Here is a 72,089-nt window from a genome sequence, read left to right on the forward strand (position 1 = left end):
AGTACCCAGAACACCCAGTTCCCAGCACACACTGTACTTAGATCTTAAAGTGCAAACTGCATTAATACTTTTGAATGTAAAGTGAAAGCATAAATAAGTAAAAAATGGTTATATTGGGCGTAGTGAACTAGAGGGCCATAGTTAATTTAATGAGTTATAGCTGACAAGTTGAAATATATAGACCAGTGCTTTTCTAGGGGAATCAGCAATAAGTTTCGCTCATTTAGGTTTAGAAAGGGTATGGGAAGAGCAAATATTTGTATAATGGGCTAAAATATGTAGTTATATAGAAGAAACATCCTAGATGTAGTTACCATTAAAGAGAATGTGTAACACACATTGTACAGAACATGTAGTACCTAGCACACACAGCACCTAGCACACACCGCACCTAGCACACACAGCACCCAGCACAAACAATGCCTAGCATACGCAGTGCCAAACAGACACAGTCCCCAGCTCGAGCAGTACTTAAAATATGTGAAACCCTAAAGGTCCCTCATACCCCATACGTATAAATTAGCAGCATACAACAAAGCCATAACCCATTTATATTACAGCTCTGTATGCTATGTATAAACATAGTGCTAAAAAGACTAAAAGTTACAAAATAAACAGGAATATTTAAACAACCCCTGAAGTAGAAAATGTTATTGGTATAAAATAAAGAAGATGAAAAGCTAATGATTATCTATTGATATTAAGAAGGGTTAATCTGCTAAAAATATAAAACAGTGAACATCATAAACCTACAGAGATATGGTTATGTAGGCAGTGTAGCATAACTAGCTTTGTTATGAGTAAATCACATCACACTCTTTTGACCACAACATCATCCCACTCCGTGTCTGCACGAGGTCTGAGGGAGGATATTGGGACTTGGAGAGTTTAGGGAATGTAATCATTGATCAATCAGAACTTCAAACATCTCCCAAGGTTCAAAAAGAGCTGTTATATCTTGTAACAGTCCCAGAATCTCTAGGTTGTAAAGCCCAGTTACACCATCATCATCCGGTATAAAACTGAGCGGAGTTGCTGGCCTCTTATTTAGTACTTTGATGTATAGAGAGGAGTGTCCTACTAGGAACCAGCACAGATGAACCTGCCTTGTCATGCTGACCCTGTGGAATATCTTCCACATTATCAGCGCGTGCTCCTCACAAACACATGGCTCCACATCTACATTCTGCACCCCAACTGAGCAACAGGGCGACCGGCCGTTAGCTTGTATTGAAGGCCGAATCCTGAAGATCACACCCAGGGTAAAAGCAGCCATCTTGGTCCCAGTTATCCCTTTAGCCGATTGTTAGTGAGCAATTAGTTTGCCCCTTATGCGCACTCGAACGGTACCTTTTAAGGAGCGATGTTCTCTCTGGGCTTACTCTGTCCGGTTTATATACTGCGGTTCCAGAGCATGTAAGGGTAATTACTGCGTTGCGATTTTCCGGCAGTTGGTCTGGTGACCTGATCTGGCTCCTGCATGTACTTCACTTTCCGCCACTGAGTAGGTGCTGCTTAGCACTCTGGCCGCCACCTTCCTTGCAGCCAAAAGTTATTCCAGCACTGATGTCTGAGGGTGCAGACCTCCAAGAGTGGCTTTGCAGGTAATCCGGCAAATTAACCATGTCGTAGCAATGAGTATTTGCGTGTCCATATCTTAGTACTGTTGGACTATGGGCCTCCTGAAAAGTACTCACTTTTTCCCTCTGTTGGCACCGTAATAGGTCAATACACAGGATCAAAGTGTGTATCATCCGATCCTCGATCAGACCTCGTCTGCCTGCTGAAGTGCCTTATGATCAGCTAGGGGTTGTTTGTAGCGTTAGTCTGCTGTAGTAGGCCATACTGCGAGAGCCACATGCAAGTGCAAGATGGCACAGGTCAGTATAAGCGCCGCATCAGCCCTGCTCCCTCTCCTCATTCCATACAGCCTCTCCAATGTATTTACAGCCCCTCTCCTGACAGAAACAACATCCCCAAGTTGGCTCTGAGGGATATAGATGTTTAAATTTAGGTTGCATGGCAATTACCACTCTTTTTTTGCTAAATCCCTACACGGAGCTCAACTCTGATACCTCCATCTTGGAGCGCTGCTGGCTCCGCCCCCCATGGGATTTTGCTTTGTTCATCTTATATCCTCTCTTTTCCATATTCACATGGTCTGCACCTTCTCTTACCACATTTGAACATCCCTTTATGTTGGAGCCATGAGCTCTGTGTTGAACCAGTTGGTTTTGTCAAACAAGAGGGGGACAGAAAATGCCCAAAATTTTACTCTTTCTATAAGAGCACTGTAGCCCGCTGTCAACACATTTGATTAGTTCATCGTCAGCGGATAAGAGTTTAAAATGCTTTTTGACAATTTTACAGACTTCCTGATACTGAGAACTAAAATTAGTTACAAAATATACCCCATTTTTCTTGATACTCTGACCGTTATGTTCCACAGTCTTATCTCTGAGTAAAGTCTGTCTGTCAATCTTAGTATCTTGTTTCTAGCCTCTGTCTAGTACTGACTCCTTGTATCCTCTCTCCCTAAATCTTCTCATCCAATCCCTTCTTTGCACAATATAGGCTCCATCCTCTGTGCAATTTCTCTTCAATCTTATAAATTGGCCTTTGGCCACCGCAAATGGCACATGTGGAAGATGGCAGCTCTTGGCATGCAGAAGCGTATTCTTTGCAAATTGGTTTCCGATAGGTATCACTGATGACATGACCATCACTGCTACCCGTCAAAACCAAATCAAGGAAGCAAATGTTCTTATCATGCTGTTCAAAAGTAAATTTCGAACCCACATTGTTATCATTCAAAAGACACAAAAACATCTCCAGGTCTCCCACTGATCCTTGCCAAATAAGTAGCAGATCATCAATGTATCTTCTGTAAAATATAATGTGCTCCTGGTAAATGTTAGAATCTCCAAAGATGTGGGACAGCTCCCACCATCCCATAAAAAGGTTGGCATATGATGGGGCAAATTTGGCCCCCATCGCTATCTCACATCTCTGGAGATAAAACTGTCCTTCGAATTTGAAATAATTATGTTTCAAAAGATACCTGATAGCTCTTATTACAAAGTGTCTTAATTCTTCTGTGAAAACTGTATAGTTTTCCAAAAAGAATTGAATGGCCTTTAGCCCTTCCTCATGTGGTATTGATGAGTACAGGGCCGCTACATGAATTGTCAACCACCTGTAGCGACCCACCACCCAATTTTGTTCACTCAAAAGATTCAGAACATGCTTGGTGTCCTTTAGATAGCTTTGAAGTTTAATCACTATGGGATTTAAGATGGCATCTATCCACTCTGGGAGATGCTCAGAGAGGGAGCCAATCCCACTCACTATGAGACGACCCTTAACATTGGTGACATTCTTGTGCACTTTTGGAAGATGGGAACCACTGGATGTTCAACATATAAATAATCCCTTGTGGACAAATTTATGTGCCCATCTTCCAATCCATCATCCAAAAGGGTCTTCAAAATACCCTGATAAACTTTGGTGGGATCCCCCGATAGGGTGACATAATTTGCTGTATCCTGCAGTTGTTGAGAAGCTTCCTTTATGTATTCCACTCTATCTAGGACGTATTACAATGTCACTCATTTATTTGAGCTCATTGAATGCTTTCCTTTCTTTACGAGTGAGATTGTCAAATTTATCTGGTTTTGAATTTAAGGTTGCAAGATCTTGTTCGACCCTTCTGTAAAAGGTTTCTAATACTGTACCCCTATGGTGTATGGGGTAAAAATCTGAGGCTTGTTTAAAGCCACTAAACTCATTTACAGAGGGTGGTTCTTGATCGTATGTGGTATCAGCTATAAGTGTGGTTATGGTAACCAGGTCACAAGTTTCCTTAAAGTTGATCATACTAAGTGTATTGTCAGTCTTAATGAGTATTTTGTCAAATCTCTCTGTTTCTACATCTGAAGTACCACCAGAGAAAAACTTCTGTAAAGTTAATAAGCGTATTAATTTATTAAGATCCAACATTGTCTCAAAGAAATTGAATCTACTAGATAGTGCAAAATAAAGACCCATACTAAGCAGTTTTATGTGTACCTCTGTTAGTTCTTTCGATGACAAATTAATGACATTATTCATTGAAACTTGGAGTTGCCCCTGTTCCCTCTCAATGGATACCTGTCCTTCATGTCGTGTCCTATACCTGTCTTTTCTGAAGCCACCTGAAAAACCTGTTCAAAGTCTTTCTTATCCTGACTAACTGCATGATGTTGTGTCTTGTTGCTACTGCTGACATATTTAGACCCCTTATTTACAATATTTGTTTGCTGTGTTGCTACCTTTGGTCTGACCACTTGTTCATCTATTGGTGCAGATATCTGTGTATCTAAGGGTTGAAAATTCTCATTACGATTGGCATTAATCTTAAATATACCACCCTGGGTGGATTGTGACACACTAGGCCCAGTGCTCGAACCTGCATTGGTAGTTTCCCCACAAAAGCCTTTATTCTCTAAGCTAGGGGATGCAGTTTTGCTATTGCTTGATGACCTGGCATTCCTATTATTTGTCTTTTTTCTACTCCTTGATCGCCCCTATTCTGAACTTGCATTTGATCTTTTTGATCTATTCCACACATATACACTTTTAGTGTCATAATCCATTCAGTCCCTGATATGTAAATATATATATATATGTATATATACAGGTATGTGCGTGTCACAAATTATCAGTACTGGACTGTGTGTACACTTAAGGAGTACCCTTTTGAAAAAGCCGGTAATGGCGAAACATGTCAGGGGGCAGTGGGGAGTTCTATGGGTCTATGTAAATGTTTTTTTAATAACATAGAGGTGCTGGTAACGCTGCAGTCACAAGTGGATAGATATATACTTGATAGTTGTGGACACGCTACGGATGTATGCACGGATGTTTATGTATACATATGTGTGTGTGTATATATATATATATATATATATATATATATATATAAATTCACATTACGATTGGCATTAATCTTAAGTATACCACCCTGGGTGGATTGTGACACAATAGGCCCAGATCTTGAACCTGCATTGCTAGTTTCCCCACAAAAGCCTTTATTCTCTAAGCTAGGGGATGCAGTTTTGCTATTGCTTGATGACCTGGCATTCCTATTATTTCTCCTGTTTCTACTCCTTGATTGACCCCTATTCTGAGCTTGTCTAGTATTTGATCTATCCAATCTATTCCACACATATACACTTTTAGTGTCGTAATCCATTCGGTCCCTGATATGTAAATATGCGTGTCACAAATTATCAGTACTGGACTGTATGTAAACTTAAGGAGTACCCTTTTGAAAAAGCCAGTAACAGCAAAACATGTCAGGGGGCAGTGGGGAGTTCTATGGGTCTATGTAAATGGTTTTTAATAACATAGAGGTGCTGGTAATGCTGCAGTCACAAGTGGATAGATATATACTTGATAGTAGTGGACACACTACGGATGTATGCGCAGATGTTTATGTATACATATGTGTGTGTGTGTGTGTGTTTGTATATATATATGTATATGTGTGTGTGTGTATCAGGCCCGGACTGAGCGTCGGGCATACCGGGCAAATGCTCGGTGGGCCAGGGCCAGTCATCTTAGCCCCGCGGCCGCCCTGCACAGGCACCACTGCACAAAAAGAATATAACCTTCCCCTTCCAGAAATACTAGCCACCCGTCCCTACCCCTCAGGCTCCCACTTGCATGTGCCGTGCAGCAATCATAAGGTTAACCAAGGCTCCTGGCTGGCAGAAGCACCCTGTGTGGGGCCACATCACTGCTGTGTCACATCGCAAGTGGTCACGTGTTTCTCACTTTCTTGGCGGCCGCCGCTTCAGTGCTGCATCTAATGAAGCCCATATTCAAAGGTTTTTGACAATACTGGGCTTTATAAGGAGCAACACTGAAGCGGTGACCACCCAAAAAAAAAAAGAGATTTACATGTGACCGCTCTGCGATTTGACACAGCAGTGCAGTGATGTGGCTCAGCACAGGATAGCAGTTGGAACTGTCAATGGATTCTTTCCTGTTGCTCCCTAGCCTCCCTGAGACTGAGTGAACAAAGGCCTTAGCACTTGGAGAGAACAAACACATGTCAGAGTCTCTACTTATTGTGCTCCACTGCTCCTGGTAATCTCTACGGCTGTGGGGACCGAGGAGACTTTGGCTTTGCGGGAGTTAACTTTTTTCCCACCTCCTGCTTCTGGGCACGCTATCACGGATCGTGCAGAGCAGCTTCTCAGGTGCAGACAAAAAAAAGAGATCTTTCTGGTCGTATCGGTCTATATAATTTTTTTATTTTTATTTAAAGGGACACTGACCCCAAATTTTTTCTTTTGTAATTCAGAAAGAGCATGCAATTTTAAGCAACTTTCTAATTTACTCCTATTATCAATTTTTCTTCGTTCTCTTGCTATCATTATTTGAAAAATAAGGCATCTAAGCTTTTTTTGGTTTCAGTACTCTGGACAGCACTTTTTTATTGGTGGATGAATTTATCCACCAATCAGCAAGGACAACCCAGGTTGTTCACAAAAATGGGCCGGCATCTAAACTTACATTCTTGCATTTCAAATAAAGATACCAAGAGAATGAAGAAAATTTGATAATAGGAGTAAATTAGAAAGTTGCTTAAAATTTCATGCTCAATCTGAATCACGAAAGAAAATTTTTGGGTACAGTGTCCCTTTAAGGTTATTTTTTATTTGCCTCTTTCTGACATTACTGTCACTTCAGAGGTTCCGTTCTACTGTTCTATTACAATGCTATTGCCGTTTTCACTGAATTACTGTCTTATTTTATTTGGTGAGCATTAGTTATTCTGTGGTGCATTACATTTGTGGTTCATTTGTATATATCTATCTAAACCTGTTGTGACAGTATTATGGAGCATGCTAGCAGTGTCCCTACTTCTGCTACCTTATACTCTTTGGACAGTAGATCCTTTGAATGCAGTCTAATTCAAATGTATATTGTACAAACTGTTAATTCTTGCAATCCCAGCACAACTTTGCAGTTATTGTGTGTGTGCATATGAGTGTGTGCATGTGTGGTGCGCATGCATGTGTGTGGTGTGTGTTCATGTAAAAATGATAGACACCCTTCTTGTACATTTAGCAATTAGTACCCATAAAGGACCATTAACTGCAGTAGCATTGCATAATTGGCAAATACATAATAAAAAAACAAGGCAATAGCACCTACTCTGAATTTCAAAAAAGTATTACGGCTAGATTACGAGTCTTGCGTTATGAGTAAAAAAGTAGCGTTTAGCCTCATAACGCTGCTTTTTTTACTACCAATGGTATTACGAGTCTTGCAGATTTAGGGGCACCGCACACTTTTTTGGCATTACCGCGAATCAACTTACGTAAATTGCGTATTGTCTTTTTTCTATGGGACTTCCATAGCGCCGGTATTACGAGCTTGTCCTGGGAGGCCAAAAAGTGAGCGGTACACCCTATCCCATCAAGATTCGTACCGCATTTTAAGGTCAGTAGTTATGAGTTTTACACTACAAAGCCGTAGCATAAAACTCATATCTAAAGTGCTAAAAAGTACACTAACACCCATAAACTACCTATTAACCCCTAAACCGAGGCCCTCCTGCATCGCAAACACTATAATAAAATTATTAGCCCCTAATCTGCCGCTCCCAACATCGCCGCCACTAGAATAATCATATTAACCCCTAAACTGCCGTACTCCTGACTCACAAACATTAGTTAACCCCTTAATGACCAGACCATTTTTCAATTTTCTTACCCTTAAAGGGACAGTCAACCATAGAATTGTTATTGTTTTAAAAGATAGATAATCCCTTTATTACTCATTCCCCAGTTTTGCATAACCAACACAGTTATATTAATGTACTTTTTACCTTTGTGATTACCTTGTATCTAGGAACCTTCTTCCAGCCCCCTGATCACATGACTGTGACTGTTTATTATCTATTGTCTTAAATTTAGCATTGTATTGTGCTAGATCTTAAATAACTTTCTGTGCCTGAACACAGTGTTATCTATATAGCCCACGTGTACTTTCTGTCTCTTTGTGTTGAAAAGAGATTTAAAAAGCATGTGATAAGAGGCAGCCCTCAAAGGCTTAGAAATTAGCATATGAGCCTACCTATGTTTAGTTTAAACTAAGAATACCAAGAGAAAAAAGCAAATTTGATGATAAAAGTAAATTGAAAAGTCAATTAAAATTAAAAGTCCTATCTGAATAATGAAAGTTTAGTTTATACTTGACTGTCCCTTTAAGGACAAGGGCTATTTTTACATTTCTGCAGTGTTTGTGTTTAGCTGTAATTTTCCTCTTACTCATTTACTGTACCCGTTAGATAAATATGTATCTTGCAGCGCCACTGAATATAACCATACAAGCTATACCTAAAAGGCGGAATCTCCCAACCAGATTCCAATGAATCAGTGATATAAAATAAAATGCCAGAGGGTACAGCGCTGCAACACCCTGAGTTAGGGGTAAGCGGCTTAAGATGGTGTCCACGACTGGATATATATATATGTAGAGATGATTGTACTCAGAGCTAAAAAGATCCAAGTATTATAAAAATGTCTTAAAATCAATCAATACTGATAAGAATTAAAATATAACATTTAATATGACATTAAATAAAATTGGACAATGAATAAAATTGTGACAATTAATAAAATTCCGACAATCAATAATGAGAAATATATATAAAAATATATTCGATCTAAGCATATATTGGATGTTACTGGATAAAGGACTATAGGAAAAACTCTATAGTGAATATTTGATAAGAATGTTAAAATCTAAGTATATGTTCAGTTAATAGAAATGTTCAAAGGGTGTCCATACAATCCAGAAACAGTCCTAAGATCTGTTCAGGATAATTAAATGTCCAGAGTATTAGAGTGATGATCAAAAAAAAATTTTAAAAAACGAAGTCCATATGAATTTCATCAAGGTGAAAAAATGTTCAAAAATAGTGTTCAAAGAGATATGTGTGTATCAAAAATGTGAAAAAATTGAAAAAATTATTCCTCTGAATCAAAAATGAGAAAAAATATGGAAAAAATATATGTGCAAAAATGTGATATCACAAATGTGTACGTGAAAAAATGCCAGAATGCAGAGGGCAAAAGAAAAGTAATAATTGTGATGACTGTGAGGTGTACACCCAAAAAAACAGCCCCAAAGAATGTCGTTACAAATCTTCCTTAAAAATATCTTTAGTAAAAAGTCAAATGTGGTAATCCCAAAATAGATGTGATGTGTAATATCCCAAATGTATCCAAACAGTGATGTTGTTAGGTTTTCTAAGTGATGGTCCTTTTTCTCAAAGATTGGGTCAATGCTTTAGAGATGCCATCATGAACCTGCACAAAAAGTTGCAAAAACAAGTGCAAAAGTCAGCTCCAGAGCACCCATATCCTTCGGATTTCCACGATCCTTTTCTCAAGAAACATAGAATGAAAATTAGGCTAACCCCCCGCCCCCTTTTCTTCTTTGAAACTCTACCCACGCGTGGGTGATCCCAATTCTCTACCTTTTTGCAACACTCCCTGACTTACTCTAAAGTCACCGTGTTGAGGATACATTGTTGCAAATGTGAAGGAATTAGCTCCACCGGATGGGATTATATCTATTTTCATTCTATGTTTCTTGAGAAAAGGATCGTGGAAATTCGAAGGATATGGGTGCTCTGGAGCTGACTTTTTGCACTTGTTTTTGCAACTTTTTGTGCAGGTTCATGATGGCATCTCTAAAGCATTGACCCAATCTTTGAGAAAAAGGACCATCACTTAGAAAACCTAACAACATCACTGTTTGGATACATTTGGGATATTACACATCACATCTATTTTGGGATTACCACATTTGACTTTTTACTAAAGATATTTTTAAGGAAGATTTGTAAAGACATTCTTTGGGGCTGTTTTTTCGGGTGTACACCTCACAGTCATCACAATTATTACTTTTCTTTTGCCCTCTGCATTCTGGCATTTTTTCACGTACACATTTGTGATATCACATTTTTGCACATATATTTTTTCCATATTTTTTCTCATTTTTGATTCAGAGGAATAATTTTTTCAATTTTTTTTCACATTTTTGATACACACATATCTCTTTGAACACTATTTTTGAACATTTTTTCACCTTGCTGAAATTCATATGGACTTCGTTTTTTAAAAATTTTTTTTGATCATCACTCTAATACTCTGGACATTTAATTATCCTGAACAGATCTTAGGACTGTTTCTGGATTGTATGGACACCCTTTGAACATTTCTATTAACTGAACATATACTTAGATTTTAACATTCTTATCAAATATCCACTATAGAGTTTTTCCTATAGTCCTTTATCCAGTAACATCCAATATATGCTTAGATCGTATATATTTTTTTATATATATTTCTCATTATTGATTGTCGGAATTTTATTAATTGTCATAATTTTATTCATTGTCCAATTTTATTTAATGTCATATTAAATGTTATCAGTATTGATTGATTTTAAGACATTTTTATAATACTTGGATCTTTTTAGCTCTGAGTACAATCATTATCTCTACATATATATATATCCAGTCGTGGACAACATCTTAAGCCGCTTACCCCTAACTCAGGGTGTTGCAGCGCTGTACCCTCTGGCATTTTATTTTATATCATTTACTGTACCCACAAATATTATATACTGTTTTTCTCGACATTAAGTGGACTTTCTAAATATACCATTATTTTCATCATATCATATAATTTACTATAAAAAAAATTAAAATATAAGGAAAAAATGGAAAAAAACACACTTTTTCTAACTTTGACCCCCAAAATCTGTCTAAATTTTGTCCTGAGTTTAAAAATACCCAATGTTTACATGTTCTTTGCTTATTTTGCAACTTATAGGGCAATAAATACAAGTAGCACTTTGCTATTTCCAGCAGTGAAGGGGTTAATTAGGGAGCATGTGGGGAGCTTGTAGGGTTAATTTTAGCTTTAGTGTAGTAGACAACCCCAAGTATTGATCTAGGCCCATTTTGGTATATTTCATGCGACTATTTCCCCGGCAAATGCGAGCAAATAAAAAAAAACTTTAAATTTTTCACAATTTTAGGTTTCTCAATGAAATTATTTACAAACAGCTTGTGCAATTATGGCACAAATTGTTGTAAAAGCTTCTCTGGGATCCCCTTTGTTCAGAAATAGCAGACTTCTATGGCTTTGGCGTTGCTTTTTAATAATTAGAAGGCCGCTAAATGCTGCTGCGCACCACATGTTAATTATGCCCAGCAGTGAAGGAGTTAATTAGGTAGCTTCTAGGGAGCTGGCAGGGTTAATTTTAGCTTTAGTGTAGAGATCAGCCTCCCACCTGACACATCCCACCCCCTGATCCCTCCCAAACAGCTCTCTTTCCTCCCCCACCCCACAATTGTCCCTGCCATCTTAAGTACTGGCAGAAAGTCTGCCAGTACTAAATAAAAGGAGTTTTTATTTTCTTTAGTTTTTAAAAATATTTATTTAGCTGTGATGGACCCCTGCTTTAGCCCCCAACCTCCCTGATCCCCCACCAAACAGCTCTATAACCCTCCCTGCTACCTAATTGCCGCCATCTTGGGTACTGGCAGCTGTCTGCCAGTACCCAGTTTGCCCCCAAAAACAACAGCTTTGTTTTTCTTTAGACCTTTAAACTTCTCTGTAGTGTAGCAGCCCCCCTCAATACCCCCACCCCCCCTCCCAGATCCTTTTATATTTAATTTTTGAATTTTTTTATTTTTTTTTTTAACTTTTTTTTCACTGGTGTCAGTGGCTAATGCGCCCCCGTGCACACGTACGCGCACGCCCCCCCCCCCCGCATGCTCCCGGCACCCGGCGTGCACAATGCACTTACAGGAACCAGATGCCGAGTAGCAATGGGTCGCCTCCCGGTTACGCTCCCACCCACCAACAAAGTTTTTAACGGCACCATCGCTACCGGTGCAGAGAGGGCCACAGAGTGGCTCTCTCTGCATCAGAGGCTTGTAAAAAGGTATTGCAGGATGCCTCCATATCGAGGCATCACTGCCATACCCTGAGAGCTGCTGGAAGCGATTGCGATCGCTTCCAGCACTTTGTTAGACAACTGACGTACCAGGTACATCTATTGTCATTAACTGTTAGTTTTTGCATGACGTACCTGGTACGTCAGTTGTCATTAAGGGGTTAAAGGGACACTGAACCCAAAAATTTTCTTTCGTGATTCAGATTCAGAGTATGAAATTTTAAGCAACTTTCTAATTTACTCCTATTATCAAATGTTTTTCATTCTCTTGCTATCTTTATTTGAAATGCAAGAATCTAAGTTTAGATGCCGGCCCATTTTTGGTGAACAACCTGGGTTGTTCTTGCTGATTGGTGGATAAATTCATCCACCAATAAAAAATTGCTGTCCAGCAATTTAGCTAGAGAACGAAGAAAAATTGCTAATAGGAGTAAATTAGAAAGTTGCTTAAAATTGCATGCTCTATCTGAATCACAAAAGAAAAAATTTGGGGTCAGTGTCCCTTTAAATATTATTAACCCCTAATCTGCTGTCCCTAACATCATTGCCACCTATCTACATTTATTAACCCCTAATCTGCCACCCCCAACATCACCGCCACTATAATAAATGTATTAACCCCTTAACCACCGTACTCCCGCCTCTCAAACATTAATTAAATATTATTAACCCCTAATCTGCTGTCCCTAACATCGCCGCCATCTATCTACATTTATTAACCCCTAATCTGCCACTCCCAACATTGCCGCCACTATACTAAATGTATTAACCCCTAAATCTAAGTCTAACCCTAACACCCCCTAACTTAAATATAATTAAAATAAATCTAAATAAAATGTACTATCAATACCTAAATAATTCCTATTTAAAACTAAATACTTACCTATAAAATAAACCCTAAGCTAGCTACAATATAACTAATAGTTACATTGTATCTATCTTAGGTTTTATTTTTATTTTACAGGTAAGTTTGTCTTTATTTTAACTAGGTAGAATAGTTACTAATTAGTTATTAACTATTTACTAACTACCTAGCTAAAATAAATACAAATTGACCTGTAAAATAAAACCTAACCTGTCTTACACCAACACCTAACCTAACCCTACAATTAAATAAATTCCCTAAATTAAATACAATTAACTAAATTCAATACAATTAGCTAAATTACAAAAAAAAAAACTAAATTACAGAAAATAAAAAAACAAATTACAAGATCTTTAAACTAATTACACCTAATCTAATAGCCCTATCAAAATAAAAAAAGCCCACCCAAAAATAAAAAAAACCCTAGCCTAAACTAAACTACCAATAGCCCTTAAAAGGGCCTTTTGTGGGGCATTGCCCCAAATAAATCAGCTCTTTTACCTGTAAAAAAAAATACAAACAACCCCCCCAACAGTAAAACCCACCACCCACACAACCAACCCCCCAAATAAAACCCTAACTAAAAAAAACCTAAGCTGCCCATTGCCCTAAAAATGGCATTTGGATGGGCATTGCCCTTAAAAGGGCATTTAGCTCTATTGCAGCCCAAACCCCTAATCTAAAAATAAAACCCACCCAATACACCCTTAAAAAATCCTAACACTAACCCCCGAAGATCCACTTAAAGTTTTGAAGAGCCGTCATCCATCCTCAACGAAGCCGGCAGAAGTGGTCCTCCAGACGGGCAGAAGTCATCACCCAGACGGCATCTTCTATCTTCATCCTTCTTCTATCAGCCAATCGCAATTAAGGTTGAAACAATCCTGGAACAGCCAATAGAATGTGAGCTCAATCCTACTGGCTGATTGGATCAGCCAATAGGATTGAAGTTCAATCCAATTGGCTGATTGCATCAGTCAATAGGATTTTTTCAACCTTAATTCCGATTGGCTGATAGAATTCTATCAGCCAATCGGAATCTAAGGGACGCCATCTTAGATGACGTCATTTAATGGAACTTTCATTGTAGAAGAAGCTGTCGATTGAAGAGGATGCTCCGCGCCGGATGTCTTGAAGATGGAGCTGCTCCACGTCGGAAGGATGAAGATAGAAGATGCCGTCTGGGTGAAGACTTCTGCCCGTCTGGAGGACCACTTCTGCCGGCTTCATTGAGGACATCTTGCCGCTTGGATGAAGACTTCTCCCGGCTTTGTTGAGGATGGATGTCGGCTCTTCAAAACTGTAAGTGGATCTTCGGGGGTTAGTGTTAGGACTTTTTAAGGGTGTATTGGGTGGGTTTTATTTTTAGATTAGGGGTTTGGGCCGCAATAGAGCTAGATGCCTTTTTAAGGGCAATGCCCATCCAAATGCCCTTTTCAGGGCAATGGGGAGCTTAGTTTTTCTTTAGTTAGGGTTTTATTTGGGGGGTTGGTTGTGTGGGTGGTGGGTTTTACTGTTGGGGGGGTGTTTGTATTTTTTTTTTTTACATGTAAAAGAGCTGATTTCTTTGGGGCAAAAGGCCATTTTAAGGGCTATTGGTAGTTTAGTTTAGGCTAGGGTTTTTTTTATTTTGGGTGGGCTTTTTTATTTTGATAGGGCTATTAGATTAGGTGTAATTAGTTTAAAGATCTTGTAATTTGTTTTTTATTTTCTGTAATTTAGTGTTTTTTTTTTTTTGTAATTTAGCTAATTGTATTGAATTTAGGGAATTTATTTAATTGTAGGGTTAGGTTAGGTGTTAGTGTAAGACAGGTTAGGTTTTATTTTACAGGTCAATTTGTATTTATTTTAGCTAGGTAGTTAGTAAATAGTTAATAACTATTTAGTAACTATTCTACCTAGTTAAAATAAATACAAACTTGCCTGTAAAATAAAAATAAACCCTAAGCTAGATACAATGTAACTATTAGATATATTGTAGCTAGCTTAGGGTTTATTTTACAGGTAAGTATTTAGTTTTAAATATGAATTATTTAGGTAATGATAGTAGGTTTTATTTAGATTTATTTTAATTATATTTAAGTTAGGGGGTGTTAGGGTTAGACTTAGGTTTAGGGGTTAATAGATTTAATATAGTGGCGGCGACATTAGGGACGGCAGATTAGGGGTTAATAATATTTAACTAGTGTTTGCGATGCAGGAGTGTGGCGGTTTAGGGGTTAATATGTTTATTATAGTGGTGGTGACGTTGGGGGCGGCAGATTAGGGGTTAATAAGTTTAGGTAGGTTGCGGCAACATTGGGGGCGGGAGATTAGGGGTTAATTAATATAATGTAGGTGTCGGCAATGTTGGGGGCAGCAGATTAGGGGTTAATAAGTATAATGTAGGTGCCGACGATGTCCGGAGCGACAGATTAGGGGTTAATAAGTATAATGTAGGTGTCGGCGATGTCGGGGGTGGCAGATTAGGGGTTAATAAGTGTAAGATTAGAGGTGTTTAGACTCGGGGTTCATGTTAGGGTGTTAGGTGTAAACATAAATTTAGTTTCCCCATAGGAATCAATGGGGCTGCGTTACGTAGCTTTACGCTGCTTTATTGCAGGTATTAGGCTTTTTCTCAGCCGGTTCTCCCCATTGATGTCTATGGGGAAATCATGCACGAGCACGTACAACCAGCTCACCGCTGACTTAAGCAGCACTGGTATTGAAGTGCAGTATGGAGCTCAATTTTGCTCTACGCTCACTTCTTGCCGTTTAACGCCGGGTTTGTAAAAACCTGTAATACCAGCGCTGTAGGGAAGTGAGCGGTGACAATAACGGGCAAGTTAGTACCGCACCCCTCATAACGCAAAACTCGTAATCTAGCCGTTAGATTTTTTTCCCAACAAATTTAATAAAAAGTAATTCCATTTCCTTTCTCCATTTGATGTGACAGTCATCAGCCAATCATAAAAAGTATATACATACTGAAGACTCCTGCACATGCTCAGTAGGAGCTGGTGCCTCAGAAACCGTGTATATAAGAAGACTGTGCACAATATGATAACAGACGTTAATTGTAAAGATATGTTTGTTAACTTGTTAGCTTTATCTGAACCATGAAAGTGCATTTTTGCCTTTAGTGCACCTCTTGAGTGAAATTCCCAGCTGAGACTGCAGTTGGATGTGTTTTGTGGAAGTTTGTTAACAAAAAAAAATGACAAGAGTCTGTGTCACTGTTAAATCCATTCCTCTGTTAAATATCTATGCAGTGAGGATTACCGTAATTTTCAGGTGCGAAAGAGAATTCGACAAATACAAATTTGTACAAAGATTGTTTTATTCTCATAAACAGGAGCAGAAGGATTTGTACAGCAAAAGAGAAACTTTGGGTTTATACAGTGATGAAATTGTTACTCAGATTCATTAAGAACTCAGTGAACTCTTCACTGAGACAAGTCGTTCCAATTCCTATGTTACTGCAATGAGTTGACTGACAGAAGTGAATTACTTAAAGGGATATGAAAATTTTTTCTTTCATGATTCAGATAGAGAATACATTTTTAATTTGCTTCATTCTTCACATATTGTTTATTGAAGAAATAGCAATACACATGGGTTAGCCAATCACACAAGGCATTCATGTGCAGCCACCAATTAGCGGCTACTGAGCCTATTTAGATATGCTTTTCAATAAAGGATATCAAGAGAAAGAAGTAAATTGGAAAGTTGTTTAATATTTCATGCTCTTTCTAAATCATGGAAGAAGAAAAAAATTGGGTTTCATGTCCCTTTAAGATTTTATCAATCATCTCTATAGGAGAAAATCAGAATTGGAGAGATTATTTTTTATCTCACTAGTGTGTTCTTTGCATTCATAATGAATCTAGGCTACAATCAGGAAAAAAAATGTATATAAGAGTTATAGAAAGCCAACACCAGTATGCTTTGTAGTCTAAAAAAGAAGTGACTAAGCGTTCAGCACTTTAGGCTTAGGTTTATGTGAGTTTTTATATTGAAATAAAAGCTTTTACTTTGAGGATAACAGAAAATAAAAGCTTTAAAAAAACAACATTATCCTTTATAAGATTGTACTAGTCACATGTCTAGCGAAGCTAAAACCTATCTCGGACCATATACCCATAAACAAACTTTAAATTGGTGGATTTGATTAAGAAAGTAAATTATGTGAAGTGAGTTTAAGTATTGCACTAATAAGTGTATAAATCATCTATTTAAAACCAGTGTGCAGTTATATTTATTGTAATTATCTTCTTTTCTGCTTTTCTGCACTTCTGATATATTTTTAAAGTTTGCAATACTCCTAAATAAAATTTCAAATGTCTGTCACACCCCCCAAAAAAAAATACAAAAAAATAGTGTAAGTTTAAATTATGCAGTATTAAGATTTATCCTGGAAATAAACTCAACCATCTGCTCTCATTTACCATTAAAACATGGGAGCTCGTTTAATATTTATTATAAGGCCCAAAAGTGTCCGTGAACGTGACTATCACATCTTTATCATTACCTATATCTTAGTGGCCTATGAGGGGTCATCCAAATAGTCACATACATAAGACCCTATTATTATAAAATAGAGATTTCAGAAGCCTTTACTGTGTTATTCATTCTTGTCATGTTATATGTAAAGTGTATTATTTCATTGAACTTTTGTCAATAGTGTCACTTGGCGACCAATGTATGTTTTGTTCTTCTAACAAAATCTCAATAAAAAACTATTTAAACCAAAACATGGGAGCTCTATATTGCAGTGTTTCTCAATTATTTCCCTCAAAGGGATATGATACCCAAACATTTAGCCACCAATCAGCAAGTGCTACCCAGATGCTGAACCAAAAATGGGCCGGCCTCTAAGCTTTCATTCCTGCTTTTCAAATAAAGATACTAAGAGAACAAAGAAAATTTGATAATAGGAATAAATTAGAAAGTCGCTTAAAATTGCATGCTCTATCTGAATAATAAAAGAAAGAATTTGGGTTTCATATCCCTTTTAAAGGGACATAATACTCATATGCTAAATCACTTGAAACTGATGCAGTATAACTGTAAAAAGCTGACAGGAAAATATCACCTGAGCATCCCTATGTAAAAAAGGAAGATATTTTACCTCACAATTTCCTCAGCTCAGCAGAGTAAGTTCTGTGTAAAAAGTTATCTTTAAGTTACTGTCCAGCTGCAGGTAAAAAAAAATGAAGAAATTAACTGCAGCCAATCGGCATCAACAGTGCTGAGGTCATGAACTCTTTTACTGTGATCTCATGAGATTTGACTTAACTCTCATGAGATTTCATAGTAAACTTCCTTAAACTGAATAGGGAAATAAAATAAGTGTGCACAAAGCTTACTCCCTTGCCTGTCCTGGGACAGGCATAGTGATTTGCTGCTTAAAGTCCTTTACAATGGGGTTTGAATACTTAGGACATTTTGAGGTAAAATATCCTTCAAGTGTGCACAAAGCTTACTCCCTTGCCTGTCCTGGGACAGGCATAGTGATTTGCTGCTTAAAGTCCTTTACAATGGGGTTTGAATACTTAGGACATTTTGAGGTAAAATATCCTTCTTTTTTACATAGAGATGTTCAGGTGATATTTTCTAGTCAACTTTTTACAGCTATGCTGCATCACTTTCAAGTGTTTCAACATTTGGGTAGACTGTCCCTTTAAGTACTCCTATATCAGATCTAAATTAAGCTCTCTTTAATAAACCTCTGTTTATAGCTACTGTTTAAACTTTAGAATTCTTTAATTTCACCTCCCTGCATGTTTTCACGTTTAACCCATCAACCAATCAAATATTAATATAGGGTTATATTTCTGTGTCTGCCGACAGAATGCACATTTAGGTCCAAAGTAGAAAAGTCTCAAAAAATTAACAGGAAAAACCAAGTGTAAAACACTAGGAAAGAGTGTACTCCAATAGCACTCTGCAACACTATTGTGCTAATGTTGTCCTAAGTCTTCCAAAATGCCCACATAATGAAAACAAAACATTGCATGAAAATTTGCACAGTATGTAATATTCTGTTATTTCTTTTGTGTATACACTGGACCTGAATGATTCTTCCCTTAGATAAAACTACACTTTACAATTTGATTCACCAAGTCCAGTTTCATGTGCAAGTACAGTATAGGGTAAGTATTATATCCACAAGGTTATCATCTGTTTTGTCTTTATTATCAACAGGAATCCTTTATCCTAGTATGTCTCACTACCATGGTTAAAGGTCATTGTTTTACAAGAGTATTAGTAAAGAGGTTATATGTAATAGGATTAGCACTGAGATACAATGGTTAAATAAAGCTATATGTTTGAATGGGCATTACGCTCTCTAGATCAGTATACGACGTATGCTAGAAAATAATCGTATCACTTATCAACAAGATAAAACTGGGCAAAAATGACATTCATGGATCATTGATTATAAAAGGAAATAGGGCTATGTCACTGCACACTGGGATCTGTTGGCGATGTAAGATGATGGGTTAGTGGTATTTACTACAAATTGATAGGATTATAAATGAAACCTCTTTCTGAAGATTTTATTGTAACACAATGAAGTCAAAGAGCTATCAAACAAATTGCGTCTGGAGTACGTTTCCGTACAGCATTCTATTTAGCTGGGATGGTACCAGAGCAGAAAGCTGACAGACTGGTTCATGAACCCCAGAACAAGAAAGAGCCGAAGAGTGAAACACCTCCCCTGTAATGAATGGCCATTGATATAGCCATGGGCAAGGAGAGTGGCAGGAGAAGCAAGATGGGGAGCTTGCTAAATGATGCCATACTGGGCCAGCTCGTGTAGTTCCAGGTGGTTGAAGGCTTCCCAGGGGCAAATAACGGTGATGTCTGGGAAAAACAAAAGAGAGGCAGTTTTGTGTTATTGCACAGACAGTTGGATGTACATATGTGTGGATGTTCTAGTACACGTAAGACTATGCTGCAAGTGTTAAAATATAAAAATGTTATAAACAAAAATCCGTCTTTGTACATATTAGATGCTATTTTTATAAAATACACAATTTAGATAAGTACAATGTAATTTCACGTATTTCTTGGTGAGAAGTATTTGATACTAATGAAAACCAAACTAAACATATTTATTTTGTGATTCAGACAGAAAAAGTTTCTAATTTACTTCTATTATCAAATTTGCTTTGTTCCCATGATATTGTGTGTTGAAGAGATACCTAGGTAGGCATCTGGAAAACTACATGGCAGAAAATAATGCTGCCATCTAGTGCAAATGGATGACATTCTTGTAAAACTGATGCCATATAGTGCTCTAGAAATGGGCTGGCTCCTAAGCATAAATCCCTGCTTTTCAACAAATGATACCAAGAAAATTAAGAAAAACTGATAATAGAAGTAAATTAGAAAGTTGTTTAAAAATCGCATGTTCTATCAGAACCATGGGTTTCATATCCCTTTAAACTGTTTTTTTATTAACTGTGATCTGTGTTTTTCCCTTTCTGAACCCTCTTTTAGAACAGTAGTATGAACCATTTTAACCTATATTACAACTTGCCTTTATTGTAACATTAAGGGGCCGAATTATTAATGTCTGGCAGACATGATCCGCTGTAGCATATCATGTCCGCCAGACATCGCTAAATGCCAACAGCATACACTGTCTGCATTTTAGCATTGCAGTAGCAGTTCTGGTGAACTGCTTGTGCAATGCCGCCCCCTGCAGATTCGCGGGCAATTGGGGTGTCATACAACCCGATCGTATCTGATAGGGTTGATTGCTGTCCGCCGCTCAAAGTCGGTGGACCATTTAAGGAGCAGCGGTTCTAAGACCGCTGCTTCTTATCTGCTGTTTCCGGCAAGCCTGAAGGCCCGAGTGGAAACAGATGTATTAGGCACCATACGGTGCTAAATAATTCGGCCCTTAAGCACGGACTTGTCCTATTTTATTTGAAAACTCTTAAACTTCCTTAAAAATGTTAGGAAAATGTTTAACATAAACAATAGCACTAATAATATAGTCACTAAATGGATAAATAATGATTTTACATGTTTATGGGTACATATTGTGTTGTTGTTTTGTGTGTGCATATGAGTACCTGTTCCAAGCCCCTCCATCCCAGGGATATCATCTCCAAATCTGCAAGAACAATAAGAGAGGTGCCTGTTACTAGGCAGTAAAAGTAAATGCTTTGTCCCTCCAAAGAAAATGTGTGGTAAGTATATACTTGTCGAACATTCATACTTAAAGGGGCATTATACTCTAAAATTATTATAGGTTATATAAATAAAGCATTAGGTGTAGTTAAATTTGCAATTGACATGCATTACCTATTTTGCAGCTAACTCTCCTAAAAATTGGATAAACCATGCAGGGTGTTTCACTGAATGTGTATACCTAAGTACTATACTCTAATCACTGAGCTATTGTTTCTCTTCACTCCCTAACTGGGAGCTAATATTTTTATATGATCCTTTACAAATAAAACAACAGTTTCTCAGCAGACCTCATATAGCAGCTTTAGTGAACCAGGCATGTCAGTTAGTGACTTCCTGCTGTAGACAGTTAGGAAATTAAGAGAAATACAGAACCCTGTATAGAGAGATCAACAGATAAAAATTGTATTCATAAAATTGTTTGAGGGACCTCACAGTACTGACAAGACCTCTTAGATAATCTCGACAGAGCAGTGATCTTTAGATCATCAGCCCCTATGTGTCAAATTGTGGGAACATTATACCATATTAAGAAAGATTAGTGAGCTTTAGTGAATCTACTGCAGAGAATAACAAAAGCTGGTGTGATTGGCTATAACTGTTATTGAATTTTGCCAAATAAAAAGAGCCCAGCGTGTGTGTGAGCACAAGCATGCAGTGCAGCAAGTATGCATTATACATATTATTTTTATTACCCTTGCACTCCTTTTTTAGGGGGTTTGCTTTTGAACTGCCTGGTTTGTCGCTGCTTAAATTTGGGTGGTCCTTTCCTGGGGGTGGCTGGTCCCCCTGTTACACGAGTGGCTGACTTGAGTTCTGACTTTGCAGGTTCTAGGTTCATTGTGACTATGTTCCTGCTCCAAATATTTCAGCAGATGGGTAAAAGTCCTGGTGATGCCAGCTGTCTGGGGGAGTTTGTGAACCACCTGGCAAGATAAAACAAAGAGATAAGCCAGAGTATGACTCTTCATCACTGCCTATGGACAAAGACACTGCCAAGACCTTGGGTTTGATTAAATACCGTAAAGAAAACTCACTAATGTCCCTGTAAAATCAGGGAAAAATCACTGATTGGTTTGGGGTGAGTAAGGAGCAAAGTGGCTTTTATGTTGTGTTTTAATTTTTATACTTTTTTTTTTATGGGACGTATGTGTATTCAAAATAGAAAGAATAGTGTCAAAATAATGATAACATGTTTTACTTTAAATAAAAAAAAAATCTTAATATTAGTTGACCCATTTTTGCACCTGTGTATAAGGTGTTAATCTCTGCTGGCCTCAGCATTAACTCAGCTCATAACTGATCCTCTTAGCTCAAGGACACTAGAGGCACAATAAGCACGTGACAAACTCCCTCTGAGATTCTAATATAAAGAAGAAATCTAGACTCGCGCTCCAACTACAAAATGTGCATTTGTTTGTGATGGTACGATCTGCCATGTTACTTAGCATTAAAATGACACATTTTGGATATTTCTCCATAACACTGTATTTTTTTTCTTTATTCAATATTTGTACATTGACCTACACCTTCAAAATACTGGCTGAATGGCAACTTTAATTGGGGGTATGTTAAGTAATGCAGCTGCACTCAAAAACAAATTTAAAAAATCCTTTATTCCAACATATTAAAATACAATTTACTATGTTAAAATGTGTATGTTTATAGAATGGCCTCTAGTTATCAAGCTGTCTACTTACCTGCATTCGCCGGCCCAATACGCTCGCCTAAGCTCTCCTTACATCTCTGCCGTGGACCTGAATACGTTCGCCAAAGTTATCAAGAAAGCTGTCAACAAGCCGCGCACCAAGTACGGAGCGATGAGCCGCGCACCTAAACCGCCGCTCCTGGACCCAGCCGCAACTATAATAAATATATTAACCCCTAAACCGCCGCTCCCGGACCCTGCCGCCACCTACATTATACCTATTAACCCCTAATCTGCCTCCCCTACACCGACGCCACCTACTTTATACTTATTAACCCCTAAACCGCCGCTCCCGGACCCCGCCGCAACTAAATAAATATATTAACCCCTAAACCGTAGCTATTTTAGGGTTTATTTTTATTTTACAGGCAACTTTGTATTTATTTTAACTAGGTACAATAGCTATTAAATAGTTATTAACTATTTAATAGCTACCTAGTTAAAATAATTACAAAATTACCTGTAAAATAAATCCTAACCTAAGTTACAAATACACCTAACACTACACTATCAATAAATTAATGAAATAAACTACCTACAATGATCTAAAATAAAATTCAATTAAATAAACTAAACTATATTACAAAAAAACAAACACAAAAAATAAAAAAATATTACAAGAAGTTTAATCTAATTACACCTAATCTAAGCCCCCTAATAAAATAAGAAAGCCCCCCAAAAGAATAAAATTCCCTACCCTAAACTAAATTACAACATTACAACCCACCACCCACACACCCCTACTCTAAAACCCACCCGATCCCCCTTAAATAAACCTAACACTAACCCATTGAAGATCACCCTACCTTGAGCCGTGTTCACCCAGCCAGGCACCACTGGTCATCCGATGGGGCAGAAGAGGTCCTCCATCCGGCAGAAATCTTCATCCAAGCGGCATCTTGGATGACGTCATTTAAAGGACCAGTCATTCGTCGGTAGTCGTCGGCCAAGGAGGATGTTCCGCGCCGGAGGTCTTCAAGATGGAGCCGCTCATCGCCGCAAGGATGAAGATAGAAGATGCCGCTTGGATGATTATTTGTAAATAAAAATAAACCCTAAAATAGCTACAATCTATCTTAGGGTTTATTTTATAGGTAAGTATTTAGTTTTAAATAGGATTAATTTATTTAATGATAGGAATATTTATTTAGATTAATTTAAATAATATTTAAGTTAGGGGGTGTTAGGGTTAATTCATTTAATATAGTGGCGGCGGTGTAGGGGGGTAGATTAGGGGTTAATCAATGTACTGTAGGTGGTGGCGGCGGTGTAGGGGGGGCAGGGTAGGGGTTAATAAATGTAATGTAGGTGGCGGCGGGGGTCTGGGTGCGGCGGTTTAGGGGTTAAACAATTAATTTATTTGCGGCGGGGTCCAGGATCGGCAGGATAGGGGTTAATAACTTTATGTAGGTGGCGGCGGTATGGGGCGGCAGATTAGGGGTTAATAGGTATAATGTAGGTGGCGGCGGGGTCCGGGAGCGGCGGTTTAGGGGTTCAGATATTTATTATAGTGGTGGCGGGGTCCGGGAGCGGCGGGTTAGGGGTTCAGATATTTATTATAGTGGTGGCGGGGTCCGGGAGCAGCGGTTTAGGGGTTAATAAGTAAAATATCTGTGGCGGAGGTGTGGGGGGGCAGATTAGGGGTATTTAGACTCGGGGTACATGTTAGGGTGTTAGGTGCAGACATTCCCATAGAAATCAATGGGATATCGGGCAGCAGCGAACATGAGCTCTCGCTGCTGTCAGACTCCCATTGATTCCTATGGATTGAAAACCAGGTACACTGGCCCGGAATAGTGGCGAGCGTACCTGGTAGGTATTTGATAACTACCAAAAGTAGTCAGATTGTGCCGAACTTGCCCTCGGAACATCTGTAGTGACGTAACCATCGATCTGTGTCGGACTGAGTCCGGAGGATCATAGGTTACGTCACTAGATTCTACTTTTGCTGTACGGCTTGATAACTACAGCGAATCAGCCTCGCCACAAATACGCTGCGGAATTCCAGCGTATTTGCGGTTGACGGCTCGATAACTAGAGGCCAATGTGTGGCGTTAAAAGGGTCATTATAGAGAGAAAATCATATGCTATTATTTGTTAGAGTATGTTGTGCGACTACCCCTGCTTGGTTGTGCGACTACAGCTGCTCATAGGCTCTAGTTTTAGGTGACCACTTAAAGCCTTACTCATGATGGGGCCTTGCAGAGGGGCATAGAAAAATGTGCTTTCTTTGTTTTCTTTTTCTATCCTGGGATGTTAGTTTCTTTGTAGTATAGTGGCCCTGTCCATTAACTTTCTCCTGGCACAGCTGGATATTCTAACCCTCAAACCCTCTTACAGAACTGCAAGTTCTCTGACTGTCAAGTACAGGCTCCACCTTCTGCTGCCCCTGTGCGGTGCTGTCAGCTTCAGCATACTCAAAGGCAGAGGGGACACAGGCAACAATAAATATGTAAAAGGGAAAGGAGCACAGCATTTTAACCCCTGAAACCAGAGATGATAAGTTGCTATTAACATTTCTTGTGTTCTCGCTCTCATCTGTCCCTTCTCTCACTCTCACCTCTTATCCACTCCTTTCTTTACTCTTTTCTCTCCTTCTCTCCCTCATCTGATGTCCCTCCTTTGTCTCTCTCTTTGCTCTCTCTTATCTCTCTCACTAACTTCATTTTCTTTCCTTTCCTTTCCCTTACTACTTCGCCTCTCTTCACTTTGTCCTCTCGTTTCAATCTCCCTCTCCACTTTTTCCCACTGTTCTTCTCTGTTCCCCCTCCTTTTTCTTCTCTCTTCATTTTATCTTCTGACTCTATTTCACCTTCCTCTCTCTTCCCCTCTCTTGTTCTTACTTATATTTCTCTTTCTAATCTCTGCATTCTTCCCTCAAGACTCTGTCTTCACTTGTTGTCCTCTCTCTGACTTTTCTTTTCACTGCTGTCTCTCCTTTTTGCCTCCCCCCTCTCTCCCTTTCTCTGTCCATTCTGTCTCCTCTCTCTCTCTCTCTCTCTCTCTCTCTCTCTCTCTCATCTACAACCATTATCTTTATTCTCTTTCTATTTACACTCTCTCTCTTCTCTCCTCTCTTCTACCTTTTTCAATTATTCCTTCTTTCTCCTCTCTTGCTCTCTCCTCTCTTGCTCTCTCTTCTGTCTTGTTCCTCTCTTTGTCTCTCTCCTGTCTTTCTCTCTTTCTCTCTCTCTCTGTGTCTCTGTGAGAGATTTGGAACAATGGAAAACCAAAACATAAATAATCTAAATAAAAAAGAGGGAATGGTATTGTACTCAACCAGGTATACAGTGCAGTACAGTATGGTACTTTATATGTAATAAAAGTTAAACATAAGAGAAGCCTCATATTTGAATTTTGCCTCAGGCCTTACCAACTCCAGAGCTGCCTTTGCTGATCTGGGCATCGGCAGTTTCTTGTATAATGGCCCTATAAAACCTTTGATAATTACTAATTTCAAAGTATGTATGTATTGAGTACTTGTAAAGCGCGGCTAATCACCCGTAAGGGTCTCAAGGCGCTGCTCATTTTATCAACCTCGGAAGGATGAAAGGCTGAGTGGACCTCGCCAGGGATCGAACCTGCAACCCTTGGGTTGCTACAGAGCTCAGCCACAGTGCCTTAGCATGCTGACCTATCTGAAAGTATTCTGTACAAGATGCTTGAACTGTTGCAAATAGAGAAGAAGTAGTTATATTTTAGCAAAGGGTTATGGGACAGAATGAGAGATCCATCTGTTAATCACTGCACTGTACATTTTTATACTTTTACCTGAAAACAGCATACAGGAAGAATGCAAAATATTGTTTTAAAGGGACAATAAACACTTCACGCACCTCCCTCTAATCATGGGTGTTGCCATTTTGGAACCTAGTTTACACTGCAGGTATCTGAAGGAGAGTTGCTGCACATGTGTAAACACATTAGCAAATGGATGATTTGAAAGTCAGATTTCCACATGGCAGCACCCATGACTAGAGGGAAGAAGGGGATAATGTCAAGCAAAATGAAAATTAAACATTTGTAATTCAGATAGAGCATGAAGTTTTAAACAACTTTCCATTTTACTTCTATTATCTAATTTGCATTATTCTCTTGGTATCTTTTTGTTGAAATGCATACCTAGGTAGGTACAGGAGCAACAATGCACTTCTGGAAGCTCTCTGCTGATTGTTGGCTGCACTTATATGCTTGAGCTACCTCCCAGTAGTTTATTGCTTCTCATTCAAAAAAATTTACTCTCCACCAATATAGCTGGAGTAGCTTTTGCTTATCAGTCAGTAAACTTTTGTCCCATAGTATTGTACAAACATGCACTTCCTGTTATTTAACAGTCAAAACACATTAAACTTAACTTTTTGTCATGCACAAATACAATAGTTTGCTTAAATAGGGCTCTTGCTTATACAGTGTAATACCAGTTAAACTTGATTGTTGAGTTTTAAGGGACACAGTGTTTTTTTTTTTGTTTTGTAATAATGACACAAGTTTTGAAGTTTTGAATCACTGTTTTTTTTTTTTTTTTACTTGATATTTGCCAACACCATGGCTGCTGATATTGTCTAATGTAATGTTAATTCTAACATAAGCAGCCAGCTTTCTCCTCCTTTATTCATTATAAATATGAAGATCCAAGAGAGGCCCATACATCGTAATATAATACTAAAAAAAAAAAAATGTGCATGCTTTCTCTCCACGACGATGAGAATTTAATCATCAGGCGCTAAGTGTCTCTACAAGCCTGAAGATCGAAAACTTGCCGGCATGGAGAGAAAAATCTTTGAGATTTTTTTTAAATTATATAAAGTAATAAGATAAATAAAAACAGAGAAGCACTCAACCTGGGAATGAAAATTAGCATAATAGCGTGTTCTATGGCTAGTTACCACCCAAGAAGCAGCCTCTTTTTGCTCAACATCTGCCTTTCACAGAGAAGAACTTTCCTGTAGTATATCAGTCTGATCCTGACTTAACAGTGCAGTCCAGTCCTGAAATACCATTCAATCCCTCTCTGAACGAGAGAAAAGGCAAAACCCCAGACGTACGTCGTTTTGGCCTATTGTGGGACTCGTCAGTGAGGTGCAGACATATCCCTCTAGGCACACTGAGCAATGGGTCCACGTCTGGCTTCCCACAACACCATTAGGGAGACTTCCTTCAGGGTCATAATTTGCATAAATAAAAACAGAGAAGTGCTCAACCTGGGAACGAACATTAGTATAACAGCTTGTTCTATGGCTTGTTACCACCTAAGAAGCAGCCTCTTTTTGCTCAACATGTGCCTTTCAAAGAGAAGAACTTTCCTGTAGCATATCAGTCTGATCCTGAAGTAACAGTACAGTCCAGCCCCGAAATACCAGACAATCCCTCTCTGAACGAGAGAAATGTCAAAACCCCAGACGTACATTTCTGCCTAGTGTGGGCCTCGTCAGTGAGGTGCAGTCATATACCTCTAGGCACACTGAGCAACGGGTCCACGTCTAGATTCCCGCATCACACTTAGGGAGACTTCCCTAAGAGTCATAATTTGCATAAATAAAAAGAGAGAAGCGCTCAACCTGGGAACGAACAATAGCATAATAGCTTGATCTATGGATAGTTACCACCCTAGAAGCAGCCTCTTTTTGCTCAACATGTGCCTTTCACAGAGAAGAACTTTCCTGTAGCATATCAGTCTGATCCTGACTTAACCGTGCAGTCCAGTCCCGAAATACCATTCAATCCCTCTCTGAACGAAAGAAACGACAAAACCCCAGACGTACATTTCAGCCTATTGTGGGCCTCGTCAGTGAGGTGGAGCCATATCCCTCTAGACACACTGAGCAACAGGTCCACGTCTGACTTCCCGCATCACCCATAGGGAGAGTAATAAAGGAGTCTCCCTTTAAATACAGAAAATATATAGCAAGATAAACATCTTTCAAGGTAAAATTTGTGTTTCTGAAGATCTTTGAGGGACCTCACTGTACTGACAAGACTACTTAGATCATCTCGCCTGAGCGTAGAGCTTTAGACCATGGGGCCCTAAGTGTAGCATACAACAAGTAAATGATCTGCACTGGGATCTCATGTTTGCAATTTCATTGTCATCTTCCATTAAAGGCTCCTTGAATATACCTCTGTGGGCTTTAGACCTAGTCTAACCTCATATGTGACACACACAAACACCTGTAGGCATCATTTAACAACAAAAAAATTGCGCTCTTGTGCAACGCTGCCCACTGGCCACGCACAACCAATCACGTGCGGGCAGGAATTGTCAATTTCCCTGGTCGGAACAGACTGGGGAGATTGAAATTCGCCACCTAAGAGGTGGCAAAGAGGTTAGTGAAGCAGCGGTCTGATGACTGCTGCTTCATAAATACAGACTGCAGGTTCTCTTGGGGCTCGAAGGCTGGCGAAAGCCTTTGATAAATCGACCTCATAGTGCATTATTAACATCCAGTTATATATACACAGTCATGGCCAAAAATATTGGCACCCCTGCATTTCTGTATATAGCACCAGAAAATTGTTGCAATTACAAATGTTTTGGCATTCTCATATTGATATATTTTGTTTGTATTGGTATGATACAAAAAAGTGGAGAAGAAAAAGCCAAATCTGACACATTCCACGCAAAACTCCAAAAATGGACTGGACAAAATTATTGCCACCCTCAATTTAATATTTGGTAGCACACACAACTGAAATCAATCACATTCTGTAACCATCAATGAGTTTCTTACACCTCTCTACTGGAATTTTGGAACACTCTTCTTTCGCCAACTGCTCCAGGTTTCTCAGATTGGAAGGGTTCCTTTTCCCAACTGCTGTTTTGAGATCTCTCCAGAGGTACTCTATGGGATTGAGATCTGGACTCATTGCTGGCCAGTTCAGTACTCATCAGTGCTTTGTCTTAAACCATTTCTGGTGCTTTTTGACATGTGCTTTGGGTCATTGTCCTGCTATAAGACCCATGACCTCTGACGGAGACCCAACTTTCTGACACTGGGCCCTACATTGCACCACAGAATTCTTTGGTAGTCTTCAGATTTCAAAATGCCATGCACAAAGTCAAGACATCCAGTGCCTAAGGCAGCAAAGCAACCCCAAAACATCAGTGAACCTCCACCATGTTTGACTTTAGGGACTGTATTCTTTTCTTTAAAAGCCTCATTTCTTTTTCTGAAAACAGTAGAATGATGGGCTTTACCAAAAAGCTGTAATTTTGTTTCGTCTGTCCACAGCACATTCTCCCAAAAAGATTTTGGTTTCCTCATATAAGTTTTGGCAAACTCCAATCTGGCTTTTTTATGTTTGTGTCAGCAGTAGGGTCCTCCTGGGTCTCCTACCATAGCGTCCCTTTTCATTTAGATGGCGACGTATAATGCAAGCTGACACATTTGTACCCTGTGCCTGAAGGTCAACTTGAATTTGTCTGGAAGTTGATAGAGGTTCTTTATCCACCATTCAAACAATTCTTTCATTGCAATCTTTGATCAATTTTTCTCTTTTGTCCACATCCAGGGAGATTAGCTACAGTGACATGGGCTGTAAACGTTTGACAATGTTGCGTACAGTGGACATAGGAACATTAACATCTCTGGAAATGGACTTGTAACCTTCAGATTATCAATGCTTTTACACAATTTTTGTTCTCAAATCCTCAGACAATTGTTTGCTGCCCTTTCTCTTTATGCTCAGTGTAGCACACAGAGACACACAACAGAAAGGTTGAGCCAATTTTGTACCATTTTAACTGGTTGCTGGTGTGATTTCTATATTGTCAGCACCTGTTATTTGATACAGGTGAGTTTAACCCTTTGAGTGCTTACGACGGCTCTGAGCCATCGCAAATTGTCCCAGTCAGGTGCCGACGACGGCTCAGATCCGTCGCTAGCACCCACCCACCTTGAAGGCAATCTGGGGGCTCCCACCTACTCCCACCCAGGTGATCTGGTCTGAATAGTGAGAGGCATCGCCGGGGTTTCACGATTCGTGTGGTGACGTCACACGCAATGACGTGATGACGTCACAGCGCAACTTTATTTAAAATTAACAATGAACAATATAGGGAAATGGGGGCATGCTGCTTAGAAGCCTGTATCTCGGGCATTTAAGCAGCTACAGACCCCCAAGACCCACCGTTGGAAAGGTAAACGGCTATCCTTTTGAACAGTATAAGTCTTGGTGATCTGGGAAAAAAAGTATAAAAGTAAAAAATAAATATATTTAACAAAGTAATAAAAAAAAGCTCAAATCCAGCTTAGCACCCAGATGGGAAATGGCTTAGTAGTCAAATGGTTAATTACAAATTACAGGAGCATCACAAACTTGGAATGCAATTATTTCTTACAATTTTGAGAAGGTGCCAATAATTTTGTCCAGTCCATTTTTGGAGTTTTGCTTGGAATGTGTCAGATTTGACTTTTTTTTTCTCCACTTTTTTGTGTCATAGCAATAAAAACAAAAGAAATAAACATGAGAAAACATTTGTAATTGCAACAATTTTCTGGGCAAAGTGGTGAATATATATATACTGTATATATGTATGTATAGGCTTTCTATGCTTATATTATTAAGAGCATCTGATTCAGTAAAGCTCTCTCACTTCCCCAACTGAATGGGCTCCACAAAAAAAGATTATTGATGTGATATAAAAGAAGCTATAAGTGGCTTTTTGACCGTTCTTTTACATTAGCAACAAGTTGTCAAATCAATGACAGTATTTGCAAAATGCAATCCTTTTATGCTGTAATGAAGCCCCTCCTTTTCCCCTAGATTGTAAAATGTTTGCATGTGCATTAGAGCTGCCACCAGCATCACATTTTGCTAGGTTGTCACAGTTTGGTAGCTATGTGTTGCTATACCTCCCTTTGGTTCCCCTACCCTATTTGTATGGGAACAATCTAGACCCTTTCAGATGCACCCCACCTCTGTCATCACTCTGCTCAGCTGTGCCCATAATTTGTCCTGATCTTGAGCCACAAACCCCACTCCTGAAACTGAGCTAGAATATTAAAGGGCCAAGATACCCAAATGTTGAAACACTTGAAAGTGATGCAGCATAGCTGTAAAAAACTGACTAGAAAATATTACCTGAACATCTCTATGTTAAAAAGGAAGATATTTTACCTCAAAATGTCCTAAGTATTCACACCCCATTGTAAAGAACTTTAAGCAGAAAATCAGTATGCCTGTCCCAGGACAGGCAAAGGAGCGAGCCTCATACACACTCATGTTATTTCCCTATTCAGTTTAAGGAAGTTTACTATGAAATCTCATGAGAGTTAAAGGGACAGTATACTGTAAAATAGTTTTTCCCTTAATGTGTTTACAATTGCTTTTTTACCAACTGCAGAGTAAAAAATGTATGAAAATGAGCTTTTTAAGGTTTATTTATATATATTAAAGCTCTGATTTTGTGTTTTGAAGCCACAACCTAATAAAATGGGTTGAGCTTGTAGGTATAATCAGATCTCATTACTGTATTACATTGTGTACATATACATGTTTCTTTATCTTATATCTGTCAATAAAACAATCACCAGTACTTCGAGAGAACAATGGAAAATCAACATTTTATTACATTACCTCTGCTATATCCCACTGGGAGTGTAATTTCTTCTGCTGGCTGTGTTTACAAAGCTTATCTATAGCTTGGACCTGTGGCCACAAACTTTCAGAATAGGTGGGGATACCACATGCTAAATCAACTATTTCAAATGCCAATATAAGGGTAAAGGAGATACTTGTAAACAATTTAATACAAGCCAACAGGTAAAGGGGATCATTGGGAACAAATTAAAGGGGAGAACATTTTTGAGTAAACTGTCCCTTTAAGTGAAATCTCATTAGATCACAGTAAAAGAGTTCATGACCTCAGCACTGCTGATGCCGATTGGTTGCTGTTCATTTCTTTTAAACCTGCAGCTGGGCAGTAACTGAAAGATAAATCTTTATACAGTACTTACTCTGGTGAGCTGAGGAAGTTGTGAGGTAAAATATTTTTCTTTTTTACATAGAGTTTCTCAGGTGATATTTTCCTGTCAGCTTTTTACAGTTATGCTGCATCACTTTCAAGGGATTTAGCATATGAGTATTATGTCCCTTTAAGTGCAAATTGAGACCGGAAGAAAAGTGTAAGGATTACTTTTGTTTTTTACAAGACACACAAAGACATTAAAATAAAGTATTAAATTCATATATACAATTTTTATTTAAAAAAATATCATTTTAATGTTGCTAAAAAGGCGTTAAAACTTAAAAGGGATATGGTAAAGGGAAAGGTGTTTGACCAGAAAGGGCTACAATTAAATCTAAATAAAAGACCAAAAGGAAAAAACTGCTGCTGGACAACGTAGGTGCAATTAAGTCCAAGTTTAACCACAGTCATAGGGTAAACACACCTGACATGTATCACCCAGACGTACCTACGCTTTATATCTAAATATGTGCATGTGTGTATGTATACATGTCTATATATGTTTCTACATGTGCATTTATGTGTTTAGATGTGTAAATATGCATGTTAGCGCTGCAGAATCTGTTGGCGCTCTACAAATAACCGCTAATAATAATAATAATAATGTGCACACACACACACATACATACATATATACACATATAAACACCTTTATAGAATATTTAATAATAACTTGAAACATGCAATATAATTTTTATTGTTTTAACGTGTTTTTTTTTATAGAAATACCTTACATTCCTATGTTCTTCACTTAGAAAAAAAGTTATTTTTATTTTTAAATATAAATTTTATATATCTGTGAGTGTGTATGTGTGTGTATTTATATATATATATGTATGTATATATATATACAATATTTATCTATATATCTATATAAATTTATATAGATATATAGCTATACCAGTTAGTGTCTTTAATCTCTGGATACAGCTGCATAATCTCATCCTGCAAATACAAATATTGTGTTAAGAACAAAAATAGAAAAATAAAAACATTTTAGGTTCACTTTCTTACTTAAAATAATAATCACCTAACTCACACAAAGATACTCATCAATACTTCCCCCTTGTTTACGTGAAACATCCCATGTGGCACGCAAACACAATATAACAATAAACTAAAAGACAAATCATGCACTCCACTCATGCATGCAGAATACTATGCTCAATAGCAAGCAAAATCAAATACACCTCACTATTCAATATGCCATTCATACAGCACGCTTCCACACGCAGTCACAAAAGAGAAAAACATAACAATCTCGTAGAAAACATTTAAAACCAATTGTCCATTCCACACAACAAAACATTAACAGCCGACACAAACTTTAAACAACCACAATTAACCTGAAATTCAACACATATACTGACGTTCACTGAAACACAGCACTCGCAAAACACTACAAATAAATAAAATCCTAAAAGAACCATTTATACCCTGGTTTGCAAATTCTACTATGCACAATACTATAAGATCATACTAATGATGCAATCACTGCAGATGCTCAATAAACTCCAGTTGCATATTTACAAATAAAATCCCTAACCGTAAATTTACAAAGGAACACACAAACACCTAAGTATCCTATTTTGGTAAAGATTAGATAATAATGGTACAGCCACTGCTCTATATAGCTCCTGCCCGCATGCACCATGCAGATCCACTGTGAAATAAATCATAGGTGACACAAATAACTTGTGGAAAACTCTAGAATCCAGTCTATACTTTTACATAACCAAATTTTTAATAACAACACAATTATTGGATCTAACTTTGTTTATAATTTGATATTCACCATTCTGCAGCTCTCTAGCCAAATATAACAATTGCATATAACACAAAAAAATGAGCTTTCTACAAAAGAATAATAATAAAATTTCCCCTTTAAATTATTCCCAATGATCCATTGGCCTTACTTATAATAAAAATGCATACTGACGTTCATTAAATAGCCTAAGCAAGCATAAGCAGCATAAAAACACACTCACAGTGGGATGCAGGCTAGTTAAAGGGACATTTTACCCAAATTAAAAATGATCTTTAATTGAAACTGCTAACACAGTTAAATATACTAGTGTTAGGCTTACAGTAAACCTCATTGTCTTTTCTGTAACTATTTCCTTAAAATCTCAGATGTTATATCAATTTGCCTGTATCCCTTTAAATACTTTCACTCCTCTGTTTGTCTTTTTTTTTTTTCCCGCTAGTCTCACAGATCGCAACACTAAGATTGTAGACAACTTAACAATTCAGTTTGCATTAGAGAGAGAATTCAGTTACACTGCAAAAGAAATATCTGCTATCTAAACGGCAGATTTAAAAAGAATAATACAAAGAAAGGTCTCAAAAAAATATATATTTTGCAAACTACTAATACGGTGTTATTGCTGCTCCTGAACTCCTTTCACATGAGTGAACTGATCCTTTAAATAATAAAATGACAATTTTCCATTGCTCTGTCTACGCACTGAGCTCTGATTTTACAGACAAATATAACATAAGGATTATCCAAAATTCAACCCATTGCAATTTACTTCATATATACACATAAACTCACAAATGCAACTTATCCTACATTTTAAACTATTCAGCTTGTATAACAAGCCATTGACAATACATTAATATCAAAACTATGTTACAGTGGACTGTCCCTTTAAGGACTAACCATTTATCACGTAAATTACATATGTATACCCTAACCATAATTTAGGCTGATTGTATGATTTACCACACAAATTCAACTTCTGTACTGTATCATGACCTGCATATTAATTTACTTGCAACAGAAACGGACCCAAATACCTTTAGATACATTTAATGATATACAGCCTATAACTATATTTTATCTTTTCCACTAACTCTGTGCACAGATCTTACAAATACAACATACTTAACCCATTAATCATACCAGAAAAACTCTCATATTTACTAGAGCGTGACAAAAATCACACACACCATCACACTTTCAAAGTCGTTAGTTACTTCACTTGCAAAAACAATATATTTATATGCCGCAACAGGTGGACAGTTTTTTTTATATTTACATACAACAATTATCACTTAAAACTAAAACTGCTTATTAATAACACACATACTTAAAACATGCTGTTGACTTTAAAATACATTTATAAAAAAATAACACTACAAAATACCTCCTTACAACGTCTGATTTCCCAGCAGAGAAACAGAAAGAAACATTTTTACAGCGATACCGACACACAAGCCCATCTCATCTCGCATACCAGAATTCACTCCCCCTTTTTTTCCTTTCCTCCGGAAAACAAATATTCAAAATAACATACCAAAGACACATAAAAATACAATAAGATCAACTTTCCACCAAATTTACAATGTATTTGAAAGTGTCCGAATTTGCAAAGAATGGCCATTTCCCCACAAATTGAGAAAAACACATTTCAAACAGGATAAAAACATCCTCCGTTCCCTTTTTTTATTTTATTAATTTTTGTTGATCTAAGCAACTCTTCTACACGAGATAACAGGCACATCACACATGACACATCAAAATATACAAAATTTCCTTTTCATTACTGCAAACAAAGAGAGAAAGAGTTTTACAAACGGAGCTGCTGTAACTGTTTTTTTTTCCTGTTCTCTGATCTGTGTGTGCGCTCAGTGGCCCCCCTTCTTTGCCCTCAACATTCTTTAACACAGAGTTTTCTCTTTGAATCTACACAGCAGTGCTTACTGACAGTTTTTTTATGATCCCCCTCCCTTTCTAGAGTGGATATTTCTCTGCTGTCTCCCTGCTTCTGAAATACTTCTGTTAACCCCTTTGTAGACATTAAAAATGCAATAACATTCTCCTTTTCGAACACGCAGTTATTATAAATATTTTACATGCAAATAAGAGCAGCAATGCTAAAAATGCACAGTCACTTAATATGTAGCACAGCAAATAAAATTATATAGCAATTTAATAGCAATAAGCAAAGCATCAAATATCACACGTCAGCTCCAGGTGGGTAACACAAACTCTATTATAGGACATGTATAAGGACAATTTCAACACAAGAGGGACTCAAACCCACTTATCACAAAGCAATGCCACTTTTAAGTGCATGACAACTTTTATCTTGCCCGCTTCAATCAGACAGAACTACAATATCTATCTTAAACTAGCACAGGACTATTAACCTGTCTAGAGGGATTATCACAAGTGCCGACAGGACTGAAACCTTCGCACAAAACCCTGCTTCTCTCTTTACTGCAGGAATCCCATTTAACCCTTTATCATATATTACCAACACCTATTACAAGACTAAATTTAGGTTCAGATTCACAGAGGGAAAGCAGAGTAAAAACACTCATACTTACCGACTGCGAATCCCACGAGCTGACACCAGAAACTGTAAGGTGTTGGTTTCATGGGGGGAGTGTCAGGTCAGGCCTAAGCCTCGGGCCCACTGTATCACCTGGAGCAGATGTAGATTATCTGATAAGGATATCCTTAGAACACACTCAGACCACGCAGCAATGATCCAAACACACAACATGTCTTATAGGCACCAATCTCAGCATACAGGCTTAACATGATGACACACTATGACTGCGTCATATCATACCATATTTCATGAACAAAAGAAGCTTATTAAAATATATGAGAGAAAAAGGAGTATGAAGGAGTATTTCTTATAACAGTAGCAAAGATACATCTGTGCGCCTATTTCAGCTTCAAGCAAGGTCATTTGGGCCTCTTACCTAGATAACGGACTTCCGGGCATCTCGCCAGGAATCTTTTGCAAGGCTAATACAATTCTTAATAACTTCAGCATATTTCTTACTACATAATAACTGCTATAATAAAAGATTCATTACACAAGATGGATGCCTAAGACAAAATGGCGGCGAAGAACAAGATGGCACTAGTCATGCTAACAATTCCTAACACATAGTAACATAGTAGATTAGGTAAAAGAAGACATAAAAGAAGCTCTAATTGAGCGTAAATTAACAACATTAAAAAGGCATCTGTGGCACCGGCGGGGGGGGGGGGGCTTGGGTTGTACCTGAGTGGGCATGGTCAAAAAATGTTAAACAAAAAACACAAACTATATATTTTTTTTAATCATAAATAAAAACTTTTTTTTCTGATTGGACAGGGGAGGCGCTGCCTCCCTTGCCTCCTATTAATGCACGTCACCGTTTTGTTACTACTCCTAAATCCCTTTTCTCTTCTGTTTTGTTAAATCTAGTCCCATTTAAATAATAGGTTGCTATTATTAAATCTAATTTTCCATTTACCAGCCCATTCTTCCAATTTTTTTAAAAAAACCCTGCAAAGCAATTGCATTCTGCACTGGCCTAATGGCCTTACACAACTTTGTACTTGCAAAAATAGAGATGTTACTATTTAATTCTTGCTCCAAGTCATTAATAAAAATTTTAAAAATAATAGGACCCAGTGTTGATCCCTGGGGAACTCCACTTATTACCTTTGTCCAATCAGAGTATGATCCATTTACTACTACTCGTAGCTCCCTTTCTTTTATCCATTTATTTATCCATCAGTTTACATTTTCAGCTATTACCAGTTAATTTTGTACAATGATCTTTTAAGTAGTGTTGTATCAAAAGCCTTTGCAAAATCCAAGTATATCACATCAACTGATTCCCCTTTATCTATATTTTTACTTACATCCTCATAGAATCTAATTAGATTAGTTTGACATGATCTATTTCTCATAAAACCATGCTGATTTGGACTCATAATCTTGTTTACATTCATAGGGGCCTATTTATGAAAGGCCTGTTGGACATGATCTGACATTGTGGATCATGTCCGACAGACCTTGCTGAATGCGGAGAGCAATACACTCTCCACATTCAGCATTGCACCAGCAGCTCTTGTGAACTGCTGGTGCAACGCTGCCCCTACAGATTTGCAGCCAATTGGCTGCTAGCAGGGGGGTGTCAATCAACCCGATCGTATTCGATCGGGTTGAATTGCGGCGATGTCTGTCCGCCTCCTCAGAGCAGGTAGACAGGATATGGAGCAGCAGCCTTTAGACCGCTGCTCCATAACTTGTGTTTCTGGCGAGTCTGAAGGCTCGCCAGAAACACGGGCCCTCAAGCTCCATACGGAGCTTGATAAATGGACCCCATAAACTCATGAATATAATTCTTTATAATCCCAAGTATTTTCCCAACAATCGATGTCAGACGAACTGGTCTATAGCTTCCTGGATCATCCCTGCTTCCCTTTTTAAAAAGTGGCACCAAAACAGCTTTATGCCATTCCTGGGGTACTATGCTTGATGGTAAATATTGTTAGTAAAGGTTTGGCTATAACAGTGCTAAATTCCCTTAAAACCCTTGGGTGTATTCCATCTGGACATGGAGTTTTATTTACCTTAATATTATACAGATTTTTCTCCAGAATCCTTTGCAATTAATCTTTGATTTTTACTTTTGGTTTATTTGATTGTTTTTATCATGCTTTGTTACATTCCTTAGATATTTGAGTCTGTACTATTTTCTTTGAATAATTTAAATGCCCTACATTTGTTTCTTAATCTCTCATAACACATTTTTATTCAGCTAAATTGGCTTAGATTTATTTCTTTTACGTTTACAACCATATGGTATTTGTTGTGTACATTTATTTTACACATTTTCAAATGTTATACATTTATTCTCTGTGTTTTTAATTTAAAAATACTTTGTCCCAATTTATGCTATTTAATGATTTCCTAAATCATTGAATTTTGCTTACTTAAAATAAAAGTCTTAGTTGAACCCTTTTAACACTGTTTTTGGAAAGTGATTTCAAGCATGACCATGTTATGATCAATGTTACCCAAATGATCTCTTTCTATGTTTGATATTAGATTTGTATTGTTTGATACCACTAAATCCAAATTAGCTTTATTCCTAGTTGGCTCCTCTATTAATTGTGACATGAAGCTATCTTTGAGAGCATTTAAAAATAAACCTTCCTTAGGTGTATTAGTAGATTCATTGGTTTATTTTGTGGTAGTTAAAACTCTTCCATAATTACTACACTTTTATTATTATCAGCCTTTTCTATTTGCATTAGCAGTTGAGTTTCCTCCATGTCACTAATGGTGGGGGGCTTGTAGCATGTTCCTAGTCATATTTTTATTTTTTCCCCACTCTTTATTTCAAGTCACATTATTTCTACATTATCACCTCTATCATCATAAATATCTTCCCTTATTGTAGTTTAAGGTCAGGTTTGATATACATGCAAATTCCTCCACCCCTTCTATTACTCCTGTCACTCCTAAATAAAGTATAACCCTCTAAGTTAACTTCCCAGTCATGTGAATTACCAGGTTTCAGTTATACTAATAATATCCTAATCCTCTTTTGCATATAAGAGCTCCTGCTCCCCCATTTTACCTATCATGCTTCTTGCATTTGCTGCCATACATTTATGTATAAATATATATTAAAAAAATAATTATATATATATATATATATATATATATATATACACACACACTATATATACTGTATATATAGTAAACACACATATACAGTACTGTGCAAAAGTTTTAGGCCACCATTATATTTGTTGTTTTAGCAAAGGTTTAATGACCATTCATATTTATTTTTCAGTCTCTTTATTAAGATAAAAACAGAAAATACAGGAACTATGTACACAAAATATAAAACCCCCTAAATTTTCAGGACAAAATGTTGCCAAAACACCACTGGCAGAAATGCAGCCCCAAACCAGGACAGACCCTCCACCGTGTTTCACTGAAGGCCGCAAGCACTCATTCATTGAGAACATGGTTGTTGTTCAATAATAAAATTAATCCTCAAAAATACAACTTGCCTAATAATTCTGCACTCCCTGTAAATACTTGCCTCTTTAACCTATAGAAGCTGTTTTTCTGATTTGTTTTTCTGATTTTTAATACTGCATACACATATCCTGTATTTTCTGGTTGTATTCTAATAAAGACATTAAGAAATAATTATCTATGGTCATTATACCATTGCTAAAACAACAAGACTTTTGCAGATTACTGAGTGTGTGTGTATATATATATATATATATATATATATATATATACTATTTTCTTCTATTTGAAGAACAAAGGAATATACTTACTGTTTTACTAACGCATCTTTGGCTTTGGCGCAGTTGATCTATCAGCAATTACTAATAGGCTAGTTATGTAGTGCACACCATAAAAGTCTATGGGAAGATGGAGGTAGCATGGTCGCAATATCTGAAGTGCTGAAGTTAGCGCACCTGAGTCTTTTTCTCACACAATAACTTTTACTTTTAACTTGTAATACCAGTGCTAATGCAGCTGCACTATTTTTTTTACTTTGAACGCAGTTTATGCGCAAGCTGGGGGGGGGGGGGAATTAGCGTGCTACTTGGAATCAGACCCAATATCAGGTAACAAATCCAAGGCAGAATCAAATAAAAGGTACAAAACAAAGAAGCAGAATGGTCAGGTGAGAGCAACAACACACACAAAACTAAAAAGCAATAGCAGAAATCCTAACATACTGGCACACATATAGGGATACGTTGCTTAGAACTTGCCTCTAAATGATATATTTCTAGCCTCACTAATGATTAGGGGCTTGCACATATTAACACTAATTAGCACACATTGCAATGTATGGTGCAGATATGGATTAGGTATATGGCTAAAGAATGTTCATTAATAAAAAACCTCAGAGCATATTGTGTATAATCAATTCAATTAAACTAAAACTTAACTCTTCATGGGGACATGGAAACGTTAAAGGAACATGAAACCCAAATTGTTTTCTTTCAGAATTCGGATAGATCTTACAGTTTTAAACTACCTTCCATTTTACTTCTATTATTACATTTTTATTTAGTATCCTTTGTTGAAAAGCAGGAAGGTAAGCTCAGGAGTGTGCACGTTTCTGTAGCATTATGTGGCAGCAGTTTTGCTATGGATTTGTTCAACATTTTTTTATAAACATCTCTATATATTTACTGTCCCTTTCAGTACAAACTCCCACATAGGAAGGAAGCTTATTTACTCATGGGACAAAGTGCCACCTATGTAACTGTAATAATGAATAGCATAATAAAGATATATCTAGAATGGGGCATAAGAAGGTACCTAGGTTGCAGTGGATCCTGATCTGTGTACAACTTAAAGGGACACTGAATCCAAAATTTGTCTTTCGTGATTCAGACAGAGCATGCAATTTTAAGCAACTTTCTAATTTACTCCTATTATCAATGTTTCTTCGTTCTCTTGCTATCTTTATATGAAAAAGAGGTATCTAAGCTTTTTTTTTCTTGGTTCAGAACTCTGGACAGCAGTTTTTGATTGGTGGATAAATTTATCCACCAATCAGCAAGAACAACCCAGGTTGTTCACCAAAAATGGGCCGGCATCTAAACTTACATTCTTGCATTTCAAATAAAGATACCAAGAGAATAAAGAACATTTGATAATAGGAGTAAATGATAAAGTTTCTTAAAATTTCACGCTCTATCTGAATCACAAAAGAAAAAATGTGGGTTCAGTGTCCCTTTAAGACCCAGATAACACAATACACTCTCCAGGTTTTTTCCCTTCTTTTTGAATGTATCAGAACAGCTAAATGATCACTATTACGACAGACTCATACATTTTTGTAGAAATCAGCACATAGTAAAATAAACTGAGGTTGAAAATTTGAATGCTTTTCATTTCTATTAATTTATTTCCCTCCCTTAAAGGGACATTATACACTCATTTTTTCTTTGCATAAATGTTTTGTAGATGATCTATTCATATAGCTCATAAAGTTTTTTTTTTTTTAAATCGTATAGTTTTGCTTATTTTTAAATATCATTGCTCTGATTTTCAAACTCCTAACCAAGCCCCAAAGTTTTATTTGAATACCATCAGCTACCTTCTCCAGCTTGCTCCTGATTGTGTAAAGGGTCTTTTCATATGCAAAAGAAGGGGGAGGGGGGGAATGTCTTATTTCCCACTTGCAGTGGGCTTTCCAGCTACCTTTTCAACAGAGCCAAACTGACAGCTTCTAAGTAAGTTTTTAAACAGTTTTATACTGGATTTTTATATCAGTATCTGTGCATTTTATTCTTTATAGTAGTGTCTATTACATGCAGTTATATGAAAATGAGTGTATACTGTCCCTTTAAGGAAAAGAAAGAAATCAGTCTCATATCCTCTTTATATACTCTTAGCCATGAACCCCATATGGTGATGTATTAACAGAGATTACCTATTGTTACATAAAAGCCTCTCTCCATATGTTCTTGAAATGTTTACAGTCACTCATTTCTTCACAAGATATCTCATTTTTTGCTTGAGACCTCTAATTATAGACACAGTTTGGTGCCATTACAAGGAATATGATTAAGGCTTTAGAATTCCTAGGTACAGTGCAGACTATGTTTTATATAAAACACTCTTTGAAACCCCTATACAATGTTTAATTTTGTATAATAAAAAAAAGAAAACATTGTAATATATGTTCAGTATTTATATTCCCTTTCCTGTAATTTAACTCTGAAAATAGTGGATTTTCCAAATCCTGCTAGAATTGTAAATGCATAATCCAGACTTCAGAAAGCTAATCCTGCTACAATCTACACTGTGTTTGTTTGTTCATAGTTGTAGCTCATTTGTATCTGTCTCTAATGACAAGTACACAGCTCTTTTGCAATATAGTGTTTCATTGCATATATATATATATATATATAAATGAGTTATGGATCCCTTTAAAGTGTATTCTAATGTTGTTCAGATAAAACTTCAAATGTTTATTTATATTGAGGCAAAATTTAACACGTGCCTCTTCTAAGCACAGATACTATGCATATCTGAACTAGGGCAAACTTCCTCCAGTGCATTATATATTGCTAAATATTATATAGTGCAGAATGATGTAACAGATCCATACAACTGACGCTTTGAGAATCAGTGTGTATATTTTTGGACCTATGTGCTAGTAATTTTGAGGGATTTGTGCAACGTCATAGATCTTACCAAGAAACTGCTAATTTTATGTATGTATTCTTTATATTGAAATCTATATTTGTGTTTTAAGATACAATTTACTTTGCATTTTGTGAGAACATGGTAGAGTTGCAACAACCAATTGGTAAGATTCATCTAAAAAACTTGTAATGAATCTTGTTACCGATTAGGTGGTTTGTGATTGGGTTATTAGTTGCACTGCACCAGCTGCTTCACTCCAAAGAACTCCTGCACATGGTACCGTGCAAAAAATTGTATTTATTGTTTCAATTATTTTTTTTCTATCCGATTAACCAGATAATAATCAGCCGATTAATCGGATAGAAAAAAATAAAATAAAAACTATTTCTTGTGCAGGAGTTCACTGGAGTGAAACAGCTGGTGCCGTTCAACTGGCCAACTAATCGCAGACTAATCAATGAGACTCGTTGACCACTATTTTTATGATTAATCTCACCGATTAGTTGTTACAGCCCTAATACATAGTCTACAAATTCTAACTTGACTGGAGAATTTATGAGGATAAAGTAAGCTTCTATATTGTACTTTATTACACAAGTAAAACATCTATCTTTACCTCTAAAAAGGCAAGCCGGTGAAGCCCATATTTATATTACTCATATAATAAAAGTAACTGTTCATAGTCTCATCTGGGTCACTGATATGTTATGAACTAATATAATGGGGCAAAGGTTTATTTTATTTCTGTTTAATACTTATCTTGAACCATATGAACATGAATCAGAAATCATAGAAATGTGTGTGAGGTCTTTGTAAAACCTTTTCATCATGGAGCTAGTGATGCACTCATAAACTGAAGTAATTAGATGTGGTCCCTGTTGTGTTTTGTTCAGTAAATAAATTGCTTGCGCTTGATTGAAAAGGTATACAAAATGGTCCTCAGCCTCCATCATTGGTAAAGTGGTACCTACCATGGGTATGATGCGATTATATGACTGGTGCTGCCTCAGCAAACCTTTTCATCATAAGCTGATTATTCAGGTCACAAATCCATAACTATCTCTGGTTCCTTCTGGAGCTTTCCAGGCACCACAGGACATAGAGAGGTGGCCACTGTACAAATGGCACATTGTTACTGCAAAGATTGCACTCAAAGTCCATACCCGCAACATTATTCTAGGGAATTGTGGGACTTAAAGGGACACTGTACCCAAATTTTTTCTTTTGTAATTCAGATAGAGCATGCAATTTTAAGCAACTTTCTAATTTACTCCTATTATCAATTTTTCTTCGTTCTCTTGCTATCATTATTTGAAAAAGAAGGCATCTAAGCATTTTTTTGGTTTCAGTACTCTGGACAACACTTTTTTATTGGTGGATAAATTTATCCACCAATCAGCAAGGACAACCCAGGTTGTTCACCAAAAATGGGCTGGCATCTAAACTTACATTCTTGCATAAATAAATAAAGATACCAAAGAGAATGAAGAACATTTGATAATAGGAGTAAATTAGAAAGTTGCTTAAAATTTCATGCTCAATCTGAATCACAAAAGAAATTTTTTGGGTACAGTGTCCCTTTAATGTAAATTATGATACCTTAGGTTTGTCGGTTAGATAGATTAATATATGACTGTTTAAAATTATTTGTTCTAGCCGGATCATGAAGAAAAAAAAAATTGTTTTATGTCCTTTTAACATTGAGTGTATTAGTAATTTTTTCCCCCTGACTTGTAAAAGATAATAACAAAAACATTTCTAAAATACAGGAAACAAGCTTCTCATAATAAGATCTGAAAAAAATTACATGCTGTATAGAAAAAAAATATCAAACCAATGTTATTGTCTGCCAGGACTGTCAAGGATTTCTGGGTTATTGTCATATACTGTATGTGCATTGTACACTGTGTGAGTCACATTGTTTTTGTTTTTCATGTCCTCGTCTTATGAACCTGTTGTAATACTTATTGGCCTTGCTGGTTATGAAACTGCAGAATTACAGAACAGTATTTTATCAAAATAATATAATAAAAAGCTCACTTCAACAGAATCATTACATCACTCTTTACAGTTCACAAGATTAAAATTCCATTGTTCCAAAGTGTCCACAGTCAAATTTCTGTTTAAAAAATGTTCTAGCCAAATGTTGGATTCAAAACCAGATCTCTCCAGTTTCAGAGAACAGCATAATAGTTTCTGCATGGCAAGTGTAACATAAAATAACAGTTTAATTTAAGTTACATATTTTACTTATTTCCAGTCAGAACAAACAATATTTAATATTTCCTAAAAAGATGCTTGAAATTCCTACAATATAGCAGAAATAATGCAGATGTGAAGGACCACCATAGCAAGGTGTACAACTAAGAGGGTGAAAACTACATAAATAATGAGTTATGTGAATAAACTTTAAGAACTTAAACTATATTAATGGTGGTGAGTAAAATTCAGGAGTGAAGATTTTAGAAATATTTTTAAGTACCAGTTTCTAAAAAAGTAAAATACCATTGCAGCAGGTCAGTAGATACATACAGAAAGTTCTTCAATGTATGAGGCTATATGAGAAGGAATACAATCCACCACATTTTCAAAATTAACATTTTTTTGGGGGAGAAAAGCAGTTTTATGAAATCACGAAAAAGAAAATGCAACAAATCTATTGCTTCCCCTTGCAAACTATAGTATAAAGAAATTTTATATATATATATATATGTATGTGTGTGTGTGATAGTACATATATATATATGTGTGTGTGTGTGATAGTACATATATATATATATGTGTGTGTGTGATAGTACATATATATATATATGTGTGTGTGTGTGTGATAGTACATATATATATATATGTGTGTGTGTGTGTGATAGTACATATATATGTGTGTGTGTGTGATAGTACATATATATATGTGTGTGTGTGTGTGTGTGTGTGTGTGTGTGTGTGATAGTACATATATATATATATGTGTGTGTGTGTGTGATAGTACATATATATATGTGTGTGTGTGTGTGTGTGTGTGATAGTACATATATATAATTTTGTTTTCTAAATTCTAGTTCACTCAGGTTTGTATTACTGCTAAACATTAAATGCATAGTCATAGTCAAGTCATTAGCTAATATGAGTAAATAACATGTTCAGAAGCACTTTGTAGGCTAATAAAACAAAGCATTGATTTGGTACTGGTCCTATATATATATATATATCCCAAATATCACTTACCCAATACAAAGTGGTTTTACATATCCAGCAGCAGTTCTAAATGGTGAGCAGCCCTTTCATGCACTCCCTAGTGGGAAAACTCTGATCCACTCCACCTATGTGACTGGATTTATTGGGTTCAGTGTTAATAGGATTATGGCTCTCAGTCCTGTACAGTAATCTGATATCCCATCTGGGGACATGGATAGTGCATCATATCTGACGCGAGCTGCGTAAGCCTTCTTGTCGCCGGAGGCCTGCAAAATGCTTGACACAGTTCTGGTAGTTAAAGGAACAGTAAATGTAAATATTTTATCTACTGCTTCAAATGCAGTGAGAAGAGCAACTTTATACAGATTTTTTTTTTTTTTTACTTTAAATGTAAACCCCTCCCCATTGTTTCATATTTACTTAAAGGGACATGAAACCCAAAATGTTTCTTTCATGATTCAGACAGAGCATACCATTTTAAACCACTTTCAATGTAATTCTATCTAATTTGCTTAGTTCTCTTGGTATCCTTTGAAAAGCATACCTAGGTAGGCCCAGAAGCAGGCTGCTAATTGGTGGCTGCACATATATGCCTCTTGTCATTGGCTTACCAATGTGTTCAGCTAACTCCCAGTGGTATATTGCTGCTTCTTTACCAAAAGGATACCAAGAGAATAAAGCAAAATTAATAATAGAAATTAATTAAAAAGTTGTTTAAAATTAGGAGTGTGCATTCAAATGCTTCGGTGGCAGCTGCTCAACGCATTCAGCTCTTTTCTGAACCACACACTAAGATCTGGATTTGCACAAAATTGTATGTTCTATCCGAATCATGAACGGAAAATTGTGTGTTTTTATGCCCCTTTAACTATCCAATTTACTCATTCATTTAAGGCTTTTTGTCTTAAAATGATCAGCAGGCTATTACCAATATTGGATAAAATCTACCTTCACTTTGGACATCAAGATTGATACAGACAAAATATATCTCTTTCTATGGGACAACTCATATAAAAAAAAACTCCATAAAATCCTCACTTTATGTTCATTATTAGAAAGGCACTGCATTCTAAGTAAATGGATCGCTACACAAATACCAACCATAGCTCAATTTAAACAAATCTTACTAAAGCAACTTTTTATCGGACAACACAATGTCAAACAAAACACCGACTTCAGCCGTTTCTAAACAAATGGCAACCCCTCATAACTACACTTGGCCCCCCTCTCTACAACAACAAATCCTATTTATCCATCATGAATTGATGCCTTCAAACCCTAACTGCATTGTCAGGGAACCAAACTAATAAAACACTCTCAGAAGAAATGCTATTTTGACACCTCACCTCATCATACATCACTAACCATTCAAGGGTAAGAGGTGGAACCATCCTCCCTTTTTTTCATCTCTCTCCCTTTGCTCTACCCCGTTACTAAGATGTTAATTGTTGTAATGTTATATAAGTAAAGGTTTATAGTATTATTTGAAAATTTGAGATGGAGTTACAACAATTTTCCTCAACTTTATTATCTCCAACATATACATAATTTCAATACTCATTGTGAAGGTCCTTCCAATGTCATTCATATATATCTAGAAGGGTGATGACTTTTGACTTGTCATAATGGGAATGCCCATACCATGCCAGCTTGCTGTATATTTAATGGTCTGCGAACCATGACACCACATGTATGTAATTTGTGATTCTCTGTTGATTGCTGTTTCTCTATCAATAAAAAGGATTTGAGGGGGAAAAAAAGGTCAGCAGACTATACAGCCAATCAGAAGTTATCACCTGCCCCTACTTAGTATTATGTTAGACTTGTTTTTAATAAAGCTTCATTTGTAACTCATGAACCCGGCGTTTGGTTCATCCCGCAGCGCCAGTTCTGCAAGATGAACCTTTGACTGGCTGTACCCTCGTTTGACATTTTTAAATAATATAAAAATTCCATTGCTCCCAAAATATTTAATTATGCACTCATTATTTATTTTGCGTGCTTCTCCTGCAATTTAATTGTATTGCTTCTACTCCCTGCCTGGAGGGCATTCTGTAGAATGCAGAACCCCGACACTTCTACAAACTGCACAGTGGTTGGTTGACACGTGCAGAAAATAATTTATATATTTCCCTAATTGGCCACAGCAAACTGAATAACACAGTATTCTTATCAGGAATTGTAGAGCGCCAACAGATTCTGCAGCGCTATAAACATAGGTGGTATACAAGGTAACATTTATAGGGATCAAATAGGTAGAGGGCCCTGCCGAGAGTTGCACTGTTGTAGTCGACTCTTATGAAGGTGATCTACAAACAGCTGGGCTCATAGACTTACATGCTAAGGGGTTCAAGGGGATAGCAATAGAGTTAGGAAAGGTTAGTGTAGGTTGTATGCATCCCTGAATAGTACAGTCTTTAGGGAGTGCTTAAAGCTTTCAAAACTAGGAGAGAGTCTTGTAAAGCAAGGCAGAGAGTTTCACAAGATGGGAGCCAGTCTGGAGAAGTCTTGTAAATGGGAATGTGAGGAGGTAACAAGAGAGGAGGAGAGTAGGAGATTGTAAGCAGAGCAAAGGGGTCAGGAGGGAGAGTATCTGGAGACTATGGGGCCTATCTATCAAGCTCCTAATGGAGCTTGACGCCCTGTGTTTCTGGTGAGCCTGCAGACTCGCCAGAAACAGCAGTTATGAAGCAGCGGTCTAAAGACCGCTGCTCCATAACCCTGTCTGCCTGATCTGATGAGGCGGACAGGAATCGCTGGAATTCAACCAGATCGAGTTTGATCGGGTTTATTGACACCCGCCTGCTGGCGGCCGATTGGCCGCAAGTCTGCAGGGGGCGGCGTTGCACCAGCAGCTCACAAGAGCTGCTGGTGCAATGCTGAATATGGAGAGCGTATTGCTCTCCGCATTCAGCGATGTCTGTCGGACCTGATCCGCACTGTCGGATCAGGTCCGACAGACATTTCATAAATAGGCCTCAAGGTCTGAGATGTAGGGGAGAGCAGTGTAGCTGAGGGCTTTGTATGTCAGAGTGAGAATTTTATATTTAAGCCTGGAGGCAAGAGGAAGCCAGTGAAGGGATTGGCAGAGAGGTGCAACAGATGAAGAGCGATGTGTAAGGAAGATGAACCTGGCAGAGGCATTTATTATGGATTGTAAAGGAGCTAGGCGGTAGCTAGGAAGACCAGAGAGGACAGAGTTGCAGCAGTCGAGGCAGGAAAGGATGAGAGAGTGGAATCAAATCTTAGTTGTGTCTTGTGCAAGGAAAATGTCTAATTTTAGAGATGTTTTTAAGGTGGAAGCAGCAGGCTTTAGCCAAGGACTGAATGTGAGGAGTGAAAGAAAGATCTGAGTCAAGACATCGAGCATGTGGGGTAGGGGTAATGATGGAGTTATCGACAGTTATAGAGAAGTTGGGGGTGGAGATTTTTGAAAAAGGGGGGAAAATAAGGAGCTCAGTTTTGGAGAGATTTCGCTTAAGGTAGTGAGAAAACATCCAAAATGATCTACAAGAAAGACAGTGACATGTGGTTTGCAAGGAAGAAGATAGGTCTGGTGACGAGAGGTAGATTTAAGCGTCATCGGCATACAAATGATATTGAAACCTGTGGGACTTTATTAAGGAACCTAATGATGACATGTAGATTGAGAATAGAAGGGGATCGAGGACAGAGCCTTGCGGTACCCCAACAGAAAGTGCAAATGGGGCAGAGGATGCCCCAGAGAAGGCTACACTAAAGGTATGGTTAGACCGATAGGAAGAGAACCAAGAGTGAGCTGTGTCGCAAATGCCGAAGGATTGGAGGGTTTGGAGCAAGAGAGGGTGGTCGACAGTATCAAAGGCCGCAGACAGATCAAGGAGGATAAGCAGAGAGAAGGGGCCTTTGGATTTTGCTGTAAGTAGGTCATTGGTAACCTTAACAATTACTGTATCTGTGGAGTGATGGGGCGAAATCCAGATTGCGGTGGGTCAAGGAGGGAGTTTAATGTAAGGAAATAGGATAGACGTGCATATACTAGCTTTTCGAGAAACTTCGAGGCAAGAGGGAGTAGGGAAATAGTGTGGTAGGTGGATAGGGAGCTTGGATCGAGAGGTTTGTTGAGGATAGGTGTGACTAATGCATCTTTAAGAGATTTGGGAACTATACCAATGCTGAGGGAGAGGTTGAAGATGCGTGTGAGTATAGGGGTAAGGGTAGAAGACAGGGAGGGAAGTAGCTGTGAGGGGATAGGGTTGAGGGGACAGGTAGTTAGTTGAGAGGATAGTATAAAGGTCAGAAACTTCATCCTCTGTAACAGGGGCAAAAGAGCTAAATTTATGGCTATGTGGGTTTTGGATGATTGTGAGGTTTTGAGGGGGTGTGAGATCGGTAGCATGTTGACAGCTGATTTAATTTCTGATGGAGTTGATTTTGTTATTGAAGTAGCTGGCAAAATCTTGAGCTGAGAGAGAAGTTGTAGTAGGAGGTGGGTGGGCAGTCGGAGAAAAGTATTTAACGTGGAGAACAGACGTTTTGTGTTTTAAGAAAGAGTAGAGATAAGAGTGGGGAAGTAATGTTACTTATATAGATAAAGGGCAAAATAGTAAGAGTTCAAGATTAACTTGTAGTGAAGAAAGTCAGCTGAACTCCAAGATTTTCTCCAGTGTCGCTCAGCAGTACGGGAACGTCTGCGTAGGTACCGTGTCAGAGGAGTATGCCAGGGCTGAGGATGAGTGTATGATTTCCGAGCTATGGTATGTGGGGCCAGAATATCAATGACCGATGTAAGGGTGGAGTTGTAGTGGCAGATAGATTTATCAGGGCAGGAAAAGGAGGGGATGGAAGAGAGGAGAGGTTCGAGAGAGCTAGCGAGCTGTTGCTGATCTAATGACTTGATGCTTCTGTGAAGTTTGGTGTGAGGGGTAGAAGGAGGGATGTGATGTTACAAGTGAGGAGATGATAGTCAGAAAGAGGAAAAGGGGAGTTTGTGAAGTTTGAGATAGTGCATCAATAGCTGAAAATCAGATCAAGGAAGTGACCATCTTTGTGAGTGGGAGAGTCAGTCCATTGAGACAGGCCGAAAGAGGAAGTGAGTTTCACAAATTGTAGAGGAGGCAGTGGGATTGTCAACAGGGAGGTTGAAGTCGCCAAGAATGAGGGCAGGGGTGTCTGAGGAAATGAAATAAGGTAGCCAGGAAGCAAATTGAATCTAGAAATAAAGTTGATGAGCCAGGGGGGCGGTATATGACTAAAACACGTATAGAGAGGGGAGAGAATAAGCGAAGCGGGTGTGTTTCAAATATAGAAAATGTGAGGGAAGAGAAGGGCTGTATTTGTTTAAAGGTTCAACGAGAGGAAAGTAAAATTCCAACACCACCTCCTTGTCTATTATCAGACCTAGGTGTGTGGCTGAAGTGAAGACCCCCATGTGACAGTGCAGCAGCGGAAGCTGTGTCTGAAGGAGAGAGACAGGTTTCTGTCAGAAGATTGAGAGAGTGGGAAATAAAGAGGTCATGGATAGAAGTGAGCTTGTTGCAGAGTGAGAGTTCCAGAGTACACAAGTGAAGGGGGTGGTGGCTTTAGAAGCAACTGTAATGAGATTAAGGTTACCAGAGTTTTGTTTTTGAAGTTTATTGAAAGGCACACATGGGTGTGCAAGGCTATGAAGTTGTGGGGGACCAGGATTAGGAGAGATGTCACCAGCAGCTAGTATGAGCAAGAGGGAGAGTGACATAATATGAAATGCAGATTAGCAATAATTAGACTGTTTTTGGGATGTGGTGCGAGGGGGAGAGAGAGTCTTTAGGAATGTGTCAAGTTCATGAATACAAAAGTAAAGTGAGCTTAAGAGAGATGGGCTAATGAGCAGTGCAGGTGGTGAGGGGGATAACATTTAAGTGGCTTTCCAAAGAGTGTGTCTTGGCATTCCAATAAAGTGCATATTTTTTTTTAAACAAAATTACACTTTAAAATGCTTTTTTTTTTAAACGTTTATTTTAATAAATTCCCAATGCATAAAATTTGTCATTAATGCTCATTTAAGCAGGGGGGAAAAAAGCAGAAAGAAGATAGGAAGGTTGAGTAGTGAATAAATATGCACCAATTGTGAGGTTAATTTAATAAAAAGCTCATGCTGATAAAATATTTTGTTTGTTTACTGTCCCTTTAAATAGCAGCAATACATATTTGTTGTTCGTTAAATCACTATTACATTAATGATAGATAATGGTATAAATATTTTTAGTTTAAAACAACGATCACAAAATCTTTAAAATGAAAAATCATGAATAAAATTATATATCGGTAACACTTCTTAAAGGGATATGAAACCCAATTTTTTTTCTTTCATGATTCAGATAGAGAATACAATTTAAAAAAACTTTCCAGTTTACTTCTATTATCAAATTTACTTCATTCTCTTGGTATTCGTTGCTGAAGGAGCAGCAATGCACTACTGGGAGCTAGCTGAACACAGAGTGTGCCAATGACAAGTAGCATATATATGGGCAGCCACCAATCAGTATCTAGCTCCCAGCAGCACATTGCTGCTTCTGAGCCTACCTAAATATGCTTTTGACAAAGGATATCAAGAGAATGAAGTAAGAATATAAGTTAAAAGGGTCATTAAACTGTTGAATACAACTACAATATCTTACAAATTTTACTTGGTGAAGTTCTCCATCTTCACACAGGGCGCCGCCATCTTGGAGCTTATATTTGTTATTTAAAGTTTCAACTGCGCAAAAAAACTGCAAAAATGTAACACTTCAGCTCTTTATTATGTGAGTTAAACTGAAGTGAAATGTAGCGCTGTCACAGAATATAACAGTACATGAGCTACAAGATGGCGGCGCCCAGTATAAGATGCAGAGCGTTAAAATAAGATTATTATTATTATCAGTTATTTGTAGAGCGCCAACAGATTCTGCAGCGTCTTAAGATAACAGAGCTGCAGGTACAGGAGAAAATACAATAATATGGTAAGTAGTAACCATTATACTGTACGTATTCCCAGCAGCTTAATGTCCCTTTAATTGTGAATTTGTTTAAAACTGCATGCTTTATCTGAATCATGAAAGATACAGTTTGAATTATTGTTTATCCCTTTAATGATCAGTAACACACTATAACAACAAGCAATAAAAAGCATGACTTTTCCAAATTTAAGTAATACAGTAAAATGATGCTGTCACTAAACTCCATTTATATAAATCAAATTGCACTGAGATATTAAAAATGTCTGCAAAAAAAAAATATATAAACAAAACAAATATCACAAATAACTATGGGGTCAATCACAAGCCTTAAAGGGATATTCCAGCCAAAATTGGAAACCCCATGGGTGCATTTCAGTATTGAACAGAAGCAATTTTGTAATATACATACATTAGCAAATATGCGTCTAATAAAAGCTATAGCTGTTTCAAAAGTGTATTTAAGTATGCACCGTGCACCAGCATTTTAAACACAACACTTGTTCAGAGAGCCTAAGGTGCTTGTACTATCTGGTAATGACTCAATTTGTTAATTGAGGACATTATACAAGCCCCACTGATTATCTAAGCAGCTGCATTATTTAAAATGTGGGTGCAGTGACAATATCTAGCAATGCTTCACATGCACGTGCAGAGAAAAATGTTAACTCTTACTAGAAGCATTTTGCCAATACATATATATTGCAAATATGTTTCTAATAAATCTATGTGCATTTATATTTTGACTGGAATGTCCCTTCAACAAGAACAACAGATCTAATTATTTTCAACAGAAAATCACCTTAAAGTCTATTTTTGTAGCTAAATCATTTGATGCATTTTATAAAGTATAGTGATTGACCTATTTGTGTGGGTCTGTGACTTTTACCTTTGTAAAATTCCTTTAAAAAAGGCACAGTGTACTCTCAAATGGGCTGAGCTTGCAGACACAGTGCAGACCTCTATCTCTCTCTCTCTATATATATATACACACACACACACACACATACAATTCTTCCTAACTTATCTCCCACTTTAAACACATACTTAGGGCCCAATGATCAAAAAAACGCCAGCATGGAGAGAAATCAAGCAAAATCTTTGGGGGCTTTTTTTTAGCACTATATTGTAATGTAGGTATCTGTTCTTCACATCCAAAATAGTTACAAAAATTCTCTTGAGCTAAAATGTGCCTTTCTAAATTTATTTAGGGACCTAGCCATACTGACAATACCTCAGATAATCTCGCCAGAGTGGAGAGTTTTAGATCAAAAGGCCCTTAGAGAAAACTATTGAAAATAAACATTTAGTATCTCTAACCTACCCCCCTCCCCACTGGGAGAGTGATTTCTACATCTCATTTACATAGCTTTTCTATAACCAGTACTTATGTACTGACATTTTCAGAATAGGTGGGGATACAACCGGCAACAATTTAATACACTCAAGCAAGTAAAATAGATCATTGGAAACATATTAAAAGGGAAAAAAACAGAGTACACTGTCCCTTTGATGGTGACATTTTTTCTGCAGTCATGTGTGTTATATATTAAAATACACATCCTCCATTTGTGCTGCAGGTTCTTAAATCCCCTGGAAGTCAGTACAATGATTTTCCAACCTAATATGTTCTTTTAATAGATTTGATGGGAAATACTGAATGTTTTAGGCCCCATCTCTTTTCATTCTGAATTTTATTTCCATCTTTATGAACATCTTAATGTTCTCATCCTCAATGTGCTGATCCACAGCCCTCAGGGCCGCATCTCCTCCATCTTTATAGTGTTCCAGGAGCTCCTCTGCATATGCAATCCACACACAGTTATGGCAGCCACTCATGCAGCAGTTGGTAGGTGGTGCTAGACCGGGGGGAGTCCCAGGAACGACCGAGTCTGCAACAAGATGGGTAATGCTCTGTACAGTGTCCTTAGGGTAATCCACCTGACTAGTAGTCTTTAGTTCACCTTCTGTTGTGCTGAAGGCTCTCCGGGATCTGCATCCCACTAGATAACTGGCAGAAGACAGAAACATGCTGCAAGGAAATCTACTTAGCATGGAACATGTCAGCTAAAAGACATAAAAACACATAAAATGTTAGCAAAATATTGGTAATAAAAACTATAAAACATGTCTATTGTGATAGTTTAACATACTAGAACCAAATAAATATATATATATATATATATATATATATATATATATATATATATATATATATATATATATATATATATATATATATACATACATACATATACACACACACATACAATTCAAGTATATATCTGTATAGAGCTGAGTAAATAGCAGGGACAAGAACTATAATTTTTTTTAAACGGAAATCATATATTTTGTCAGCTTGCACATTATGAAAGGGGCATCATAATCTTAAAGAAAGAAGAAAACAAAATTATTGTATTACTGACCTAGCTAACTGAGTCAGATTAGTTGAAAGCAAACGTGTTGGCTCACACACTAACCCGAGTGCAAAAAGCCAAACTTAAAATATAGCGCGCACGTCAACGTATTCCCACATGAGTCAATGGAGAGAAAAAAAAGTGGGGGAAAACAACTAACGGCTTATTCGATCGCACACCGGGTTGCATATTCTTATATTCTTATGTGCGCTAATCCGACACGAAAAACATAATTTATGCTTACCTGATAAATTTATTTCTCTTGTAGTGTATCCAGTCCACGGATCATCCATTACTTGTGGGATATTCTCCTTCCCAACAGGAAGTTGCAAGAGGATCATCCACAGCAGAGCTGCTATATAGCTCCTCCCCTCACTGCCATATCCAGTCATTCGACCGAAACAAGACGAGAAAGGAGAAACCATAGGGTGCAGTGGTGACTGTAGTTTAATTAAAATTTAAACCTGCCTTAAAAGGACAGGGCGGGCTGTGGACTGGATACACTACAAGAGAAATAAATTTATCAGGTAAGCATAAATTATGTTTTCTCTTGTTAAGTGTATCCAGTCCACGGATCATCCATTACTTGTGGGATACCAATACCAAAGCTAAAGTACACGGATGATGGGAGGGACAAGGCAGGAACCACTGCCTGTAGAACCTTTCTCCCAAAAACAGCCTCCGAAGAAGCAAAAGTGTCAAATTTGTAAAATTTTGAAAAGGTGTGAAGCGAAGACCAAGTCGCAGCCTTGCAAATCTGTTCAACAGAGGCCTCATTTTTAGGCCCAGGTGGAAGCCACAGCTCTAGTAGAATGAGCTGTAATCCTTTCAGGGGGCTGCTGTCCAGCAGTCTCATAGGCTAAGCGTATTATGCTCCGAAGCCAAAAGGAGAGAGAGGTTGTCGAAGCTTTTTGACCTCTCCTCTGTCCAGAGTAAACGACAAACAGGGCAGATATTTGACGAAAATCTTTAGTAGCCTGTAAGTAAAACTTCAAGGCACGGACTACGTCCAGATTATGCAAAAGACGTTCCTTCTTTGAAGAAGGATTAGGACACAATGATGGAACAACAATCTCTTGATTGATATTCCTGTTAGAAACCACCTTAGGTAAAAACCCAGGTTTGGTACGCAGAACTACCTTGTCTGAATGAAAAATCAGATAAGGAGAATCACAATGTAAGGCAGATAACTCAGAGACTCTTCGAGCCGAGGAAATAGCCATCAAAAACAGAACTTTCCAAGATAAAAGTTTAATATCAATGGAATGAAGGGGTTCAAACGGAACTCCCTGAAGAACTTTAAGAACCAAGTTTAAGCTCCACAGGGGAGCAACAGTTTTAAACACAGGCTTAATCCTAACCAAAGCCTGACAAAATGCCTGGACGTCTGGAACTTCTGCCAGACACTTGTGCAAAAGAATAGACAGAGCAGAGATCTGTCCTTTTAAAGAACTAGCTGATAAGCCTTTGTCCAAACCCTCTTGGAGAAAGGACAATATCCTAGGAATCCTAACCTTACTCCATGAGTAACTCTTGGATTCACACCAATAAAGATATTTACGCCATATCTTATGGTAGATTTTCCTGGTGACAGGCTTCCGAGCCTGTATTAAGGTATCAATGACTGACTCGGAGAAGCCACGCCTTGATAGAATCAAGCGTTCAATCTCCATGCAGTCAGTCTCAGAGAAATTAGATTTGGATGATTGAAAGGACCTTGTATTAGAAGGTCCTGCCTCAGAGGCAGAGTCCATGGTGGAAGAGATGACATGTCCACTAGGTCTGCATACCAGGTCCTGCGTGGCCACGCAGGCGCTATCAGAATCACCAATGCTCTCTCCTGTTTGATTTTGGCAATCAGTCGAGGGAGCAGAGGAAACGGTGGAAACACATAGGCCAGGCTGAAGAACCAAGGAGCTGCTAGCGCATCTATTAGCGTTGCTCCCGGGTCCCTGGACCTGTATCCGTAACAAGGAAGCTTGGTGTTCTGGCGAGACACCATGAGATCCAGTTCTGGTTTGCCCCAACAATGGACCAGTTGAGCAAACACCTCCGGATGGAGTTCCCACTCCCCCGGATGAAAAGTCTGACGACTTAGAAAATCCGCCTCCCAGTTCTCTACGCCTGGAATGTGGATCGCTGACAGGTGGCAAGAGTGAGACTCTGCCCAGCGAATTATCTTTGAGACTTCCAACATCGCTAGGGAACTCCTGGTTCCCCCTTGATGGTTGATGTAAGCCACAGTCGTGATGTTGTCCGACTGAAATCTGATGAACCTCAGTGTTGCTAACTGAGGCCAAGCTAGAAGAGCCTTGAATATTGCTCTTAACTCCAGAATATTTATTGGGAGGAGTTTCTCCTCCTGAGTCCACGATCCCTGAGCCTTCAGGGAGTTCCAGACTGCGCCCCAACCTAGAAGGCTGGCATCTGTTGTTACAATCATCCAATCTGGCCTGCGAAAGGTCATACCCTTGGACAGATGGACCCGAGAAAGCCACCAGAGAAGAGAATCTCTGGTCTCTTGATCCAGATTTAGTAGAGGGGACAAATCTGAGTAATCCCCATTCCACTGACTTAGCATGCATAATTGCAGCGGTCTGAGATGCAGGCGCGCAAATGGCACTATGTCCATTGCCGCTACCATTAAGCCGATTACTTCCATGCACTGAGCCACTGACGGGCGTGGAATGGAATGAAGGACACGGCAAGCATTTAGAAGTTTTGATATCCTGGACTCCGTCAGGTAAATTTTCATCTCTACAGAATCTATAAGAGTCCCTAGGAAGGAGACTCTTGTGAGTGGTAATAGAGAAATCTTTTCCACGTTCACTTTCCACCCATGCGACCTCAGAAATGCCAGAACTATCTCTGTATGAGATTTGGCAATTTGAAAGCTTGACGCCTGTATCAGGATGTCGTCTAGATACGGAGCCACCACTATGCCTCGCGGTCTTAGAACCGCCAGAGGTGAGCCCTGAACCTTTGTAAAAATTCTCGGGGCAGTGGCCAACCCGAAGGGAAGAGCTACAAGTTGGTAATGCCTGTCTAGAAAGGCAAACCATAGGAACCGATGATGATCTTTGTGAATCGGTATGTGAAGGTAGGCATCCTTTAAGTCCACTGTGGTCATGTACTGACCCTCTTGGATCATGGGTAGGATGGTCCGAATAGTTTCCATTTTGAATGATGGAACTCTGAGGAATTTGTTTAAGATCTTTAGATCCAAGATTGGTCTGAAGGTTCCCTCTTTCTTGGGAACCACAAACAGATTTGAATAAAATCCCTGTCCTTGTTCCGTCCGCGGAACTGGATGGATCCCTCCCATTACTAGGAGGTCTTGCACACAGCTTAGGAATGCCTCTTTTTTTATCTGGTTTGTTGATAACCTTGAAAGATGAAATCTCCCTTGTGGAGGAGAATCTTTGAAGTCCAGAAGATATCCCTGAGATATGATCACCAACGCCCAGGGATCCTGAACATCTCTTGCCCATGCGAAGAGAGAAAGTCTGCCCCCCACTAGATCCATTTCCGGATAGGGGGCCGTTCCTTCATGCTGTCTTGGGGGCAGCAGCAGGCTTTCTGGCCTTCTTGCCCTTGTTCCAGGACTGGTTAGGTTTCCAGGCCTGTCTGGAATGAGCAACAGTTCCCTCTTGTTTTGAAGCGGAGGAAGTTGATGCTGCTCCTGCCTTGAAATTTCGAAAGGCACGAAAATTAGACTGTTTGGCCTTTGATTTGGCCCTGTCCTGAGGAAGGGTATGACCCTTGCCTCCAGTAATGTCAGCAATAATTTCCTTCAAGCCAGGCCCGAATAAGGTCTGCCCCTTGAAAGGAATGTTGAGTAATTTAGACTTTGAAGTCACGTCAGCTGACCAGGATTTAAGCCATAGCGCCCTACGCGCCTGGATGGCGAATACGGAATTCTTAGCCGTTAGTTTAGTCAAATGAACAATGGCATCAGAAACAAATGAGTTAGCTAGCTTAAGCGTTCTAAGCTTGTCAATTTCATTCAATGGAGCTGTCTGGATGGCCTCTTCCAGGGCCTCAAACCAGAATGCCGCCGCAGCAGTGACAGGCGCAATGCATGCAAGGGGCTGTAAAATAAAACCTTGTTGAATAAACATTTTCTAAAGGTAACCCTCCAATTTTTTATCCATTGGATCTGAAAAAGCACAACTGTCCTCAACCGGGATAGTGGTACGCTTTGCTAAAGTAGAAACTGCTCCCTCCACCTTAGGGACCGTCTGCCATAAGTCCCGTGTAGTGGCGTCTATTGGAAACATTTTTCTAAATATAGGAGGTGGGGAAAAGGGCACACCGGGTCTATCCCACTCCTTGCTAATAATTTCTGTAAGCCTTTTAGGTATAGGAAAAACATCAGTACACACCGGCACCGCATAGTATCTATCCAGCCTACACAATTTCTCTGGAATTGCAACTGTGTTACAGTCATTCAGAGCAGCTAATACCTCCCCAAGCAATACACGGAGGTTCTCAATCTTAAATTTAAAATTAGAAATCTCTGAATCAGGTTTCCCCGAGTCAGAGATGTCACCCACAGACTGAAGCTCTCCGTCCTCATGTTCTGCATACTGTGACGCAGTATCAGACATGGCTCTAACAGCATTTGCGCGCTCTGTATCTCTCCGAACCCCAGAGCTATCGCGCTTGCCTCTTAATTCAGGCAATCTAGATAATACCTCTGACAGGGTATTATTCATGATTGCAGCCATGTCCTGCAAGGTAATCGCTATGGGCGTCCCTGATTGACGCCATATTAGCGTGCGTCCCCTGAGTGGGAGGCGAAGGGTCTGACACGTGGGGAGAGTTAGTCGGCATAACTTCCCCCTCGACAGAACCCTCTGGTGATAATTCTTTTATAGATAAAGACAGAGAAGTCCTGGATCATGCAGGAAGAAGCTGGATGTCTGTGTCTGTAATTTTTGCTGTGCAAAAAAACGCCAAAATAGGCCCCTCCCACTCATATTACAACAGTGGGAAGCCTCAGGGAACTGTTTCTAGGCAAAATTCAAGCCAGCCATGTGGAAAAAACTAGGCCCCAATAAGTTTTATCACCAAACATATGTAAAAAACGATTAAACATGCCAGCAAACGTTTTAAAATACACTTTTATAAGAGTATGTATCTCTATTAATAAGCCTGATACCAGTCGCTATCACTGCATTTAAGGCTTTACTTACATTACTTCGGTATCAGCAGCATTTTCTAGCAAATTCCATCCCTAGAAAAATATTTTAACTGCACATACCTTATTACAGGAAAACCTGCACGCTATTCCCCCTCTGAAGTTACCTCACTCCTCAGAATATGTGAGAATAGCAAAGGATTTTAGTTACTTCTGCTAAGATCATAGAAAACGCAGGCAGATTCTTCTTCCAAATACTGCCTGAGATAAACAGTACACTCCGGTACCATTTAAAAATAACAAACTTTTGATTGAAGAAATAAACTAAGTATAAAACACCACAGTCCTCTTACGACCTCCATCTTAGTTGAGAGTTGCAAGAGAATGACTGGGTATGGCAGTGAGGGGAGGAGCTATATAGCAGCTCTGCTGTGGGTAATCCTCTTGCAACTTCCTGTTGGGAAGGAGAATATCCCACAAGTAATGGATGATCCGTGGACTGGATACACTTAACAAGAGAAATATTAATATTTCACATACCAATATTCTTCACAAAGAAGAATATGTTCTAGTTATTGATAAATAAATATGTCTACATATATCTGATGGTATTTTGGTACCATATATACACACAAGGGCTGCACGATTAATCACGGATGCGGTTTTAAACCGCAATTAATGGCAGCGGTTTTAAAACCGTTAGAGTATGCGATATTAGCCCCAACCCCTTTGACGTCACCTATGACGTACAGGAGAGCCGTCGACTTGCCGTGCCCACCTTGCGACATTGAGCAGACTTACCGGGGAGTGCTGTGGCTGATGTGGGTTAGAGGGAGGGGTGCGCACGCTGTGGATGATGCGAGTTACAGGGAGGGGGTGTGCTGGGACTTATGTGGGTTGGGGGCTGATGGTGGTTACAGGCGGTGCTTATGATGTTAAAGGGGGTGCTTATTGGGGGGTTACAGTGGGAGCTGATGGGACTTATGTAGGTTACACAAGGGGTGCTATTGGGGGTTACAGTGGAAGCTGATGGGATTTATGTAGGTTACACAGGGGGTGCTATTGGGGGTTACAGTGGAAGCTGATGGGATTTATGTAGGTTACAGAGGGGGCTTATGGGGGTTACAGGGGGTGTGGGGTTAATTATATATATATATATATATATATATACACACACATACACACACATACATATATACACACATATACATACGCACATCTTTAGACATGTTTATTTTTTTTATGTATTTACCTCTTTGTTAAAGCCCTTTGTCTGCCTTTTTTTGAGACCTCATATCTTTCAGCCCTTATAACTTTTGTGTGCAATTTTTTAAAACAAATTTTTATTAGATGGTGTTATTATGAGTGTAACTGTACTTTGCAATGTATTTTGGTGTGTTTTGTGCAACTTTTTTGTTTTTGCAAAACAGTAAACCAGAGCTCTGAGGACGCGGTAATCATTCAAGCGTAAATCGTGATAACGTTCAAGTGATCACATTGACTTACAACTCGTAATACCAGTGGTAAACATGACAAGCGCAAACACCCTCATTAAACCCCTTCCTTATCACACGCGCGCAAATTTTGCACTACAATCTGGCGCTCTGTGTTTAACCTCTGAAAGGGGTTAAATACATATGTAAAGTCCTGTTCTGGAGCCAAAATCACTGCAGCTCGTGACTAGAAAGTGGACAATGACTGGCAGATTGTGTGACTGCCGCTCCTGACTGGCTCCCCTTTGCAGGGTACACATAATTATCTAGTGTTAGTAATGCACAAACTGCGTGCTCTAATGCAGCGATTCATAATTCCAGTTCTTAAAGGGACAGTCTAGTATAAATATAACTTTCATTATTCAGATATGACTTAATTTTAATCAACTTTCCAATTTATTTTTATCATCAAATTTGCTTTTTTCTCTTGGTATTCTTAGGTTAAACAAAACATAGCTAGGCTCATATGCTAATTTTTAAGCCTTTGAGGGCTGCCTCTTATCACATGCTTTTTAAATCTCTTTTCAACACAAAGAGACAGAAAGTACACGTTGGCCATATAGATAACACTATGTTCAGGCACAGGGGGTTATTTAAGATTTAGCCTAACACAATGCTAAATGCAAGACAATGGATAATAAACAGCCACAGTCATGTGATCAGGGGGCTGGAAGAAGGTTCTTAGCTACAAGGTAATCACAGAGGTAAAAAGTATATATCTCTATAACAGTGTTGGTTATGCAAAACTGGGGAATGGGTAATAAATGGATTATCTATCTTTTAAAACAATAACAATTCTATGGTAGACTGTCCCTTTAAGAAACACTAAAATGCCAAATTTTTAACATAACATTGGGCATGAGCAGGTTTATAACCATAGTTACTGATCAGCTGATTATTTAATCTGTGCTATAGTTGAGATGCACTAAAAATCTGTCCTGTTAGTGTTCCCTGAGAACTGGAATTGTAATTTTACAGCATGTAATTTTTGCATTACAGGGAGTGCAGAATTATTAGGTAAGTTGTATTTTTGAGGATTAATTTTATTATTGAACAACAACCATGTTCTCAATGAACCCAAAAAAACTCATTAATATCAAAGCTGAATAGTTTTGGAAGTAGTTTTTAGTTTGTTTTTAGTTATAGCTATTTTATGGGGATATCTGTGTGTGCAGGTGACTATTACTGTGCATAATTATTAGGCAACTTAACAAAAAACAAATATATACCCATTTCAATTATTTATTTTTACCAGTGAAACCAATATAACATCTCAACATTCACAAATATACATTTCTGACATTCAAAAACAAAACAAAAACAAATCAGTGACCAATATAGCCACCTTTCTTTGCAAGGACACTCAAAAGCCTGCCATCCATGGATTCTGTCAGTGTTTTGATCTGTTCACCATCAACATTGCGTGCAGCAGCAACCACAGCCTCCCAGACACTGTTCAGAGAGGTGTACTGTTTTCCCTCCTTGTAAATCTCACATTTGATGATGGACCACAGGTTCTCAATGGGGTTCAGATCAGGTGAACAAGGAGGCCATGTCATTAGATTTTCTTCTTTTATACCCTTTCTTGCCAGCCACGCTGTGGAGTACTTGGACGCGTATGATGGAGCATTGTCCTGCATGAAAATCATGTTTTTCTTGAAGGATGCAGACTTCTTCCTGTACCACTGCTTGAAGAAGGTGTCTTCCAGAAACTGGCAGTAGGACTGGGAGTTGAGCTTGACTCCATCCTCAACCCGAAAAGGCCCCACAAGCTCATCTTTGATGATACCAGCCCAAACCAGTACTCAACCTCCACCTTGCTGGCGTCTGAGTTGGACTGGAGCTCTCTGCCCTTTACCAATCCAGCCACGGGCCCATCCATCTGGCCCATCAAGACTCACTCTCATTTCATCAGTCCAAAAAAATCAGTCTTGAGATATTTCTTGGCCCAGTCTTGACGTTTCAGCTTGTGTGTCTTGTTCAGTGGTGGTCGTCTTTCAGCCTTTCTTACCTTGGCCATGTCTCCGAGTATTGCACACCTTGTGCTTTTGGGCACTCCAGTGATGTTGCAGCTCTGAAATATGGCCAAACTGGTGGCAAGTGGCATTTTGGCAGCTGCACGCTTGACTTTTCTCAGTTCATGGGCAGTTATATTGCGCCTTGGTTTTTCCACACGTTTCTTGCGACCCTGTTGACTATTTTGAATGAAATGCTTGATTGTTCGATGATCACGCTTCAGAAGCTTTGCAATTTTAAGAGTGCTGCATCCCTCTGCAAGATAACTCACTATTTTTTACTTTTCTGAGCCTGTCAAGTCCTTCTTTTGACCCATTTTGCCAAAGGAAAGGAAGTTGCCTAATAATTATGCACACCTGATATAGGGTGTTGATGTCAGACCACACCCCTTCTCATTACAGAGATGCACATCACCTAATATGCTTAATTGGTAGTAGGCTTTCGAGCCTATACAGCTTGGAGTAAGACAACATGCATAAAGAGGATGATGTGGTCAAAATACTTATTTGCCTAATAATTCTGCACTCCCTGTAGAATGTCCCTTTAAAAAGCATATTTTACAAAAGGCTGTAAGTAATGTTAAAGGGACACTGAACCTAAATTTTTTCTGTTGTGATTCAGATAGAGCATGGAATTTTAAGCAACTTTCTAATTTACTCCTATTATCAAATTGTCTTCATTCTCTTGGTATCTTTATTTGAAATGCAAGAATGTAAGTTTAGATGTCGGCCCATATTTGGTGAACAACCTGGGTTGTTCTTGCTGATTGGTGGATAAATTTATCCACCAATAAAAAAGTGCTGTCCAGAGACTGAGCAAAAAAAATAATCACTTAGATGCCTTCTTTTTCAAATAAAGATAGCAAGAAAACAAAGAAAAATTTATAATAGGAGTAAAAAGTTGCATGCTCTATCTGAATCACGAAAGAAAAAATTTGGTTCAGTGTCCCTTTAACAGCACAAACATATAAGTGCAACCCGCTAATAATAAATCAATAAAAAAAAGCTTTATGTGGGTTTCATCATTTTAAAATGTGTTAACAGATTTAAAAAATAATAATAATAATAAAAAAATAGGTATCTGCCATTAATAAACATTTTTTGTTTCTTGTGCACCAATTTAGTTGTGAGCAATTGATGACTGAGTATGAGTTATTCAAAAACATGCACCTGCTAGATGCAATATAAATTGAATCCTCTTTAACACAATTTTATTTGTACAAAAGTATAAATTTTACTGCCCATCCTTCATATGCAAATTTGAAATTTTTTTGTTGTGTCCTTTTAAAAATGCCTTTAAAGTTGTGCTATGTTCCAACTAAACATCTTAAAAACCCAATTTATATAGGATCAATCACTGTAACACATAGGGGTCGATTTATCAAACCCTTCTGCAGGCTTCGCCTGCCGCTGCCTACGACTGCAGGTTCTCACAAGAAAACCTGCAGTCCGTATTTAACAAGCAGCGGTCATCAGACTGCTGCTTCCCTAACCTTTCGTCACCTCTTAGGTGGTGAATTTGTATCTCCTGGTCTCATCCGACCGGGGAGATTGACAGCTACTGCCCACGCGTGATCGTCTGTGCGTGGGCAGGGGGTGGAGTTGCACAAGAGCGCAAAATTCCGGCAGCGAGCTGCAGAGGTGAGTTGCGGCGGACAGGGGCGCGTATGGTTAGGAGAAATAAGGCTAGAAATTAAAGAGCTATTACACACTGAATACATTATTAAAATATCCTAATATGTAATTTTTTTGTTAATTTAATAACATAATTAAATGCCCCAAAAATATTTTGAAAAGCCTAAATTTAAGTTTTCAGCAAAACTGTTAAAAGCCGGAATGTTGAAATAAAAGTAATTATTAAAGGGGACATGAACCTCAATTTTCTTTTATACTTCAGATAGAGAATACATTTTAAACAACTTTCCAATTTACTTTTAATATCAATGTTGCTACATTGTCTTGGTATCTTTTATTGAAGAAGCAGCAATGCACTACTGGGAGCTAGCTGAACACATTGGTAAGTCAATGACAGACATATGTGCAGCTACCAATCAGCAGCTAGCTCCCAGCTCCTGAGCCTTTTGTAACATTTGCCTGTCTGATATCACTGTCTCCTTAAGACTGCCTTCCCTGCTATTGACAATCATACTGTTTGGGCAGTATCTGCATTCAATTTACCTGCCAAATTAATCATTCATGCACCCGATTCCCTCAGCCTCTTTTTAAATCATTTCAGGCCTAATGTGCATTGCATTAGCTTTGACATTTTGTTTCAGAACAACAGAGGTCTGTGATTGTTCCAGTATGGATTTTACCAGCCTATTCAAGCTACAGCCTTTCCTTTTAGCTAAGGTTAAAATCATCTAATTGCAAGTATCTATATAATTCCATTTTGTTTCCTGGACACTGCTACTTGTGCATTTTGTTATAATCACACTCTAATTGCTACAACGGCATCATACTCAGATCTTTATAACTATTCTCTGCTACAAGATGTCATAGCTTTAATATCCTCTTGCAAAATATATAAATATATTCAGAACTCTGCATCTATGTGTTCAGTTAAACAGCTTTCCTGTGATTCTCCAGTATATGCACAAACAGTATTTAATGCCTTAAACTTGTAATTTGTCTATCACTTGTGCTGCTCTGCCTGAACATCTTACATTGCTATATGTTTCACTCATGAATCCTGCAGCTACTCCTATTAACTATAAGTCACAGTATCTATTTATGTTTCCATTGAAGCCAGAATATATTGTATACATAGTTTTTACTCTCCATAAATTCTACAATAACTTCTTGCAATTATGAATCACAGAATATCATCTATCCACGTCCAGGATACTCTTCGGGTCAGGGGTCGGTGTCTCCAATTTGCTACCACTGCCCCGAGCGTCTGTGTCCTGAGCGCATATACACCAGAACATGACACCTACCTAGGTATCCTTTTCAACAAAGGATACCAAGAGAACTAAGCAAATGATATAATAGAAGTAAATTGAAAAGATGTTTAAAATTGTATGTTCTTCTAAATGATTCCTGTCATCATATTTCTTAACTGTTCACTCTTGCTGTATGACAATTCTGTATTTAACTATAATTTAAACTTTAATAAAAATATTTTAAAAATTTTTTTTTTATGTTCTATCTGAATCATGAAAGAAACATTTTGGGTTTTGTGTACCTTTTAAGAATTACTTGTAGTTTTGCATTCTAAATTATTGTCTTGGCCATATGGCATTATTTTACTTAAAGGGACATGAAACTCAAAATGTTTCTTTCATGATTCAGATAGAACATACAATTTTTAACAACTTTCTAATTTACTTCTATTATCTAATCTGTTTTATTCTCTTGGTATTATTTGTTGAGGGAGCAGCATCACACTAAGGGTTTCTAACTGAACACATGGGTGAGCCAATCACAATCGATTTATATATGCAGCCACCAATCAACAGCTAGATCCTAGGTTCTCTGCTGCTCCTGAGCTTGCCTAAATAAACCTTTCAGCAAAGGATAACAAGAGAAGGAAGCAAATTAAATAATAGAAGTTAACTCGAAAATTGTTTAAAACTGTAATCTCTATCTGAATCATGAAATAAATGTTTTGGGTTTCATGTCCCTTTAAAGGGACATAATACTCATATGCTAAATGACTTGAAAGTGATGCAGTGTAACGGTAAAAAGCTGACAGGAAAATATCACCTGAACATCTCTATGTAAAAAAAGGAATATATTTTACCTCACAATTTCGTGAGCTCAGCAGAGTTAGTTTTGTGTAAAAAGTTATAATTCAGTTAACTTCAGCTGAAGGTAAAAAAAAAGAAAAAAAAAAAAAAAAGATAAAAAAAGAAGAAGAAATGAACTGCAGCCAATCAGCAGTGCTGAGGTCGTGAACTTTTTTACTGTGATCTCATAGCAAACTTTCTTAAACTGAATAGGGAAAAAACATAAGTGTGCACGAGGCTCACTCCCTTGCCTGTCCCGGGACAGACATACTGATTTGCTGCGGAAAATCCTTTACAATGGGGTGTGAATACTTAGGAGATTTTGAGGTAAAATATCTTTCTTTTTTACATAGAGATGTTCAGGTGAAATTTTCTAGTCAGCTTTTTAAAGCTATGCTAGATCACTTTCAAATGTTTCGACATTTGGGTATCATGGCCCTTTAAAAAAATAAAAATGGTATAAGGGTTCAGAGGAGGGTTATCAACAATACTGCCCTGTTTGTGTCTCCAGGAAGAAAAAAAGGGGAACCATATTTTGGGGTATAAAATCCCTGATTTCCCCATAGACTTTCCTCAGCCAGCACTTTCACACATACTCTGCTTACCTATGTGGATACATTGTATATAACACTCAGCTTACATATTGTATACATTTCTGCAGGCTTTTATACACATGTAACTGTTTACTGAACACAGATCAGCCCTACTAGTACCGAATGTACAGCCACACACTGCTGAGATACTAATGTTCACACAACACAGGCTTAAAAAGGTACACTTAAAGGAATACTAAACCCAAAATTTTTCTTTCATGATTCAGATAGAGCATGCAATTTTAATCAACTTTCTAATTTACTTTTGCTATCTTTATTTGAAAAAGAAGGCATCTAAGCTAAAGAGCCAGACAATTTTTGGTTCAACACCATGGACAGCATTTATCCACCAATCAGCAAGGACAACCCAGGATGTGAACCTAAAATGGGCCGGCTTCTAAACTTACATTCTTGCTTTTCAAATAAAGATAGCAAGCAAATGAAGAAAAATTGATAATAGGAGTAAATTAGAAAGTTGCTTAAAAATGCATGCTCTATCAATCATGAAAGAAAAAAAATTGGGTTCAGTGTCCCTTTAACTGAATGCTCAAACTTACAATACATGCACGGTCTTAAAGGGATATGAAAGGGACAACTCACTGAATGCTCGACAGTCTTAAAAGGACAGGCACACACACACCCCACACAGCCTTTAATGGGACAAGTCACATCACATACACACAGTCTTAAAGGGACTTGCACACTAGATCTTTCTTTGCATAAATGTTTTGTAGGTGATCCATTTATACAGCCCATCTGTTTTTGATTATTTTTTTTCTAGTTTTGCTCATTTTTAAATAACATTGTACTGATTTTCAGACTCCTAACTAAGCCGCAAAGTTTTAGATGTGTACTGATGTCTACAGATTGCTTCTGATTGTATAATAGGCCTTTTCATATGCAGGGGAGGTTCAGCTTTCAGGGGGTGTCCCAGCCTAAACATACCAACAGTGCTAAAGTGGGAGCTTCTAAGTAAGTTTTATATCAGTATATGAGCATATTATTCTTTATAGTAATATCTATTACATGCAATTATATGAAAATTGGTGTATACTGTCCCTTTAAAGTGACAGGTCACAGTATGTGCACACACACACAACCTTGTACGCTCCCAAAGTCTTAAAGGGACAAAGCACACAGCATTTAAAAATGCACAACTTACGCCACACACAGTCTTAAAGGGGCAGATGCACAGTATGCACATACACACAACCTCACAAGTTCTAAAAGTCTTAAAGGAACGGACACGGCTGTAAAAGTATATTCAGTCTTTAAGGAACAGGCACCCACCCCACACAGCCTTTAAACAGACAACTCATACACAGTCTTAAAGTTACAGATCACAGTAGGTGCACACACACACACACACACCCTTGCACGCTCCCAAAGTCTTAAAGGAAGAGACAATGCACACATCCTTTAATGGCACAATCAGTCTTAAAGCGATAGGGTGCACACACATAATAATCTTCATAGCCTTTAAAGGGACAACTTACAATACATGCACGATCTTAAAAGGGATATGAAACCAACTTTTTCTTTCATGATTCAGATAGAGCATGAAATTTTAAAGGGACAGTCAACACCAGAATTGTTGTTGTTTAAAAAGATAATCCCTTTATTACCAATTCCCCAGTTTTGCATAACAGTTATAATACACGTTTTACCTCTGTAATTACCTTGTATCTAAGCCTCTGCAGACTGCCCCCTTATTTAAGTTCTTTTGACAGACCTGCATTTTAGCCAACTCCTAGGTAACTTCACATGCGTGAGCTCAATGTTATCTATATGACACACATTAACTAATGCCCTCTAGTGGTGAAAAACTGCCAAAATGCATTCAAATTAGAGGCGGCCTTCAAGGTCTAAAAAAATTAGCATATACGCCTACCTAGGTTTAGCTTTCAACTAAGAATACCAAAAGAACAAAGCAACATCGCTGATAAAAGTAAATTGGAAAGTTGTTTAAAATGACATGAAAATGTATTTTGGACTTGACTATCCCTTTAAGCAACTTTCTAATTTATTCATTCTAATATATATATTTATTAATTCTAATATTATATTTATATTTTTAATATATCACTTTCTCTTCGTTCTCTTGGTATCTGTATTTGAAAAAAGCAGGAATATAAGCTTAGGAGCCAACCCATTTTTGGTTCAGAAGCCTGGGTAGTGCTTGCTGATTGGTGGTGAATAATGAAAGAAAAATGTGGGTTTCATATCCCTTTAATGAGACAGATTACAGCAGTGATTTTTAATATATATATATATATATATATATATATATATATATATATATATATATATATAGTTACAAGGTCAAATTGCAGTACAACTAAAAACACTGTCTTAAAGAAACAAACCACAGTATGCACAACCACATGCAGCCTTAAAGGGACATTAAACACCTGCTAAAAAATCATAAATCTAACTCCTTTTGATCAAACAAATGTAAGTAAGCATTGATTTCTATGAAATCTTGCCAGCTTACCCCAAATTGTTAAAAAAAAGTGTATACAATTACAATGTTGTACCTGTGCCTGATGTTTCTATGCATGCTGCCATTTTGTAACTTACATGAGCACAGCAGTCATGTGACACGCAAAGCACATTGACTGTGATACACGCAAAGTGTGTGCTGCAGCGTTTGTAGAGGCATTTTTATTTGTAAATGAAAAGTATTTTTAAGATCATAATATAATGTTATTGTAAAAAACAAATTACATGTTATAATGTTCCCTAAACAAATCTGATGAAGTCAGTGCACGGCTCCAGGCACCATACTTGAAAATAGCAAGTTACTGGGAGAGAGGGAGAGGGGAGATAACAGTCCTAGG

The 72,089-nt window shown here is 38.0% G+C and overlaps 1 protein-coding gene across 1 annotated transcript; it reads right to left on the bottom strand.

Annotated features, from left to right (window-relative positions):
• Window positions 1-19,053: 19,053 nt before the first annotated feature.
• On the bottom strand, window positions 19,054-47,258 carry PDE6G (phosphodiesterase 6G). The gene is made up of 4 exons (XM_053696321.1): window positions 46,932-47,258; window positions 21,781-22,011; window positions 20,968-21,008; window positions 19,054-19,747 (listed from the first exon to the last, which is right to left on the bottom strand). Exons 2-4 carry the CDS (start codon window positions 21,924-21,926, stop codon window positions 19,671-19,673), a joined length of 264 nt encoding a protein of 87 aa, XP_053552296.1. The 5' UTR covers window positions 21,927-22,011; window positions 46,932-47,258; the 3' UTR covers window positions 19,054-19,670.
• Between the last annotated feature and the right edge of the window lie 24,831 nt (window positions 47,259-72,089).

This window comes from Bombina bombina, chromosome 1, assembly GCF_027579735.1.
Source record: "Bombina bombina isolate aBomBom1 chromosome 1, aBomBom1.pri, whole genome shotgun sequence".
Taxonomy (NCBI): Eukaryota; Metazoa; Chordata; class Amphibia; order Anura; family Bombinatoridae; genus Bombina; species Bombina bombina.

What these genes read in the sequence shown, in the direction of transcription:
- PDE6G (XM_053696321.1), bottom strand. Translation starts at nt 21,926, where the DNA reads ATGAACCTAGAACCTGCAAAGTCAGAACTCAAGTCAGCCACTCGTGTA. An exon ending in CCTAAAAAAGGAGTGCAAGG is followed by an intron (nt 21,009 to 21,780) that starts GTAATAAAAATA and finishes TTGTTCTTGCAG; the next exon opens with ATTTGGAGATGATATCCCTG. An exon ending in GATGGAGGGGCTTGGAACAG is followed by an intron (nt 19,748 to 20,967) that starts GTACTCATATGC and finishes TGTTTTTCCCAG; the next exon opens with ACATCACCGTTATTTGCCCC.